The 72,089-nt window shown below is 37.1% G+C and overlaps 2 protein-coding genes and 1 pseudogene across 2 annotated transcripts in view; 1 reads left to right on the top strand and 2 right to left on the bottom strand.

Annotated features, from left to right (window-relative positions):
- Window positions 1-190: 190 nt before the first annotated feature.
- LOC131531559 (NACHT, LRR and PYD domains-containing protein 12-like) lies at window positions 191-12,109 on the bottom strand (annotated as a pseudogene).
- Window positions 12,110-22,966: 10,857 nt separating this feature from the next.
- bltp3a (bridge-like lipid transfer protein family member 3A) lies at window positions 22,967-67,650 on the bottom strand. Its single transcript, XM_058764176.1, has 21 exons — window positions 67,476-67,650; window positions 49,764-49,926; window positions 49,594-49,632; window positions 47,958-48,049; window positions 46,886-47,075; window positions 43,841-43,981; window positions 42,445-42,615; window positions 41,991-42,171; window positions 41,496-41,582; window positions 40,689-40,859; window positions 40,188-40,333; window positions 38,587-38,728; window positions 38,206-38,399; window positions 35,614-36,902; window positions 33,279-33,463; window positions 33,051-33,193; window positions 32,261-32,417; window positions 30,845-31,119; window positions 30,581-30,689; window positions 30,387-30,472; window positions 22,967-25,369 (listed from the first exon to the last, which is right to left on the bottom strand). Exons 1-21 carry the CDS (start codon window positions 67,517-67,519, stop codon window positions 25,259-25,261), a joined length of 4,116 nt encoding a protein of 1,371 aa, XP_058620159.1. The 5' UTR covers window positions 67,520-67,650; the 3' UTR covers window positions 22,967-25,258.
- A 1,128-nt stretch (window positions 67,651-68,778) lies between these two features.
- The window catches only part of ap4b1 (adaptor related protein complex 4 subunit beta 1), a 12,431-nt gene continuing 9,120 nt past the window's right edge, over window positions 68,779-72,089 (top strand). Inside the window, exons 1-3 of the mRNA XM_058764488.1 lie at window positions 68,779-68,915; window positions 69,344-69,474; window positions 70,610-70,834. Of these exons, the coding sequence (XP_058620471.1) occupies window positions 69,362-69,474; window positions 70,610-70,834 (338 nt within the window). The 5' untranslated portion in view covers window positions 68,779-68,915; window positions 69,344-69,361. The remainder of the gene's footprint in view (window positions 68,916-69,343; window positions 69,475-70,609; window positions 70,835-72,089) is intronic.

Raw genomic sequence — 72,089 nt, 5'->3', positions numbered from 1 at the left:
GCTTTAAGAAAAGAGCTAGAGCAGTGAAAATTCCCATTTCCACCATCAGAGCAATAATTAAGAATTTTCAATCAACATAAAATGTTACGAAACTGCCTGGAAGAGGACGTGTGTCTATATCGTCCTAATGCACAGTGAGAAGGAGAGTTTGAGTCAAGTCAAGTCACCTTTATTTATATAGTGCTTTTAACAATACAGATTGTGGTTCTAAAATAGATTTATTACATCCACTCTGGTAAAAACCTGTTAACAGTAAGTTCTCTTACTATGGTGATAAAATATAACAGATATAATGAAACATTTATGTAATTTTACAGTATTTTTTATATTAAACTTTACAGTAGTTTTGGGAGTAAAAAAGAATAACATTTGATAATTTACAGTATAATTTACAATATGCAGTTTTTCCCTTTATCTGTTATGTACATTAGGGCTTTATGTTAAAACTCTTGTTGTTTAATTAATTAAATTATTTTAGTGTTGTGTGTCACCATGATAGTGTTTTGTATTTGTGTGCACTTTATATATTAGCATTTACCTCAAACTGAAAAAAACGAAATTTCTCTTTACAGGCTGTGTTGTAAAGTAAAGTAATTTGATATAATAACACTCTTTACAGTTTTTTTTTTCACTGTTTGTTATCGAGTCAATTTAAAATTGCACATTTGTGTATTTTAACTATACACATTAACTAAGGTTCAACTAATAAAATAAGTTAGATCAGTAATGTACATATCAGTTAACTTAAAACATTTTCGTCACTACTGTTACCGCAGCAGCACTCTTTCTCTTTTTTCTCGTCTACCTCTATTTTGATCACTACCACAGCAGTGATCTCTCACTCAGCTCCCACAGTAGATCTTTTTCTTTTCTACCTCTATTTTCAAACCTCTTTATCTGTCCCTTACTTCAAGTACAGCAAGCCAAATTTGTTTACCAACATTATTTACCAAGGCTGGATTCTAAACAGAGGTTTAGGAGAAGCCTAATCAATCCTGTCAGTCCTCATCACGAATGTATGCAAGCAGTATTCATTAGGAGTAGTGTTTGATGAGCAGCAAAACTATTCAGCATCCATCATGCAAGTTCACACTTTACAATTGATGATTACTTTCTAAATATGACTTCACCTAAATATGAATTGGTCCAGGCCCTTGTCATTTCACGTCAGGACTACTAATATGTTTTGTTGGCTGACGTTCCAGCTGGCATGATTAAGCCTCTGCAGATGATCCAGAGCATGGCAGCGTGTTTAGTTGTTATGATGGTGGCCTTCAGGACTGACACTGGAAATGCACCTTAAGACAGTCCAACAAGTGTATGTTCCTTACACCCATTCAATGGGCAATAAATGAAGTTATTATTTGCTAATTTAAGTTATTAATTGCTAAATTAATAAACGTCAGGGAGCATTAACTCTTCCTGTTTATGACAGATAGCAGTAGTGTTTTGGTTTTGGTTTGTTATTTGTAGATTGCTTCAGGAGAGATTCAGTTCTATAAAACATTAAATAGAAAGATCAGAAATGTATATTAATTTCAGAGGCATCAATAGAATTCAAAATATTAACAAATATAGATATCATGATCATATAGTGAACTTTTAAATAATTTGACTGTTTTAAATGACAGTTATTATAATGTGAATTTAAGCAAAGTAAAAATTCAGAGTAAATGAGTAACTCACTGTAGTTTTTCGAGTTTACAGTGTGGATCCATCCGTAGATCAGAGAGCAGCTTCATTCCAGAATCACCTATTTTATTATAATTCAAATTCAGTTCTCTCAGGTGTGAGAGGTTTGATCTCAGAGCTGAAACCAGAGCAGCACAACCTTCGTCTCCAATATTGCAGAATTCCAGCCTGCAGAATATGGATAGATAATTTAATTACAATCCTTAAGTCACATTAATTTATGAGAGATTCTGATTCAGATTTCCAACATGTTTTTATTTATAATTAACACAAAGCTTCAAACTGTCTAGTATGAAAATTGCCTCAAAAGTGATAACATTAATGGAAATAATTGCACTTTTTTTTTGTGCAGTCACTGTAAATGGAAATCTATGAATCTATTGATAGATGTTCATGATGGATTTGGCATCCCTGGACTATGCCTACCAATGCAAATATAATAATTTTTCTATGTTGGAAATGATCACAATTCATACAGTTTTATTCTGTTTGAACTAAAATATGAATCATCTGCTGAAACAGATTATAAAAACTTTATTGTTGAATTGTTAAAGTTTATATAAACCAGACATACTGTAAACAATGTTTTTAGTTATGCAGTTCAAAATTAATTGCAAAAACTTTGGAAGAACAAGAATAAATGTGAAAATTGCTGTTGTAATAGCAATGTGGTTCTGCTTTGCAAGAATAACATATTACTCACTGTAGCTTCTCCAGCTTACAGTGTGGATCCTTCAGAAGATCAGAAAGCAGATTCACTGCTGAATTCCCTGGATTGTTTCTGCTCAGATTTAGTTCTCTTAAGTATGAAAGATTTGATCTCAGAGCTGCAATTAGAGCATCACATCCCTTCTCACTAATACTGCAGCAACACAGCCTACAGAGAGGAAAAACACATCTCACAGTTTCAGGTGAACACATGAATTCAACAAAAGGTGTACTACAAATATTAAACAAATTTAAATGGATAATTAACCCAATAATGAAAATTCTGTGAACACATTGTGAACATCAACTAGCTTAACATAAGGAACAGACTGAAATGATACTGAAAAACACTGATGTGTGTCAATCAGCTCTCCATATCAGCTTGAAAAAATAAATGAATAAAAGCCTCAGATTAAATTGATAGCAACAGCTTTTTGAAAAACAAAAACAACCACTGCAATTTCAGGAGTAACTCGTGAAATGATCATTAACGGGATTTCAATGCTGTCCATGTGGCCTTTGTGGTGTAAACACTCCAGTGTCCAGTGTCCAATGTTCTGCCTGAGATTCTCTGGGTTCATCACTAGATGGCGCAATTTGAGCCCCCTTCTTGTTAGAGACTAGTAGCACGCCTGTTTTGAATCACTCCTAATGGCCAACCTTATTTAAATGCCTCACTGCCTATTGTTCTTGTTCAGTCCTGATGTCTGCTTGAGTATGATGCTGCCGAGGATTTGTGGTTAGAGATTTTCCTGTCTTCTGTTGCATTTTTTTTTTTTTTTTTTGGATTTCTCTCTTGCCTGAAATTTAAGGACAGCTTTTCTGTTTGGATAACCTTTTTTGTATTTTCAACCAAGGAGTGCTTTTTTGAGTTCCTCTGTGGCAAATTCCTGTGAAATGCCTCTAAGGCCGTGTTCACACTTGGCGTCTTTTTTGACTAGAAAAAGTTGACGAGAGCGCTTTTTTAATGAAAAAAAAAGCTGGCAGCGTCTGTTACAAATAGCAGCCGAGAGTGTCTTTTGTTTCCATAGCAACAGCTGTAACAGTAGCTAGCGCTGTGTGCTGCAGAAACGTCGGCTTTTGAAGTTAATGGGGAGGGTGTCGGTTCACAACAACGTTTGTGGGAGCGCGACATTATACGGGGAAGGAAACTGTATGGTGCTTCCAACAATTTATTCCGGTTGGATGATGCACGGTTTCATACTGTTCCTTGTGCTCCGAAACTAATACGATCTGTCTACCGGCTATCTTCTCCTTTTTTCTTGTTGTTTTTGTTGTTATGGAAACGACTCGCCACTCGCATGTCATTGGTCAGCTGTCAAAAAGGCGCTTGACGTGGGGCGTTTTTTTCAGAAAAGTTCAAATTTTTTCAACTTGAAAAGACGCTCTGAGCTGCAGAAAAAGACGCCGGCGGTGGCGTTTTAAAAAGCGCTCAGGACTTTTTTGAAAACACGGTTTACTCCATAGGATTATAATGTAAAACAGACGCTGGCAGCTTAAAAAAAGACGCCAAGTGTGAACACAGCCTAAGACTGTATTCTGGTTCTTTGAATTTTTTTTTTCATAAGAACTTTAAGAATCAGACCCTGAGCCTCTTGGTTATTTCCTCTGCAATTGAGTTTGAACTGCTCCAGTGGAGCAGCAGTAAGTACCAAGGATATACACACCGCAGACCCGAGTTCGATCCCCATCTGGATCATAACACCAGTAAAATTCCTGTCATATGTCTTTATTACACTTAAGAGGCTGTTTGTCTGGGTTTGTATTAAAATAAAAACTCACTGTAGTTTTTCCAGTTTACAGTGTGGATCATTCAGTAGATTGGAGAGCAATTTCACTCCTGAATCTCCTAGTTTATTCTCATTCAGGTTCAGTTCTCTCAGGTGTGAGGGGTTTGATCTCAGAGCTGAAGCCAAAGTAGCACTACCTTCCTCTTCAAAGCTGCAAAATTCCAGTCTGTAGAATGAAAGAAGTTAAATGTTTTTTTGGAAAACAGTGTATGCTAAATGCATAAATGTCTGCAGAACTTCTAGTATTACCAGAACATCACAGAGAGGATCCCTTAAAAGCAAACTTTTTCCACAATATATAGTGTCAGTGGTGTGCTCATATTTAGTGAAACTATTTTTTCTGTGACCAATTACATCCCCCATAGCCAAAAGATGTGGTAAAATAGTTTAACTCACTGTAGATTCTCTAGTTTACAGTGTTGATCCTTCAGTAGATTAGAAAGTAGATTCACCCGAGTCCCCAAGAGTATTATTGTTCAGATTCAGTTCTCTCAGGTGTGAGGGGTTTGATCTCAGAGCTGAAACCAGAGCAGCACAACCTTCTTCTCCAATATTGCAGTGAGACAACCTACAGAGAATATACAGTTAGAATCACTGTAATATAAACATTCTCTTTATCCACTGCAGCTGATGCTGGCCATAAATTGCCCATTTAGACAGAATGAGACTGTCTGAACAACATTTAAAATGACAAAACTACACTTCAGCTTAGGGCTGCAACTAATGATTATTTTGAAAACAGATTATTCTGTTGATTATTTATTTGATTAAAAAAAGAAAGAAAGAAAGAAATACATACACACATATATATATATATATATATATATTTCTTTCTTTATTTATATATATATATACACATCCTGAACAATGTTGTGCTCTGAAGGATCTAAAGATTCTTAGCTACCCATTTGTGCGGCTTCTATTTCTATGCTCATTATATGCACAAAGCATCAATCACAAACACAATAAACAGCACATACATCTGTCACAGAAATGACATTGGCAGGCCACATTAGACAATATGCTCATCAGCTTATTTGAAACATTTAATGTAAAACATTCCCAATTTTAGGACAACTTTAGTTGTGCACTTTCCCCGCAGCATATCGGTGTCATTTGCTATCGCTCAGATGTGTGTGTTTTTCCATAGGAAGAACTGGCAGATGTTTTCATTCATTGTAATTTATTTTGATTATTGATTATAACTAATATAAAATCAGTAATAATCAGTAATTAAAATATATTAACAAGATTATTTAGAACTTATTTAAAAAATTGTACAGCAATATCAATGCAATGTTGTACAGACAACAGAAATTACTACAAAGTCAGAATTTCAATCCATGGTAATGGGTATCAATTAATCAATTATTCAAATAAACATTTAACCAACAGTTGTGCTTTGTGTGTATTTGCTACATACACTGAAATATGTGAAACAACTGTGTCATTTATTTAAAGTGCATTTTGATATTGGTTTAAAATCATGGTTTAAACCTGTTTTGTTCAGCTTGTCTATCAAGAATTCTCTGTTTTAAAGTCTTAAAGTTGGTCCAAATTGTCTTTTTGTCCCTTTCTTTTTTCTTTTTTTCAAACTAATAAATTTGGCTCTAACAAAGTAGGGTATTGCTTTAAAGTTGGTGCAAAGTATAATTCCTGATGAGCATTGCTATGTACGGAGCAGGCTGTTCAGATGAGTGGTCAGTTATACAGCACTGCCATGGTCATTATTTATAAATATTTGACTGCTAAGTGCTGCAACTGACCAATAAGAATCAAGTATTCCAAAGACTTGTTTAGCAATACGATAACAAGAACTAATAAACACTATAATATAGTTATATACTAAAAGAACACACTCTAGTTGCTCCAGTTTACAGTGTGGATCCCGCAGTAGATCAGAGAACAGCTTAATTCCTGAGTCTTCTAGTGAATTCCAGCTTAAATTCAGTTCTCTCAGGTGTGAGGGGTTTGATCTTAGAGCTGTAGCCAGAGCAGCACAACCTTCCTCTGTGATATTACATTTATACAACCTGCAAAGAATAAACAGTAACATCAATTCAGTTAAATGTCTGATCTATTTTCAAACGTAGCCGAAAGAGAACAGACAACCCTCAAAGAGATTAGCTTAAACTCCGGACTGTTAAAGAAATAGTTTAAAAATTGAACAACTTTCTTTTTTATTTTTTTACTCACACTCCTGTTGTTCAAAACCACATTGGTTTTGATCATTTCATCCTTAGAACACAAAAGTATTTTAAGCAGATCTTTAATTTTCAAACTTGACAGGTCATGGTGAGCATGTTTGTCAATGTTATTACCCAAATAACATGCATATTTGAAATCTGAACATGTTTCAGGAAAAAAAACTTTCAGATAAATTCTTATAGACTACTTTTCATCCATTTAGAACTTGACAGACATGGTCACTACAAAAAGCATAGAGAACAACATGAGGATAAAATATGAAGTAATAAATAATGACTTTTGAGATTTGTTTTTCTTTTTGGTGAACTATATTTTGATTCCTATGTTAAACAACTAAAGAAAACACTACACATCTTTTAACATCTTTTAACTAACCTTCATATCTATGTCTACTTCATTTATTTTTCAAACTATTAAATATATTATTTGTCTATCCTCAAATGTTTTTAGAATACATTCAACCTTGCATATACAAATTACTTTATTGTCTTACTTGTCTCTCCAGTTTACAATGTGGATGCTTCAGTCCATCAGAGAGCAGCTTCACTCTTGAACCCTGCATGTTGTTGTAATTCAGGTCCAGCTCTCTCAGACATGATGAGCTTGATTTGAGAGCTGAGGCCAGTGCTGAACAGTTCTTCTCGGTCAGATTAGAGTCGCTTAAACTAAAAGAGAAATTATTACATGTATTATAAATACCATTAACTACGTTTTAGTGTCTGTGAAAACGTAAGAATGAATGTTTTGTAAAACCACATTTTACGTGAAATACATAAATTCTCATGAGATCACGTCAATCAGTGCTCCGCTGGAGAAAAGGTAACAGAGGAAAATACTAATATTTAAATTTCTTAATTAAATTTACATAAACTCTAGCAAAAAAAAAAAAAAAAAGCTATATGCTTATGTCCTACACATTCTGACGACCACTGAATGTATTAAAGGGATAGTTCATCCAAAAATGAAAATTCTGTCTTTAATTATTCACCCCCATGTTGTTCCAAACCCGTAAGACCTTCCTTCATCTTCAGAACACAAATTAAGATATTTTTGATAAAATCATGGACAGCCCTCCATAGGCACTTGGAGGAGAAGAATTGTTGCATAAAGTCATTATTTTTGTTTTTTTTGTGCACAAAAAGTATTCTTGTATATTGTAAAAATTATGGTTGAACCACTGATGTCACATGGACTATTTTTATGATGTCCTTACCATGTTTCTGGGTCTGGGAACAATTCCATTACATTGTTGTCTATGCAGGGTCAGAAAGCTTTCGGATTTCATCAAAAATATCTTAAGTTTTTCTGAAGATGAACGAAGGTCCTACGGGCTTGGAACGCCATGAGGGTGAGTAATTAATGACAGAATTTTAATTTTTTGGATGAACTATCACTTTAATAATTGTTTAACTTTTTTATCACTACAAAATGTTTCTTCCAATCTAATATTTGCTGTTTTAGGGAATAAAACATTAATAAACATTAAAAATTAAGCACAATATTTTAAATAGTACAATACTCACTCAGCATTTCTGGATGCCTTGACAACTGGCATCAGCCTCAGAAGACCTTCTTCTGATTTATAATATTTACTCAGTTTAAACTCATCCTTTTCTGAGTTTAGCAACACAAACACCAGAGCCGACCATTGAGCAGGACAGAGTTTGGCTCCAGAGAGACAATGGACACCTGTTCTGCCAAAGTATTTTTTAACATTGTTTATTAGTGAATGATCATTCAGTTCATTCAGACAGTGGAATAGATTGATGGATTTCTCTGGAGGGGGATCCTCCTTGAGCTTCATCTGAATGTAATCAACTATTTCCTGTTTGCTGTCAGTTCTGCTTCCTGTCTGTGTCAGGAGATCTCGTAAGGGAGTTTGATTGGACTCCAGTGAGAGACCCAGAAGGAAGCGGATGTATAGGTCCCAGTGTCCATTCTCACTCTGTAAGGCCTTATCCAATTCACTCTTCAGAAAATCTGTGATGCTAAATTTAGTTTCTTTATCTTGAAAAATACAAAGAAGGTTGAATAAAACTCTTAAAAGCTCAGATGAACAAAGCTATACACCTTCCCTAGGTGCAGTCCAAACTCCTCTCCGAAGACCTGGGTGCACAGTCCTGAATACACGGATGCTTCTCTGATATCAATGCCACACTGCTTTAAATCCTCATCATAAAAGACCAGGTTCCCCTTTTCCAGCTGTTCAAAAGCCAGTTTCCCTAGTGACAAGATGCTCTCCTTGGCCTGCTGAATATCTACCTCATATTTCCCATCATATTTTTGGGTCTTCAGTTTGACCTGACAGATCAGGAAGTATGTGAACATCTGAGTGAGAGTCGTGGGAATCGCTCCACTCTCTACTTCACTCAACATTTTCTCTAAAACAGTGGCTGAAATCCAGCAGAAGATTGGGAAGTGACACATGATGTAGAGACTTTTTGAAGATTTTACGTGTGAGATGATTCTACTGGCCAGACTCTGATCACTTATTCTCTTCATGAAATACTCATCTTTCTGAGGATCGTTGAACCCTCGTACCTCTGTGACCCGGTCAACACACTCAGGAGGGATCTGACTGGCTGCTGCTGGTCGAGAGGTGATCCAGAGGAGAGCAGATGGAAGCAGATTCCCCTTGATGAGGTTCGTCAGGAGAACATCCACTGAGGCTGATTCTGTCATATCACACAAAAAATCATTGTTCTTGAAATCTAGAGGAAGTCGACACTCATCCAGACCATCAAAGATAAAAAGGACTTTGAGGTCATCAAAGTCTTTTTTCCTGAGATCTTTTGTACATTTGAAAAACTGACAAAGAAGCTCCATCAGATTGATATTATTCTCCTTCATCAAATTGAGTGCTCTGAAAGGAAGTGGAAATATGAAGTGAACATCCTGATTTGCCTTTCCTTCAGCCCAATCCAGAATGAACTTCTGCACTGAGACGGTTTTTCCAATTCCTGCGACTCCTTTAGTCAGCACAGTTCTGGTGGGCTTGTTTTGTCCAGGTGAGGATTTAAATATGTCATTGCATTCTATTGGTGTTTCCAGTGTCTTTGGTCTCCTGGATGCCATCTCAATCTGTCTCACCTCATGTTCATTATTGACCTCTCCACTGTTTCCCTCTGTGATGTACAGCACTGTGTATATCTCATGCAGAAGTTTCGAGTTTCCTTTATTTGACATTCCTTCATTGATTCTCTGAAACTGTCCTTTTAATCTGGATTTGTGCTTTTTCATACAAAAAGGGGCATGTTCTGGAAGATGGGGAGTAACATTTTTGCCAGTTATGCCATTTACAAATAAGTTACATTTGATCAGCATGGCATCAAAATTGTTTAATATGTAAATGTTAAGTGAGGTAAAAAAACAAACAAACAAAAAAAAAAAAAACTAATAGTCTTTTCATGCTTATGAATTATATAACCATATTTACCACTGCAATATACTGCTTCTTACCACTGTGAGGAAAAAAACAGGATATTTTTCCTTCACAACTAATAAAACATACGCTATGGATCTTCCACTTTCATAATAGGGCTTTTCACACTTGAAATAATTAATATGTGACCCTGGAACACAAAGCCAGTCATAAGCAGTGTTGGGCACGTTACTTTAAAAAAGTAATTAGTTATAGTTACTAGTTACTTCTCACAAATAGTAACTGAGTTAGTAACTGAGTTACATCATTATAAAAGTAACTAATTACCAGGGAAAGTAACTATTGCGTTACTTTTTAAAAAATGTTCAAATGTCAAATAACTTTTAACAGACCTATTGGTTAATGTTGATAAAGCGCTAATCGTTGGAGACTTTAACATTCACATTGATAATACAAATGATGTGTTAGGACTTGCGTTTACTGACCTAATAAACTCTTTTGGAGTCAAGCAAAATGTCATCGGCCCACTCATCGTTTTCATCATACGCTAGATTTAATTATATTGCATGGAACTGATCTTACTGATATAGATATTGTACCTCAAAGTGATGATGTTACTGACCACTACCTTGTATCGTGCATGCTGCGTATTACTGATATTAACTATATGGCTCCATGTTATTGCCTGGGTAGAACTATTGTTCCAACCACTAAAGATCACAACCTGCCTGATTTATCTCAGCTGCTCTGTGTACCCATAAATACACATGAACTAGACGAGATGACTAGCAACATGGGCACTATCTTCTCAAATACATTAGAAGCTGTTGGCCCCGTCAAATTGAAAAAGGTTAGAGAAAAACATACTGCACCATGTTACAACAGTAATACCCATTCTCTCAAGAAAGAAACTCGTAATCTTGAGCGCAAATGGAGAAATACTAACTTGGAAGTTTTTAGAATTGCATGGAAAAACAGTATGCCCAGCTATAGACAGGCTCTGAAAGCTGCCAGGGCAGAGCATATCCGCAAACTCATAGAAAATAACCAAAACAATCCAAGGTTTTTATTTAGCACAGTGGCTAGATTAACAAATAATCAGATGTCACCCGAACTAAATATTCCCTCACAGTTTAATAGTAATGACTGAATAAATTTCTTCACTGATAAAATTGATGGCATCAGAAATACAATAACAAATATTAGATCTACATCGTCTTGTAATACAGTTCCATTCGTCGCACCCAAAGAAAAACTGCAGTGCTTTACAACCATAGTACAAGAAGAGCTAAATACACGTATCACTGCATCTAAGCCAACAACACGTTTATTAGATCCTGTACCCACTAAATTAAAAGTCTGGAATAGCCTTCCTGATAACGTTTGCGGTTCAGACACACTCTCTGTTTAAATCTAGATTAAAACACATCTTTTTAGCCAAGCATTCACATAATGCAACTCATAACCTTGTACTTCAGCTATATCTGATCAAATGCACATTTTAATTCTTTTGCTTGGGTTGAACACATCATCTCTACTTGGTTTGAACAGCAGCTACACTAATTTCGTCTCTATTTGCTTCTCTGTTTCTACCACGGGACTTGAATCCCGAGGCAACTAGGAATTACACAAGCTTCAGTCGATCCAACCCTTATGAAGATCTGAGATGACTGAACACCTGAGAAGAGATGATGCCAACTCCCTAGAAGACCTCAGATGATGCTAACCCTGGAACAACATTTGAAACCATTGACTGGATGAACACAAATTGTCACCTGTTTACATACCGGCTTTAGCATTGTGCATCCTCATATATTGCCGACTGCTATCAAGTTTTTCCTGAATGGACTTTTCAGACTATAAAGGTATGAATTAAACACTCTTATTTACTCCTACTGACACCTTTTCCACTAACATGTGACATTTTCCACTCACACACTATTTTTCTGTGACTGTCCAAAGCATGTGATTATGAGGCATGCGATTGACTGTCAGTTGCTAAGCATCTACCTGTAACATTCTAACACAGCATTATTTCACACTGTACAAGAGCAGTGTTTCATAACCCCGGTAAAAAGCAGTGCTAACCCCACTTCTAAATTACAAGTGTGAAATGTGCCTCTATCTGTGGTAAAGCGCAGTGTGAACATCTTGGACATTTTGCCAGATAACCCCTTAATAACGACTTAATGACTTCAGAATGACTTAAAGGGAAAGCTAATGATGACAATTTTATTTTTCAGATGAATTCTTCCTGTGAAGGGATGTAATAGTCACATAACTTACTTATCTGTAGTTTGTTGGCAAATTCTGTCAAATTCACACACATATATTCTATTCAGCTAAAAGCTCAAAAAGTCTCAATATTTGTTTGTGCTGCTGTTTCACTCATCAAACATGAAACAATTTACTACATGAAGCACTAGTATTAGACATCTCACTGTAGCTAATCATTTAGAATGGTAATGTTCTCTTTTGAGTTTTATGAAGAAAAAATAAATAAATTGTTAACAGCAATTCCTTACGTATTATTAATTCCTTATATTATCCAAATCCAAATATTACAAACATACCACAGAATACCAATTATAGACATGTGACAACCCTTTATTTACCTGATTTCTTTCTTTCTTTTTCAGACAGTTTATAGATTCAGAGTTTAAGCCCAGGTTGTGATACTCACTGTATTTTTTGTTGTTCTCAAGTAATTCCCCAACTCTTCAAATGAAGTTCTTCCTGCTTTACCAGTTTTACTTTTGACTTTGAGGAGGTCCAAACAACATTTCAAGTTGCAGTAAGTATTTAATGTGATTAAATCTTGCTGTGAAAAGTGTAATGTATCTGCTGTGGCCCAAAAAATCTGTTAATTTGTGCTAGATTTACAGAAGCACTCTTTTAAATGGTCACTAATGTTTGATGCTTTTTTGTGTGTATAAATAAATACTTAACAACATAAATCACATTCAAAAGTAAATCTCAAATATAAAACTTAAATATAAATATTACATCTAAATGTAACTGTTAAATTTAAATTTCTTTGAGGTAAACAACAGAGAACATGGAAATGAATGACAAGGTCTCGGTTACGTACGTAACCCTTGTTCCCTGATGGAGGAAATTGAGTTTTGTTTTTGTTTTGTTATGTTGTGACGACATAGGGGGTTAACTTGAGAGTCCCAAGCCGCTCTGACTTTAAGAGAAAATGGCAATGAAATTTGGCTAGTGGATTTCGCATGTCTGAGCCACTCCCCATTCATACTGGTATAAATAGGCGACAGGTGCATCCTAACAATGTGTCCCTGGCCCTCGAGCGATGGTTGAAGGTTGAGGCACGGGACATAACGTCTCCATTCCCTCCATCAGGGAACAAGTCTTCCCTCCCTATCTGTCACTTCGAGTTATGTCATGACGACATAGAGGGTCCATGGAAAGCGCCACAACCTGAACCCCGTCACAACCCTGTGGCATTGCAAATATTGACAAGCAGCCGCATGTCAGACAAATGCTACGCAAAGGTTGTAACTTTCCCAATGCCCCAGCACAAATTTGCTGACCTTGGTGCCCGCAGGGACCAAAAAGGTGAGTATATCACTGCTGGAGATAGCAATATCTCTGTTCCTACCACATAAAATCTTTTCTTTAGAGAAGGGATTTCGACCTTCGTGAAAGGTGCTTTACACCTTTCCTGTTTGTTGTTTACAGCTTGGCAGTAACGATGGGGAAGCGAGCCTTCTGGAGAAGGGCACTACGGAGGCCCGTAGAGAGGTATCATGTGGAGACACTGATATGGACTGACTCAGTACTCCCTGGGGCAGTACTACATATGGAATGGACTCTGAGGCAGGTCCTACCTGAGAGTAGGGAGGAACGACCAGTAGAGACCAACAGAATGGTCTGTCAAAGGGAAGACATGGGTTCACCGAGAGGGGAACCTTACCGAGGAAGAATACACATGCAGGCTCGCCCAAAGGGACTCAAGTCATATGGACACCTAGCCCAGTACAGGGGCTGACCGGAGTCCCGGCCAAGCTAACACCAATACTGGGCCTGGTGTCAGACTGCTCCGCCCAGTTTTAACTGCCGGGGGTGTTGGAGGATACTCAATCAGGGTTCACCGTCCAGGGAACTATACTGGAAGAGGAAAAAGACATTGCATCATTGGGTGAGGGGGAATGGCGCAGCAAGCGTGACACTGCCAGCTCTTCCTGCCACTTACCTGTTACCCAACACACGGGAAGAAACTGGCTCGACGGGGAGAGTATAGAATCTCGTGAAGGTGTTTGATGTCGCCCAGCCCGCAAGCTCTACAGATGTCTGCCAGAGAGGCGCCATGCGCCAGCGAATAGGAGGAGGCGACACTCTGTGTCGAGTGAGCTCTCACGGCTCGCCTTGGGATTGGTACGCCAAGGCGATGGCATCCACTACCCTGTGGGCCAACCTCTGCTTGGAGACAGGCTTCCCTTTCTGCTGACCTCCATACTGGAAATACGCTCTTACGGGACACAGCAACGCCAAGGCTGGATCTGCCTCCTGCGAGGGCAGTGCTTGCAGGTTCACCACCTGATCGCAAAAAGGTGTGGTGGGAACCTTGGGCACATATCCAGGCCAGGATCTCAGGACAATGTGAGAGAAGGCCAGCCTGAACACAAGGCACTCTCCGTGCAGAGCGCTGTCTTAACAGCAGTGGTGGATGAAGTACACAAATCAAGTACTTCACTAAAAGTACAGATACGTATAATAAAATATTACTCCAGTAAAAGTAAAAGTACTCCTTTTTCAATTTTACTTGAGTGAAAGTACAAAAGTACTTGATTTTTTATGTACTTAAGTAAAAAGTACTGATAGATAGATTTATTTTGCAATTTGATGTACTTAATTAAATGTTATATTTGCATATATTTTTTATAATCTTACTGCTCAAAATACCTGGGATTTTCCAACCACTATATGGAGTCAAGATTTATTTTTGTTGTTGATATGGACTACGTTGACAATAGTGATGTAGTAATGTCCACTATATGAAGCTTACACTGCAATGTACCTGAAAGAAAATAGATTTGACCATCTGATTTTCACCAGTAAGAAAAAGGTGTTTTAAAGCTTGTTGTTTTGCAGAACGTCAAAGTTATATATGATATGAGAATAAGGCCTGAAGTTAGGAAGAACATTTTAAGGAAAATATAATTATATTTTCATAATGGGGTTTCATAAATCTAGGTTGAATATAAATAAATGATTTTATATCTCAAATTTACCTCAACTTAGCACCAGCAAGCTTGTTAACTAACAGTAGCATCAGTTAACAATATTGACTTATTTTCAGTATGGTTATAAATAAACATCTATCTGTCTACTCAGCTAGTTGATCCAAACAATATAAAAATGTATACTACAGCGGGGAAGATGAGTTATTATTTTATTTAATCTGTGTTATTTTAATGCTTTTTGACCTAAAACATAGTTGTGTCTGCATTCAAGCATTTCAGTGAGCTTAAACAGATCACCCTTTACAGCAGATTTAGTTCACAAACAACTGACAGTTTTGACCTAAATATGATTTTCAGTTACAATAATTAATCCTAAAATTCGACATTAGTAACTTATTTTTTGCAGCATCCGACGCGCGCGCTCACAAGATCTCCCGGTTCTTACTTGTGAATTCTGTTCGCTAGAGACTCGCTCTCAACAGATCTTTTGAATCAGTGATTTGTTGACTCGAGAACAGCTGCAATATCAGATCAGTACAAGTCATTGATGTTGTTGGCTCCCATCTTTTGATCAAGTTAAATCGCTGTTTAGAAACTGGCATTATTCCTGATTCGCTAAAACATGCAACAGTTCACCCTTTGCTTAATAAACTAAATTTAGACCCCACAGTGTTAGGTAATTTTAATCTCCAACCTGTCTTTTATTGCGAATATTTTGGAGAAAATAGCCCTCCAACAATTTTCTAGCAGATAATGAAGTTTTTGAAATTTTGCTATCTGGTTTAAGAAAACTGCTTTAGAAAACAACACTGCTGAAAACAAATCATGCTGTTCTTATTGCCCAGTTGGAACACTGTGTAGGAATTACAGGCAGTGCACTGGAGTGGTTTAAATCTTATTTTTCCAATAGAAGCTTTTCAGTTAAGATTGGAGAGTATACCTCAAGTAATGCTGTATTTATTATCGTGTGGGGTTCCTCAGGGTTCCATCTTGGCCCCAATTCTTTTTTCTCTTTACATGCTGCCATTCCATTGTTACGCTGATGACACACAAATTTATCTGCCCCTAAAGCGAAATTCAGATGGTTTGGATAACCTCTTGGCCAGTTTGACTGATGTAAAGGCATGGCTTTCTTTAAACTTTCTGAATTTCAATGAGAGTAAAACAGAAATTTTTGTATTTGGTCCCTCCGATTCATCTGCTACTCTAAACTAAATTTGGGTGTGTTGTCCTCAGCTGTGAAACCGTGGGTGAAAAACTTGGGCATTGTGTTTGATGGATCTTTGAAATTTGACAGGCAGATTAATTATGTGGTGAAATCTGGTTTGGATAACCTCTTGGCCAGTTTGACTGATGTAAAGGCATGGCTTTCTTTAAACTTTCTGAATTTCAATGAGAGTAAAACAGAAATTTTTGTATTTGGTCCCTCCGATTCCTCTGCTACTCCTAAACTAAATTTGGGTGTGTTGTCCTCAGCTGTGAAACCGTGGGTGAAAAACTTGGGCATTGTGTTTGATGGATCTTTGAAATTTGACAGGCAGATTAATTATGTGGTGAAATCTTGCTTTTCCAGCTCCAACTTTTATCGAAAGTAAAGACTTTTATTTCTTTAAAAATGTTGAAAAAGTAATCCGTGCCTTTATTTCTTCAAGGTTGGACTACTGCAATTCTCTTTACATTGGGATTAGTCATTCAGCTATGTCCAGATTACAAAAATGCGGCAGCAAGACTTTTAACTGGTGCTCATAAACGGGATCATATTACTCCGGTTTTACGTTCATTATACTGGTTGCCGGTGCGCTACAGAATGGATTTTAAAATTTTACTTTTTGTTTGCAAATCATTAAATGGCATGGCTCCATCTTACCTTTCTGTGCTACTGACTGAGCACCACTCAACCAGATCAAAACAGAGACTTTTATCGATTCCTAAGTCAAGGTTGAAATGTAGGGGTGATGTGACCGTGCTTTTTCTGTAGCCCCAGACTTTGGAATGATTTGCCCCTCTCGATTAGACTGGCATCATCTTTGTCTGTTTTTTAAATCTAAGTTAACGTGTAGAGGAGGAAGAGACTGGAAAGATCAGATCAACATTTAAAGATGCAGTTATTTAATAAGTCGCAGGAAAGTCCTGTGATAATACAGTATGTCTGATATTTGAAAACTGCTAAAATTTGATTTACATAAATAAGCACTGTATCAAATATCTCTAATGTTTAATGCATTTATTGAGTTTAAATACTGCAAAAATATAAATGACATCCAAACTTAGGGTAGAGTGGAGGGAAACGTGTCTTTTTTCTTTTCAGCGAAACAAAAGTTTAGTGTTCAGAAAAGTTATCATAGTTTTAGTGACAATGACATCATTTATAAACCAAGTATGAAAAATGTCTAGAGTTTTCATGTTATTAGATTTTTAACAAAAATTAAATTTGTGCCAAAAGGGGGCGTTTTACCCCACCTATGGGGCAAAACGCCCCCATGGGTGGGGTTAAAATGCCCCCCAGTCTGACAAAGCAATTTGCTTTAAACATTTACAGCAAAATCAGAGTGCAGGCAGTTTTAGCTTAAAATTAAAAAAGAACATAATCAATAATAGTCTATTTGACTATTATAGCTGATGTTAGCTGATGATAACTTAGCTGAAGATAACTGACTTGCTAACTAGCTACCTGATGCTAACTTGAGGTAATTTTTAAATATAAAGTCCGAATATTTTTATTAAACCAACTAGTTAGAATTCATTTGATGGAAAAACAAAGGATTTGATGTTCAGAACAGAATAACTACAGTAATTGCCCATTGCCCCCTGAGGGCGTTTTACCCCACAGACTATGTTTGAGAAAAAAATTATGCCATTCTGAAAATGTAATTATATTTTTATTAAATAACACATACTCTCTATCTACAGGCCCTACTGTTCTCATATCATGTAATGTTCTACAAAACAACAAGCTTTAAAACTTTTTTTCTTACTGCTGGAAATTCATTTACTGTGAAATCTATTTTCTCTCCAGTACATCACCAGTGTAAGCTTCATGGTGAAAACTTCCACATCACTCTTGTCAACGTAGTCCATAGTTACAATATCAATTTATCTTGACGTTATCTTGCGGTTATTTGGGGAAAAACAGTAGGGGGGAGTTTTCCCCCACTCTACCCTAAATCTTAAATATAAATATTAAAACCAAAAATTAAATATAAATGTATTTTTTAAATGTAACTGTTGAATCCAAATTTTGAGCTGAACAACAGAGAACATGTAAATTAATGATAGGAGAAACTGAGCTTTTCAAACCTTCGATTTAAATTAAAATCATTCAAAAAATTATTTGAAATGGTCAAATCACAGTATGCTGGTGGCATCAGCTGGACAAAATGGTGTAAATGCAACCCAGCAAATGCAAAACTGATTAGTTTTCATGAATCGAATCTACAAATCATTAAATACAATAAGTGCTTTTATTAATTTAGTGCTTTTTTGTGTTTTAGATAGGGCTTGGCCAATTAGAGACATCTAAATATCACTCTCCATTTTATATTTCATATCAGAAGACTGTGCATGCTCATGACAACTGAAAACTCATAGGCCTACATATTCTTAAATCTGATCAAAATATCAAACATGATTGATCTCATTTAATTGATGGAAAGAAGAGTCTGAAGCTAAAAAAAAAATCAGAGTCTGTGACCTTCATGCACTGTGATTTTCTGTGAAATCTGTCAACTCTAACCAAAATCTGCAGAGCATCTTGACTTGGGCAACTAGCATCGACTCCAACAAACTCTAAATCTGGGCGAAAGTTGTTTTTCAAACACTGCCTCATTCTAGATTTTTTACGGTTGTGGTTTGGTTCTTTTGGTCCGGACCAAAAAAAGAAAATGATATATTTAGTCATTGTTAACACTGAACCAAAAGACACAAAATAAAAGTCATAAGGATGTGGTCACAACCTGACTGGACAACTTTTATGAAGTTCATTTTGCTACGGAACTTACAGAACATCCAAAACAATGCTGTGTGTTGTAATAAATACACTCGCTGTTAGTGTGTACATATGGTGGCATTTTTACTTGCTGATAACTCACAAAAAGCTTATAAAATCTGTAAAGGAGTCAAAACAGCACCAGGAGTTCCTGTGTTTCACACACAAATGAAAATCTGCTGTAAGGAGGTAGAGAAACCAGGTTCAGAAACCTGTACCAAACTGTGATGGATTTTGGTTTGTTTTGAAGTTTTTGGTCTGCGTTATGTTCATATTTCAGTTGAAATGCAACATAGTTTGCTTGGAAGCATGCCGTGTCCAAGACCCCTTGTTTGCTGTGGCCCAAGGTTCAGATGGCAGCGTTCAAACATATTCAGATAAACCACACTAACAAAGCAATCACACCAGAGTTTGTTTCATTCAAACCAAACCGGTCAAGTGTGAACACACCTTTAAACTCAGTGGGTAGCACGATAGTCTCAATCAGAAGCTTTTCGGCGCGAGTCCTAGCTGAACTGTCCTATGTGGAGTTTGCATGTTTTCTTTGTGTTGATGTGGTGTCCAATATAAGTTGTTTTCCTTTTTGCTCCAAGCGAAGTCACAACAGAACAAGGATCTACATAGATACCGCTTTTCCACCAGGGCTGGTGCCTGAGCCCAATTGGGAGCTGGGCTGGTGCCTAGATCTTGGTCCCGAAACCTTGCCGGTCTCACAATTCACAATATTTTTTTTCACCAGTAGCTAATAAAGCATTACTATGTTGGTCATTTCTCAGTTGAATTAGTGCATTGACGTTAGAGAAAGTAACCGACAGAAGAAACACAAAGTTCAACTTTAAGAAACATTTTATTGATCATCATTGGTCTTGACATATTTTCACACAGTTATGGTTCACAGAACCAACAGAATATCAGTTTTGTTTAAATGTTTTGTTCCAGGACTTTAATGGTGACAGAAATGTGAAATTACATTAGAATATCGTAATGAAGAGATTGGAGGTCAAACTAAAACCTTGAATTTCATCCATAGCAGGTCAGAGAGGCATGAACAGTACTGAACATTTGTCATCCAATTAACCAAAAGACGATCTGCAGACATCAAATATAACCAAGACTCAACAATTCAACAATTTAAAACCTGACAATTGTACAATCTTACACTGTAACATTCTGCTCCAAGACAAATCCGAACTTACTCTCGATAAAACACATGCAAATGCAACTGTATCAGGTGTCCATCTGAATCCATATTTGTGCAAAGAAATGCTTATACAAATGAATTTTCTCTAAAAATCACTTTGATTAAATAGAGATAATTGTTGACAGCAATATCAGTATTGACGGCAGCTAAGATCAATTGGTGAATTTGGTGAGAAATGTTCAAATTATTTTATTAGATTTTTTTCATGATTTTTGAATACAAACTAATCCGAGCACAGGTTGAGACATTGAGCACTTTTCTGAAACTCTAAAGGAGAATACTGAAATTAGCATGTATGTAAAGGGCATTTCCATTTCGTACAAATATATTGCAAAACATTAACGAGATGAACTTTCACTCAGAGATGTTCTTTAGAAAAGATCAACCACACTGTCTGACACCTTCATGTGTAACAAACAAAACATTCATCGTACTGGACAAATAACTTGATTAAACTGCACACACAGAAATAGAAGGAAATTCAGTACCAACTACACAGCTAAAAACAATCAATTCAATTAGTAAAATCAGGTCAATATGCTCATTCTGATTACGGGCAATACTCATCAACAGTACTGTAACAATGACCCTTAAATAAAATTAAATAAAACAAATATAAAATAAACAGTCTGTGACCTTGATGATGTTGCACTTGTGATAGATTTCAAGTAAAGTCATGCATAAAACACCAACAAATGTTTTTTTTTTTCATGCAGTGAATGAAGTTATTTTTGATCCTAAGAATAATATTTTCATTTCTACCATCTACAGAAAAGTCTTTACAGTTTAGACTATTGTAACCATTAGTTTTCCAAAGGTTTTTGGAAGACAAATATCTTGATACACTAACAGAGATTGTTTAGTGTATATGAACGTTACACACTGCACTGAAAGCTGAAGCACAAAGACACGATAAACTCTACAGAAACAGAAAAATGTGCCACATTTGAAATAACCAGACATTTGCTGATAAATCAATCCAAACGTCTAAAGACAGAGGGATGTTAATATCACATAGACCTAGAGGAGCCACATTTATTCGGCTGTTTCCTACAAACCCACAAACCATCATAGAAGCAGGATTTATCTTCCTCATAATACTGATTTACCACAAACACGAGCCTTGTGATAGTCCTAAACCTTACAGTACACACCTGAAATGTGTCAAAATGCTGTAGCACCTGTAGTTCAATTAGGTTTTGTGTCACACAGAAACACTTTCACATCATCCTTTCTTTACAACTCCTAGTTAAACATTTTAAAAGGGGGTAGAAAGGACAATTTGTAAATAATAATAAAAACTGAAATGCATTGTCCTAAATTACTTCCATTATTTTCATATAAAACAAAAAGTTGCACATTTCATTGATGTACATCCAATCAAACGAAACCGTCTCACACATAAAGTTCAAATAAATATGCATAAACGTTAATATTTTTAGTCTGAACTCTACAGGAGTAGTGGAATATCTCAAAGTGACTTTAGTGTAACCAACTATAACCAAAAAAACAACGTTTTTCATTAAATAACCCAGTTTACAATGTAATAGTAACATTGACACTAGTAAGCATTGTAATACTGAATAAAAGTGACTTCCCATCTGAAGTCCTTGTGCACCAAATCATTTGACCTCCAGCATTGGCACTAATGTTTCTCCATGATCACTTCATCTGTACGGCACGAGAACCATGATCCTACACTAGAGGAAACGGACGGCATCGAAGGAAGTACAATGACCGACTCAGTGACTCTGAGGATGTGTTGGTTAACAGAAGTACCATCTTTTGTACACTGAACCTCAGATAAAAACTGTGATATATACAGTGCATTTAAGTCAAAGTGCTTTTGTTTCAGCTCCTTTCATGAATGACACACACACACATCAGCTGTACTTTACACACTGAATAGCAGCCGATAAGAAACTTACAACACAGTACTCTAGTCAAATCCACAGCTCTGTTCCTAAACCTAGCAAACTGTCTTGCTGTCTACACTTACTAGTTACCTTCAAAGGCAGCATCCTAACATACAAGGAACCTCACAGGAGACTGATTTGAAATGTTAAGTGAACAACTTGAATCCTCTAACAAGCACATCATTTAAATCAGTCCATTTGAAATAGAAGTATCTTTGAGGGCAACATGATTTGCTGAGTACCTGTTGTGTCAAGAACATGTCTTAACATGCTATCTGTTAGGGCTGGTAATTGACAGATTTCACAAATCGTTTAGATTCCGATTCACAAGCTCTAGATTCGATTTGAGTTGATGCAATTCTATACTCATTCATTTGGACATGCATATATTTTTGGACTGGTGTCAATTTTTCTTGAGGAGAACAATCTCAACCAATGCTGTGAACTTACAGTTGATAAATTACTATACAATTTTAACTATTAAAAGTTAAAATTAACAACAGTCCAAATTTCAATTTTTTCAGTATAACAATCAACACTGAAATACATAAAGTTGTACACATAAATGTAAATTAAACATAAGGAATATTTTTAGCAACTTTTAAAAATTATATAATCATGTTAATACTCCAATTTAACATACAATGAATGAGACATCACTAAAAGGTTAAGTAAAAATATAATGAACATGTAAAGGGTTTTTGCAGTATATATATATATATATATATATATACATACAGTCATGGCCAAAAATATCGGCACCCTTGGTAAATATGATCAAAGAAGGCTGTGAAAATTAATCTGCATTGTTAATCCTTTTGATCTTTTATTTAAAAAAAAAAAATCACAAAAATCTAACCTTTCATTGGATAATAATAATTTAAAATGGGGGGAAATATTATGAAATAAATGTTTTTCTCTAATACACATTGGTCACAATTAACGGCATCCTTTTATTCAATACTTTTTGAAACCTCCATTTGCCAGTTTAACAGCTCTAAATGTTCTCCTATAACGCCTGATGAGGTTAGAGAACACCTGACAAGAGATCAGAGACCATTCCTTCATCCAGAATCACTCCAGACCCTTTAGATTCCCAGCTCCATGTTGGTGCTTCTTCTCTTCAGTTCACTCATGTTCTACAGGGTTCAGGTCAGAGGACTGGAATGGCCAGCAGAAGCTTGGTTTTGTGCTCAGTGACCCATTTTTGTGTTGTTTTTGAGGTTTGTGTTTGGATTATTGTATGGTTGGAAGATCCAAATCATTCACTTATTGATTTTTTATCTGTTGGTATTTGATAGAATCCATGATGCCATGTGTCTAAACAAGATGTCCAGGACCTCCAGCAGAAATAGACCCACAACATCAAAAACACAGCAGTAAATTTCATTGTACACATGGGGTACTTTTTATCCCTGTGTTCACCAAACCCATCTTGAGTGTTTGCTGCTAAAAAGCTCATTTTTTAGTTTCATCTGACTATAGAAGCCAGTCCCATTTGAAGTTCCAGTCGTGTCTGATAACTGAATATGCTGGAGCTTGTTTTTGGATGAGCGAGGAGAATATTTCTTGAAACCCTCCCAAACAACATGTGGTGATGTAGGTGCTGTTTGACAATTTATTTCAAGGTTTTGACCTCGAGACTCAACTATTTTCTGCAATTCTCCAGCTGTGGTCCTTGGAGAGTCTTTAGCCACTCAAACTCTCCTTCTCACCGTGCATTAGGACAATATAGACACACGTCCTCTTCCAGGCAGTTTCGTAACATTTTCTGTTTATGGGAAATTCTTAATTATTGCCCTGATGGTGGAAATGGGAATTTTCACTGCTCTAGCTCTTTTCTTAAAGCCACTTCACTAATTTGTGAAGCTCAGTTATCTTTTGCTGCACATCAGAAATATATTCTTTGGTTTTTCTCATTGTGATGGATGATTAAGGGAATTTGGGCTTTGTTTTCCCTCCTATTTATATTTCGGTGAAACAGGAAGCCATGGCTGGATAATTTCATGTTCATAATCACCCTGGAGTGCTCAAAATTGTGAATATAAATGGGAATATACTATAGAGATAATTTACTCATAAGAATTTCTAGGGGTGCCAATAATTGTGTCCAACGTGTATTTGAGAAAAAAACATTTATTTCATAATGATATTTCCCCCCATTTTAAATTCTTATTATCCAATGAAAGGTTAAATTTTTGTGAATTTTTTTAATAAGAGATCAAAAGGATTAACAATGCAGATTAATTTTCACAGCCTTCTTTGATCATATTTACCAAGGGTGCCGATATTTTTGACCATGACTGTATATATAAGTAGTACTGTTTCTTTCAGCCTTCTGATGTTCATTCATGTCCATTTCATGCTGTAACTATTAGTAAAGAGGAAGAGATGATTGGTTTACGTGCTGCTTGAACTGAGACATCAATAAAATTAAAGCGTGTCAAACACAATTTGTAGTTTAAATTGTGTGAAAATGTATAGAATTTGAGACTTTTATACTAAAAGTAACAGCACAAATCTTATTGCGATTATTGGAGGCACACGACAAGTAATATTTAGTGAAGTTTTGTTAATGCATTAACGGAAAAATCGCTGCCTTAGAGATCAATTCTTGGTTAATTAAAATCGATTGACTGATAATATCAACCCAGCCCTACTGTCTAGGGAGCTCTCTAGGTTCTGGAAAAAAGCTTGTATCTACCAGCGCTACATAGCCGTGGTACCAAATAACACTCAGAAACGTCTATAAAACCTAAAAGCTGTACACGGTCCTTTCGTGAAACTAAAAATGACTAATGTGCAAGAAGCATGCTGACCAGAAGTAAAGAGATGATCCAGTGTGCAGTGAAGAGGGTCTGTGGCAGTGAAAGAGAACATGTGTCATCCGTTTCACTGACTAGATTCAGTCCTGGGAACTTGGTGAACCGGTGTAGTGCAGTCACATAGAGAAACATCACTACAGGAAGACTCATGGAGGATGCTCACAGAGACTGAAGAGAACTGGATGGCATGTGATTTCACACTCAGATGTTAGAGATTAAAGGTACAGAAAGGGATGAGAACTTTGAGTCAGCAGAGGCAAACCTCTTGTTCTTCTGGTTTATCTACAAGACATTTTCTCTTGTGCCTCATTTGGACTCAAGTCTGGTTTCTTTCCCTTTGTACATCATAAGGTGAAGGAGGGGTTGTGTTTCTTGACTTCCTGTAGCAGGCGCTCTCGGTCAGTCAGAGCTTTCTCTAGAGCTGACTGGACATCAGTGAGTCTGGACTCCAGAGACTGAACCAACAGGGAAACAGAAACAGATGAGATTCTGAACTAGACAGCTGAAACACAAAAACACTCCTTTGAAACACACTATAAAGCCCTATTCAGACGGGACTAGTTTTACAGGGGTTCGTTAGACAATTTTGTGTTTGACAGACGAATTTTGTGATTTTAATCCCGTCCGAATCTGCTACGTCTGTGTTTCCTTGTATGTTCTGGCCAACTCGAACTACTGTAGACGCTCTTACCGCGCGCATTTTTGATATGTTTGCCTCCAAGGAAAGAAATAAAAAATAACAATAATAAAATCAAGAACCAAATCACCTAAACTGTTGAGACTGGCTACTGTAATATCAGCGTCAGGTAAGATTACTCACATTCATTTCTGCGCTCACTTACATAATGTTTTAATTGCATATATACCTTTATGAAAATTAAACATGGTTTTACTACAAATTAAAAAAAATATATACAGTGCACAGCATAAATGAGTACACCCCCTCTGAATAAATATAAAGATGTATTTTCTTAATGATCACTAATATAATTCATGGAAAGATGGCAAAATTGAAATGTATTAAACATATACTTAATAAAAACAACAAAATATAAAGTAAATTAGCCAATTTTGTTTAAATGAAGGATCACAGAAATGAGTACACCCTAGATTTAATTCAGAAAATGTATAATATTGTAGTACTTAGTATGTCCTCCAGAACTTTAAGTATACTGATCTGACCCTCTTGGCACTGAGTGTACAAGTTCATGACAAATTTTCACATCTGTCCTGTTTAACTCCTGGAGGACAACCTCCTTAAATGCTCTGGTCTTTAATGGTGAGTTTTGCTCAGCTCGTCTCTACAGAATCCCCCACAGCTGCACAAGAGCGCTAAGATTGAGTGAAATACATGTCCACTGAAGGATTTTCACCTTGGGAGAATGAATATCTTCATTGTCATGCTGAAAAAAATGCCCAACAATGCAGGGAATGAGGGGAGGGTAGCATCTTCTGTTTCAGGTTTTTGTATTCCATCACACAGTGGTGTGTGAGTTCATGAAAGCATTGATTAAGCACAACTCCCTCACACCTTCAGCACTCACTCATCCCTATATAAGAGCTTTATTACCACTGAACGTCACTGTGGGTACCAAGCACTTCTCACTGTACTCCTCCTCTAACAACACCAGAACATTTTGGATGCTTTTGACTCCGAAATGATTGACTTGGCCTCTTGAGACCAGAGTACGGATTCCCAAAAGTCTCTATTCTGTAAATATGTGCCTTGGAAGAGGTTAAATGAGTTTATTTTGCTTTGGCTAATTCTAGCGGTGACAACAACCATGCATGTCACTTCTGCAGGCTGCGTCATACTCTGTGAGATAAAGTGTCACTCTTTTAATAGCTTATGCCGGCTCTGAGACACTTATTTCTCCTGCTCTTTTTCTAGCAAAAATTCACTCGTCACTAAATGAAAACTTAAAGTGAAGACCTGATTATTTCAGGAGTCTTGTCACAAGTCCATTGTTTTTGAATGTCGGTGCTACTTCTGCTATATTTTCACACTTAAAACAATAATTTGGTATTCCTCTTGTACCATTGTCCTCTTTTATGCTTAGAAATAAGTCACCTGGCAGTTCTCACCCAAGTGGTTCCACTGCTGCCAGCATTAAGTCTGAGTATGATTCAGTGGGCTATATAACACTTTGAATTGTCAGGAAATTACTTGTCTTTAAAAGTTTTGGTTCAATATACTCACCTATTGATCAAAATTAGCCTTAAACCTATACACTTTTTTTAATTTAATTTTTTTTTTTTTTTATAAAGTTGTATTTAGTAACTTTCAGGAGGGTGTACTCATTTTTGCAACACAACATTTTATCACTTTGATAATAAAATCTTATTTTGCTGAATCATTTTTACATTCTTCTTTGGTAATTGATTAAGCAGGCTTGTTGAAACATTATATCTCCAAAGAACCCTAACATGTCATCTAAGTAAAGAGTAATTGCTGAATTTGTTAAGTTTTAGAGGGGGTGTACTCATTTATGCTGTGCACTGTATTTAAACTAAAGTAACCACACATTAACCATGGTTTTGCTATACTAGCCATATAGCTTCATCGTGGTATTCGTAGTAAAACTGTCGTTATATAAATGGTAATGAATCCGAAAGACTATACGCAGTGCACGCATTCAGAGCGGATGATCTCTGAAACACAGAGATGTACAAAACAGACCCTCCCACCTCTGTAATAAACACAGAGATGCTAGTCCCATCCGAATTGGTACATGAAAATCACAGACGTCAGGTGATAAGAATCGAAACTCAAACGTAGTTTAGAAAACTAGTCCCGTCCGAATAGGGCTTAAGAGAAAATTTCAGTTGTAGTAATACACTTCACCCATAAATAATAAAAGACACTTAGGCTTCAGACATGTAATTAAGATATCAAATGCCACTGTTGACATTTGAGAGTCTTTTCTTATCCTCGAAAGGAATTGTAGCCAAGCACTGGAAAATTACAATTACTCTATATCCTGTAGGCTTGAAACTGTATCAACTAAAACATTTTTTTATTTCTCTGAAAAGGACACACACACACACAAAACATCTAAAATCTGATGGAAGCCCATTTTGGCCACATAAAGTCAGGCTTTAAAAACAAACAAAAAAAACATAATTATGGCATAAAAAGCACAATTATGAATATTTTAAATCATATATTTTAAATATGAGATACTAAATCAATTATGAGATTAAAAAAAAAAAATCCATAATGAGATATTTAAAATGAAAAAAGTAAAAAGAGAAATGCAAGTCAAAATTATGAGATAAGTCATACTTATGACATGTCACTGACAAAAAACAATTCTGACACAAGTTGAAATTAATGACAAACATAATTGTCAAAAAAGTAGAAATTGACATACGTCAATTATGATAAAGTTGAGATAAAAAGTCAATTATTACAAAAACTCAATGACAATTTTTTTATTTTATTTTGTCATAAATATCTTTTGTCTTTTTTTTTTTTTATCTCAATCCACTTCTTTATTTATTTTTATTTCAATTTAAAGTTTTATCTCTGAATTTTGACTTGTATCATAATTATGATATACCAAAGCATAATTTTTCTTATGTGGCAAAAATGGGCTACCATACAACCTTCATGTCGGCATTCAAAACGGGTCATGTACCATGAAATGTCTTACAATCGTTTAATGCATAGGTGTAAAGAGTTATTTTATTTCACTAACGTTACTGAAATTAAATATTGTTTTGGGGGGTTCGTACTTAACTCAAGTGTAATTTAAACTGAATACTTCACTAAAATACATTTCTAATGTTTCTCATTTTTATTTCTTACAATTTTAAAAAGTACTGCCTACATTTTTGTACATTTTCATTTCATATAGTTAGGCTAGGTGTGACTGAACAGTAAGTGGGAGCAGTTAACAAAAAACACATTGGAGCCAGCTGAGACAATGACCCACCAGGCTGGAGGAGATGGTCAGCTACACACGACACCACTCAGTGTCACTAACTGAATGTAACTTACTTGTGTGTGCGCAGAGGAAAACTGACTGCTGTGGCGCAAACTCAGGATGTCTGATAGTTTTTCAGTGATCTTAAGTAAAGCATTATACAGGTATGCCAAACTTGGGAACCTTTATTACATGGGTTCTCAACTCTGGCCCTTGAGGTCCACTTTACTGCAGAGTTGAGATCCGACCCTAATAAAACACACCTGAACAGGCTAACCAAGATTACTAGAAAGTTACAGGCAGGCGAGTTTGATTGAGGTTGGAGCTAAATTCTATAGGAAGTGGACTCTGAGGGCTTGAGTATCCCTGCCATAAAGGTTTTTATTGCCTTATGCTGCTTTTCATGTCAGACATAAGGAAAACTCTCGCTTCATTTGAAATACTTATGTTAACCTCATGCACCTGCCTGCACAAACACTGTTTTAAACAACTGTGCAAAATTATGCCTCACTAGTTTGTGGAGTCCTTTGGACACAGTATAGCAATGATTGACTGTTTTGAGATTTCCACAGAGAAACCATTCAGTGTGAAAGTGTGTCAAAATGTCTTCCATCTACAAGCACTATTTAGTATTTGACAGATCATCTAGCACTTCTAAGAATCCATGCAGAAAGGGTCATCAGAAATGTCTGGCAGAAGCATCAAATCATCATCTTCTTCTTATTATTATTAATTTATTCAGCTTTCTTTGTAGTACTTGCACTGTGTCCAGTTAACAAAACAGTGTGTTGATGATTCATCATGCTTGTCACATCTTCTGTTATGCATTTTGAAACTGATTTTTAACACAGTGTTGCATTAATAATAAAGTATGTATAATGCCATTTTCATAAATGTGTTTTTGATCGTCTCCTTGTTATTAGTACTTATCAGTACTTGTTATCAGCCAAATGAAGTACGGAAAATTGTGAACAAACAGGGTAAGGCTTAATGGTAGAGACTCACATGATGTAATTACTTACAATTGTGCAAATCAATGGTAGACAAAAACAGAACATATAAGTGGAGAAGTAAATAATATAAGTTTTTATACTGTAAACAAGATAATCATATATCCAACGAGGTTGGAGGCAGCGCGGCACTCAACTTTTTGCGCCAGGTAGTATGGATCAGTGTTAACTGTTAATCATCAATGATAAATTATATAAATTACGGTTCCTAAAATAATTTGCTGAGATTATCTTGGTACCGTATCTACTTGGTTTGCATCTGTTTCTCCAGTATTTAATCGGTCTTTACTGCACGGCTCTGTACACTTTCAGTTCACTGCTCAATGCAACGATACCTTCAAAATGGTGCGTCGGTGGCGTCACACATAATAAATGCACGTGACTAACAAAGACCGATTGTGAGTGAAAATGAGATTTAAAAACTACGATAAGGGCAGATGTTCTGTTTAACATCTCAAACCAAACTCAAACAGGCCAAACACATAAATAATGCAACATTACATTGTGTATAATAATTTTCTAATATATGATACCTTGTTTTTCTCCTCAGCTCTAAAGCAGGATCGGCCAGCTCTATCTATGTCCCCGTCTGTCTCAATCCCTGATTGGCTCTGTGCAGCTGCATGCGTAAAAGTGAAACAGAGGAAGCAAGCGTTAGTTTAACAGGTGACAGCACAGATATCCTGTAATCTGAGCAGCTGCTGTAACCCAAACCCAAAGGACTCACGTCTCAAGCTGAGGATTCCATCATCCAAACGCTCCAGCACAATACCGTCCAGAGAGAAAAGCACAGGAACTGGTTGAGGAGCGGTCGGATAGACACGAGGACCATCATCCTGTCAGAAAGAGAGAAAACAGAACAGAAATCACTTGTCTTACTATGTAAAATGTTGAAGCTTGTCCATTAACTGATCAACTGATAATCTATCAAAGGGAATGGCTAGTCTTCCATTAGCTCGGATTATGGGCGTCATTTGATCCTCTCTCTCACCTTTAGTATAATAGCAGTGTCCCGTAACCACAATCTCATTGGCTGGGGGTCTGCGCTGAGCTCATCCTCCAGGAAGGGTCCCAGCATGTTTAAGGTAGAAGCCAGGAGCTCTGCTTTGCACCCTGTCAGGCACATTTCCATGAAGCCCACGCTCTCAGACAGAGGAGAGTGTCTGCCTGCACGCGGCCCAATCTCCATCCTGAGGGCCACTGCTGGGGGACAGGAGAGAGACCGAGGCCCTGGAGACAGAGGGGCACTTGGAAAGGAAGAACCAGCTGTTGTGAGAAAGAAAATGTTTTAAGAAAACGTTTTGGTAAATAAGTGCCATACTGCATGTATCTGCACACACGTTAACATCAGTTTGAGAATCAGTTACCACAGAAATGAAGAGTGTGATACAGATAATTATACAGGGTGGCTGCAAAAACAGATTAACATATGGTTGGAGGAGCAGATTGCATGCTTGGAGTCGTGAATAATTAGTGGTTGGAGATGCACAAGTTCTTGACTTCATATCCAGGGAGTGAAAAGAGACATACCATGAGTACTATGGGTGTGTCACCTGATCTGCACCTAAACATGAATATCCAATTTCCCCAGTGTTTAGTACCATGCGCAACGTGTTTGTGCACAGGGATTGTTTTTCTTAAAGGAATAGTTCACTCAAAAATGAACAATTTGTTGAAAATGTACTCATTCCCAGGCTATTCAAGATATAGAGGAGTTTGTTTTTTTATGGGTTTTTTGTTTCTACACTGGAGAAAGCAAGATTATGAATAGAGTCGTCGTATTTTAGCCCGGAAGCAATGCTTTGAATTTAAAAAATGTCTTAATGATGGATTTGTTTCTTTTTATTTTTTTGTTTTGGAGAATTAGTGGCTTTATTCAGTAACATATTTGTGATTTTCATACAATCTGCTTACGCCCAACTGATGGTTAAGTTTAAGGGTGGACGATTATGCTTTCTTTATTTCTAATCATAGGTTTCTGTATGAAACACATCATACAAATTTATACAAAATCACCACCTTGTAAAATAGTTGTTTTCTCATGTGATCAGGTTGGGTGCACCTGTAAACCACAGCAACTCTACTCTCTTGTTTGTGTCATATTCGCATGTACGTTTGTCAACTTCTGAAAAGCTAAATTAGCACAAGGCCATTCAAAAACCGAGGGTCAGTTGTGGTGCTCCATGAGTGTGATCACCAATGGTCTCTTGTGAATGTTTGGCCATGAGATTCATGTAAACAGTGTTGTGTGTCTTAAGTTAATGTAAACAGACGGGACAAAAAAAGTGGTCAAATATGCCCAAATAATAATAAAAAATAATAATTAGGCCTTGAAGTGTAAAGAGTCTAAATGGCATATTGGCAATATTTTAGTATTCACATTTATGTTCACATTTAGCATCCTAACCCTGTGTCAGTGCCAGTCCTGTCAGCAGGTCTGTGATTTTATGGTTGCCATGTTGTTTAGGCACAAGCTCTTGGGCTTCCAGCGCCACCACGATATCTTCACCACGCATCTCCGTCAGACACCCCATTCGACTCAGACACAGAACTAACACAGACACCTGAGGGAAAAAAAAAAGCGTTCATTAAAAATCACACAACCAGCTATGATCAAAGTAAATGCTGTTGATCAATCATGACAGTACTGATTGATTACTAAACTTTCCCTCACTGATTAGTAAAGTACCTGTCTACTTTTTTTTCACTGGCATCAAACCTGACACAATTTTACTCTTTGAATATGTGCAAATGTGACAAACACAGACTGACAGGCTCCTGGTTACAATGTTTTCAATGTAATTGAAATTTTTAATGTACAATGCAATTGAAATGCTAAATCAATATGTAAACTGTTTTCATTAATCCAGTTCTTGAAACGTCTGAAATAATTATTTGTGTTAGTTAATTTAAGAAACTGAGGAGTTACGGCAAAGGACATAAATTAGAGAACAGGCAAAACAATAAATATACAGCAGAAAAACATATATAGCAATAATAGTCAAAGTAAAATATATAATTTATAAAAAAAAAAATAATAATAATAATAAATAAAATATTTTGTTATTTTTCAGAGATTTACACAATTAGCACTGCTTTTACAACACAGTGTCAAGATGCATTTTCTGATGATCTTCCATGCAGAGGACAAGTGGCAGGTGTTTAGCCATCTAGATGTGCTACAGATAAAAACTCACCATATCTTGAGCAATGTCTTCAGTGCTCTGAGACAGAGAGCTGCTGAGGTCTGCTGATGACCCGCCTTCTGTTCCTGGAGCTGGACTAACACAGCTGCCGGAGACACCTGTACCATTAGGACGCAAAGACTCCACACCAGACTCTGAATCACAACAACACAAATACACATGACTTAGACACTGACAGTTTTAGTTATAGCTTTTAAAATGAAAGTGCAAGTGCTGTACCAGAGTCCATGAGGATGACAAAGCTTTCACTGATGTCACTATCAATGGACAAGCCATCGTCTGCCAGACTACTTTCTAAAATGGCACTGTCACAGGAATTTTGGGAAGGCGACTGTTTCATGGACTGAAGCCGCAGGTTCCCCATTATGGAGGGACTGGACTCTTCTGGCCGTGCACTTTGCTCCCTACGGAAGTCATATCAACACATGACACTTGAGTTGAATTACAAGTCATTAACCACACTGGCAGGAAGAGTAGAGGAGAGGAAGAGTAACTGATTAAACAGTAAAGGGATAGTTAATTAATTAATCATTAATTACTATTCTTCATGTCATTCTAAACCCATAAAATTATTAATTTTGGAAGCACAAAAAGGATATTTGTAATGAAACTTGAGAGACTTCTCTCCCTCCATTAAAAGTCAATTGCACCAGAATTTTGATGTTTCAAAAAGTTCATAAAGACCTACAAGTCCTAAAGTAATCCATATGAATTGAGCAATTTAATTTGCAAATAATTAAAAGGAGACCTATTATGCCCCTTTTTACAATATGTAATATACGTCTCAGGTGTCCCCAGAATGTGTCTGTGAAGTCAAAATACCTTATAGATCATTTATTATATAATTTTGAAAATGCCTATTTTGAGTGGAAGCAGAAACACGCTGTTTTTGTGCATGTCTCTTTAAATGCAAATGAGCTGCTAGCCTGCTGCTCCCCGCCCCTTTACAGCTTGTTCCTCAGATACTCTGCTAAAAAAACATGTTTGGTTTTGATTATCATGTCTTTCGCGCTAAAATCGTGCGTTTTAAACCATGTTCGTTAGTCATTTCTGATATACAGTTTTCTGAGCGCACACATCCGAAGCAAGTGCACAGAAAGCGGCTGTCACACAGCATGTGAGTACTAAAATAAGTTCTCTTTCATGTCTTATTGCGCTTAAACTGTCAAATACACACAAGTTTATGTTAAAATCACACAGTCAAGTTACAAAAACAGTTGGTTATGTATGTGAAGGTAAACAGCAGGGAAAGAAATCACGGTTATATTATATCTGTGCCTAGGCAGCAGAGTAATATACAATAAATAAATTAATAAATCCACTGCTCTCTTGTCCCCTCTGAGGCTGGGACTCTAAATAGTGTTCTGTGCTCGTCAGTGCAGCCAAAGACAGAACAGTTAGCATGCTTTGCTCGAACTTTTGCTGTGGCGTTAAAACTGTTGTCGCTTGCGAAAACACAATGGTGGCACCGTGGGTGGAAACTTGCAGATTAAGGGGCGGTATTATTATAATAAGATCCCCTTTCTACATCACAGGGGGAGCAAAATCTGAGCGGCTTGTTTTTTCACAAGCTTGCAGAGAAAGGCTTACCAAAAAAAAAAATTCCTGGGTTGTTCTTTTTCACATTTTCTGGGTTGGTAGAAGCACCGGGGACCCGATTATAGCACTTAAACACAGAAAAAGATTTTCATGGTATGTCACCTTTAATTTAGGCTTTTCTTTACGGATAAAATTGCACATTGGTTCATGTGCGTCTAGCAAGCACGTTTACTATATTTTAAATGTTCTATGTATTGCTGATCAATGTGTTTTTGTTAATAAAAAAAGGAGAATTACATCCATCTATCACAAAGTGATCGAGTCTTTTCAGAAGACTGATTTAACCGCTCAATTTATATGGATTACTTTTACGATGTCTTTCCAAACTTTTTGATGCATCAAAATTGTAGTGTAATGCACTATCAATAGAGGGACAGAAATATATCAGGTTTCATTAAAAATATCCTCATTTTTGTTTTGAAGACAAATGAAAGTTTTATAGATTCATAACAACATAGGAGCAAGTAAACAATAATAGCATTTTCATTTTAAGTGCACTATCTTTTTCTCTTTAAGGGTTAATAACATACCAAAAATGAACAAATTTACTGTAACTAACAGTTTCAAATACAGTGTGTCTTCCTAAATATAGACATTCACTAGAATAGCCACAAGCAGTATCAGCTCTTTTCAATTATGTACTGTGTGCACTGCATGTGAGCTCATCTAAAAGATGACCAGATATTCAGAAACAATAAATACATTGTTTCGAGCTTAACCACAAATTAAATGGCTCTGATCAGGCGATAATTTCTAGGATGGAGTCAACAATGGCCAAGTGATAGAACAGTTTTTTTTAAAATTAGAAACTGAAAGAGTTCATCAGCAGTCCAAGGAGATAAAATGTGAACAGCAAAATTATCAGTTTCAGCCACTGTAAGATATATCAGATTTTCCATATCAACGCAATCCTAAAATCAAGACCAAAGCAATACGGATGGCTCAAAGCTCTTACTTGTTTTGAGAAGCGAAGAGTTTAGTCATGCCAGATCCTCGGCTCAGGATGCTGAAGGCATCTTTCGTGATGGACAGCGCACCCTTGGTGAGATCCAGGGAAGCGCTGAGTGCATCTTTGGTGACACCCTTAGTGGCATTCAGGGCACTGGACAGCTCCCCTTCCAAGCTGAAAGTGGAGCTATGACGGGACAGTAATACAGCATTCCCTGGAGAAAGCGGAGGAGACGAGGAAGTAGCGGCGGCCTGAGCTTCATCATCCTGCCTCGTTGGTCCATCCATTCCTTCTTCAATGGCTTCACAAGCCTCCTCTACCGAACCCTCCTGCTCAGCATCATCCTCCTGACCCTCATTCCCTCCTGTCCCACTGTCCTCCAGCAGGCCAGGCTCACCAGCATGGTGGGATGGCGACAGATCAGAGTCGGTCAAGCTAGGACTGTCCGTTTCCTCAGGAGAATGGGCTTCTTCTACTGGCTCAGATGTTGCAGGAGGAAGCAGTAGAGCAAGTTCTATCGCCTCCATTAGGATTGAGACACAAACCGAAGGGGGATCTGACGGTTTATGTTCAGGTTGTCCCAAACCCTGGATGTCCTTGGTTAAATCTCCAGCTAGTCGGGCAAGGTAGTCCTTCATCCGCAAAAGAGCTACCAACTGGTAGTGGTTGAGCCACATTTTAACAGGAGTGACGGATTGGGCTAAGATATGAATGGAGGCCATGGGAGAGTTGACTAGATTGTCGGTTTGGTCAATTTTACTAGATATGACGTCATTTACACCCTGCAGTGAGTCTAGGAGGAGTTGATTGGTAGAACCGGTTGGGGATTTTGAATTGGCATCTATATTCGAACAATGAGAGTCTTTTTTGAAAGCAGAAGGGCGGCACATCCACAAGGACATGGCAAAGGGCTCCACGAACGGAAGAGCTTTCCCTTTGAGCCCTCGACGAGCCCCCTCAAATCCAAGAGTCACTCGGGACAGACTGACAGACCAGACGTCCTGAGAGCGAGAGGGACGTTTGTGCGCTAATGACAGGGACTCATTTTCCAGACAGTGTTGAAGGAATGCAGACGGCAGGGGATGGAGGACGCTCTGATCGCGAGGGAAAGGTTGGCTTGCCATGGGATGGAAGAAAGGGCGGGCGGAGAAGCTGCTGTAGGTGCTGTTGAGGTCCGGATGGGAACCGTGAGGAGTGTGGCGTGTGTTGCTGAGGACGATCTGAGGAAGGCTGAAGCTCAGTGACTGTGGGCGGTCTGGGTGATCCAAAATAGAGGATTCCAGAGGAATGATGAGCTGAAAAGAAAGAAGTTTCAGCTAAAACATGCAAAATATTATCGAATAAGAAAAGATATGGAGTATGGAGGGTTTTTTCGAGGCTTTAAGTATAAATCATGTTACTGAACCAACTTTTTAAAGGGGTCAATTAAAAATGGGAATGTCTATAGCTATGTTTCCATCACCCTGTTTTTATGCACATTTTGAAGTATCACATAAGAAACGAGTGATGGAAATGCCAAATTAAAAAAAAAAAAAATCCCTTAATTCGCCAAACAGTTTTTATGCTCGCTTGAGGTGGTTATTGACTTGTGCAAAAAAGGTAAGATGAAAACACATTTGTGACCCTGGACCACAAAACTAGTCTTAAGTGTCAATTTTTCGAAATTGAGATTTATACATCATCTGAAATCTGAATAAATAAGCTTTCCATTGATGTATGGTTTGTTAGGATCGGACAATATTTGGCTGAGATATAACTATGAATATCTGGAATCTGAGGGTGCAAAAAAATCTAAATATTGAGAAAGTCGCCTTTAAAAATGTCCAAATGAAGTTCTTAGCAATGCATAATAAATGAAGTTTTGATATATTTACGGAAAGAAATTTACAAAATATCTTCATGGAACATGATCTTTACTTAATATCCTAATGATTTTTAGCATAAAATAAAAATGGACAATTTTGACCCATACAATGTATTTTTGGCTATTGCTACAAATATACCGTAGCGACTTAAGCAACCCCAGGTTTTGTGGTCCAGGGTCACATTTACCGAATAAATTCCTTCATGCGCACCAAAAGAAATCATGTGACTGCACTATGGGACATCACGTTGCACAGCATCTGAAATGTTATGGTCATTCTTAAATCTGTCAAAGTATTTCTGTATGATTGCCTTCAAGAACTGTCTTACATGACTGCGTTCCCAAACAGCAGGCATCCACCTCCGAAAGTAATGACCGCGTTTATTGTGTTTCGTCTGCTTGCTCTGAGGCGCTAGTAATTTATTATATATGAAAGCTAATATATTCAGTAGCTTATCCTACTTTTCTTAGTGAAATTTAGTCACAGTTTATCAGGAAGTGACGATTTTGTTCTCTTTGACTCGTTGGATGGAAACGGTGCTTATTCGCAAATGTTTTATGCAATATTCCAGTTTTCCATACAAGTTAAATTCGCAACTTTGGATGGAAACCTGGCTTACGATAAAGAAAAGGAAAATTCTTTTTAAAAAGTAGCACCAAAAGCTTCTTAGGAACATCTGTATTTCCCTTTTACGAAACATTTCTTTCAAAGCACATAAGATCTGTTGGTTTACCTTCAGCTGTGTTGCATCCAGGCGGATATCGATGTGTTCATCCGTCTTGCTGCTGTCCTGGAGGTGATAAAAGGCTTTGACCTGATCTAGTGTCCTGTGTAGACCCCGTGAGAACAGAGTCATCCACAAGACACTTGGGGCATCCAGACACAGCTGTAGACCATTCAGTTGGGCATAAAGATTAGAGCAGGGAACTAGAGAGAGAGGAGGGGCCAATGGGAGGAAAATAAAAATGAGATTAGATTTAGATAAATTAAACTCTTTCCCACAAAGACGGATCAACCTTCACACTGCAGTCCAACAAGAATGTGAGGTTGTTAACATGAATGATATGCATTAACTATAGTGATCAACGAATGTGAAAAATCATAGCTAACGCACCAGGAAGTCCAGGGTTATCAGGGAAGTAGTATTCAGTGAACTGAAGGTGAATTGCAGGAGTGTTGTCTGGGAGATGTAAGGATTTGCGGTTGCAGGAGAGGAGAGACTGTGTTCTCTTGCTGTGACGGCCTCCAGTGGACACCTACAGCAACAGATGGGGTTATAATGACAGATGTTTTATTTATTTATTTATTGACTTTAGCTTCTCAAAAAAGGTGACCAGCTTTTGTCGCACAGTGTGTGTAGTTACATTTAAATTATTTTAAAAAGCAGAACTCATAGCCAGATACACGATCATTAAAAAAAAAAAAAATAGTTTTGTCTCTTATGCTCACCATGGCTCCATTTATTTGATTAAAAAGATACAGTAAAAACAGTAAAATTTTGATTTTATTTTTACGATTTAAAATAAATGTTTTCTATTGAAATATATTGTAAAATGTAATTTATTCCTGTGATCAAAGCTGAATTTTCAGCATCATTACTCCAGTCTTCAGTGTCACATGATCCTTCAGAAATCATTCTAATATGCTGATTTGCTGCTCATGAAACATTTATCATCATCAATGTACACAGTTTAACACGGTTGTGCTACTTCATATTTTTGTGGAAATGTTGATACATTTTACACCAAACATTTGAACTAGGGACAGAACGTTCAATAATTTCTTATACTTGAGGGTAACATTTATCTATTTATTTATCTTTTTCCCCACATTTTCTGTTTATTCACCCTTGATAACTTTGAGAACTGTAGCTTTAAGCATAAACACTTGTCTCTTTTGAGCAACCGAGACAACTGTAAACACGAGAAAACATGCATTATATCATAAGTGACAGCACTGATGAAATGTTCAAGCCATAAGGATGCATGACATTAAAAATTAAACTGTCACATTGTCTTGTCGAGGCTCATTTTTGGTATTCTCATTGAAAAAAATACTAAATCCATGAATGTATCAGAGATTCTTTACACACATTTTCTGAATTGGTGTGACGTGTCCAATTTATCTCAATGAAACTCATCAAAATTGTCATCTTGCCCTTGAACATCCCATTTCTACTCTTAATTTGATAACCACAGCATAACCAAAGCATAACATCAGCAACACATCACATGCTGCTTTATTCTGGTGATGCAAAAAGGGATGACAAGCAGATTTCATTTGCCCGGCGAGTCTAATTTTGGACGGAACTGACTTGTGTCACATAAAAAGCACAAGTATACAAGCTTGTGGTAAAAGAGTAAAAACAAATACAAATACAGTCTCAGTGTATGTCTATGCACAACAGAACAAATTAATCACAGACTTTTACGATAAAACGGTTTGTTGTGATATGCTTAGACATCTAAAGTGTTGTTCAAATTACACATTATCTACACGAGGGAATCAAAAACTAATTTAAACCTGGAAATAAACAGAAAGGTAAATATACTTTGAAAAATATAGTTTAAAATGAATTTTAAAAATACATTAAGTTACAACAAAGGAAAAACAGATGGACTTTTAATCTGCACTGTATAGAAGAATATAAAGGCTGTCATTCTCAAGTGTGATTTCTCAATGATTTCTTTATGTTTGCGTAGAGATGTCTCAGACCTGATGGATGTCCAGGTCGTCCACACGGATCACCATACAGCTGGAGCGAAGTCTCTTCAGTGAAGATCCTGAGGACGGGGCGGCTGCTGAAGTACGGCGTGAGGACTGAGACCGCTCAGGACTGAAATTGGACAGCGATTCTCCATCTGCGTAGCACAAAACAAGACCAATTCATTACTAAGAAACTAACACAATAAAGCAAACTCTCAAAAGCAAACATAACCAGAGATGTTCATGTCAAATACATCCATTTTTTGAGGAACCGATGCATCACTTTATATATATATATTTTTTTAGTGTTTAGACTGTGAGAACTGTTTTTAAAAGAGAAAACTCAAAGGTGACATTAGCATAAAGGAACAAGTTGCTACACTTTGAAGAAAGATTAAAATGAAAATTATTATTATTATTTTTTTTTAATAATGTGCACTGATGAATCATTCACAATAACACCAACATCTATTGTTTGTTTCGGAATGTGGACATTCAGAGAACGCTTACCCTTGATTTTTTTGGCTGGCGAGTCCTTCGTGGACACATTTGGTTCTGAATGAGGTCCAGGGATGCCCAGATCCTCCACCCTCCTCTGAAACTCCTGCAGCAGTTTGGCCGCCCACTGAGCACGAGACTCCATCGCCCCGCAATGACGCTCCCAGTGCCGACAGCCATCACCTGTACAGCACAGCATATGCCACTTATCAACACGCGTCTCTCAACCACACATCTGGCTCTTACCCTACAGTCAACCATTCACACAATACACCGACTTCAAACACAGTTATAACCTAAACATGAAAGCTCTACTTAAAAGCTTGGGAAAAATTCTATACTTTTATTCAACAAGGATGCATCATATTAATCAAAAGTGACAGTAAATACATTTATAATGTTACAAAAGATTTCCATTTCAAACAAATGCTGTTCTTTTGAACTTTCTATTCCTCAAAATCCTCAAAACAAGATTCGCGGTTTTTCTACAAAAATATGAAGCAGCACAACTGTCTTTAACATTTATAATAATACTAATCAAATCAGCATATTAGAATGATTTCTGAAGGATCATGTGACACTTAAGACTGGAGTAATGATTTTGAATATTTCACAATTTTACTGTAATATGATCAAATAAATGCAGCCTTGGTCAACATAAGAGACTTCTTTCAAAAACTTATGAACGGTAGTGTGAATTTTGAACGGTAATGAATTTGTATGGCATAGTCTGAGATAGAAAAGTATAATGAAAACCTCTGAAGCACAACTCAGTAGAGTATGTATAATTTGAGCTCATATGAACAGCAGTAGAGTCACCTGGTCTGTGGAATGGGTAATAGTCACAGCCCAGCTTCCGGAAGGTCAGCTGCATCGCACCCTGCGTGCCTGGAGGTGGAGCTTCATCTGTGTGTACAGCATAAATCACATTCGTTAGCCCTTGTCATGATGAAATATCGAACTGGTAACAACATAAGTTAGTTTAGCTCTTTCAAATATTCATGTGGTTCCAAACCTGCATGAGTTTCTGTCTTCCAAGGAACACTAAAGACGATATTTATTTGAATGTCCAAACTGCTCTTTTTCATAAAAATGCATCATTTAAGAAAGTGGTTTAAATTCATCCCGTTTCTGGCATTAACAGATTTTCATTGTTTGGAAAAGAGCAGCTTTAACATTTTGTTAAACGTCTCCCTCTTGTTTTCCACAGAAGAAGAAAAACGTATGGGTTTGCAATGGCATAAGGGTGAGTGAATGACAATTTAAATGTTTGAATTTGAATTCTCGGTGTTAACGGTGATCAAAATTCATTACCGGAATCTGAGGAGCTGTCGTTGCAGATATGCAAGTCGAGTCGGGAAATGAAAGTGTGGTAGGATGATTCTTTAACATCGTGGAGGTCAAAATACTGGGCTGGTGTGCCGGGGGTCCCGACCGCTTCGGGTGGAGGAGGTTCAGTCCACAGAGAGTGGATCCCAGGAGAGGGAGGCGCAGTCTGATGAGCAAATATAGTAAGACATAAATAAACACTCAAGCACTGTCTGAGTCATTCACAGGGAGCGGCTGATGCAGAATGGGCTGCTCCTGCTGAGCTGTTTTGTAATAACAATTGTGTTCAAAACCTGATTCATGAAGCCTGAGCCAGCTGCAGCATAAGCCAAGGGTTTCATTTTTGATCTTAAAACATCAAGTGCCAATAAGAAGAGTATCTGATTAATCATTAAGCTGTTTTCATAACAAAGACTGATTAAAGGGCACAGTGTGGCACCTGTAATGTTTCAGCAGCCATGTTCTTCCTCTGCTGGGTGGACTTCTCCATGGCTTCACTCAGAGACTTGGCGTAGTGGATGATGGCCTTGAGCTGAGAGTCTGTCAGCACCCACAGCAGATCGTCCAGTATAAACAGCAGCTTAGAGGCCAAGACATTACAGTCCTTCACCTGAGATGAGGAGAGATAAGTAACGTCATCACAGAATGTATATGATTTCATTCTGATCAAGGCTGCTCGATATATTAAAATGAAATTAAAATCACAATATTGTTTAGTGCAATTATCATGAATGCTATTATTTCATTAAATATATGCACTGCATGTTTCAAAGCGAAGCAGTACTGTGGTCATTTACATACATATAGCTCATTATTTTCCTTTTTTTTTTTTTTTTTTCTAAAGCCAAACGTTTGAAAGTGAAGGGGAAAATAAACAATGTAAATATTAGTATTTACTTGTTACTCTTTGCTAGTTATTAATATTTATTAGTATAAAATAAAATAATTATTACTATTTTTTAAATAAATACTATATTTTGTATTTTACAGTATAATTATTACAATATATTTTAATTTATTTAATATTTTTATTAAATACTACAACAAAATAAAAATTGTAGTTACTAATATTATTTTATAGCAATAATGAATGGGTCATAAAACAATAGGAATGTGGTCTATGATAACTCAAGTAAAGACAGATTTGTTTTTTCTCTGGTCACTATGAGTTGGTATGCCAAGGACACCAAAGTGTAAACTCCACATATTTTCAAGTTTTTACCTAAATTGTTAAGCCCTAAAATGATGGTTCGCACTAAAAAACTGGTCTTTAGAGTCATATTTTAAGATTTTTTTTAATTTATTTTAAATTTTCCATGGAGATGCACTCCCCTAAATCACCCCAGTCACTCTAGAATTATTAATTCTTCCCAAATAGAGCTATTCAAGTCATCTGGTTAAAAAAAAAAAAATGTCACAGTATATATTGCAGAAAAATCAAATATCACAATCTTTCCAATATCGTACAGCCCTCCTTCTGATGATTATGAAAACAGTGATTTGATCTTAGTTCCAGTATACCAGAGCAACACACAATAAAATCAGCAGCAACAGATGATGCCCTATCAAACAATCTCACATGTCAAAAATGTATCATTAATGTGAAATGCAATAGAAATTTCTGTAAATTAGGGCAAAAATCTACTTTTTTGACAAAAATGGCCAGAATCTTCCAAGTAAGATGCAAAAACTATGCAAACTTTGCAAATAGTTTGTGGTTAGTACGCATTGTTAGTAAATCACCCGGAGAAATTTCCCCTCCCATCGGCGCTCTTTTAGAATTGTGCTCTCGCGCTAATTTGCCCTGTTTATTAAAACTGGCCCCAAAACCGTACCCTGCGTTTGAGAGCGATGCGTATACGTCCTTGATTGGTAATGAGGCGCAGTGGCGTGCTGCCCAGATCCTGCTCATCACTCTCAATGGCATCCGCCTCTATGCGCAGACTCTGCCAGTTGATCTCCTTGAACGTTAGGACCTGCAGGACACCAGAGACCGTATGAGGATGAGACATAACATGCAATGAAAAACATGAACACAGGCTCAGCTATGAAATTGAGACCTGGCTTTTGATTTTTTTTTTTTTTTAAACAATTACCAATTTTCTATAAAGGCATCATCTGGTCAAGCACATTAACTGAACCAACCTGATCTTTTTCAATTTTGATTTCAGCAAAACAAAGTTTACGATAACATTATTATCAGATCTTATTGGTAAGTTAACATACGTCATGTAAATGCAAGTGTTTTAGTGTTTCCATCTTTATTTTCTATCATTGTCATGCACATAAATGTTACTGTCATTAAATTACTGTGTAAACGATTTGCAAGATTTAAGATATGCTGTATTAGATACTATAGTATGCAAGATATATTATGTAAACATTTTTTATTTTTATTTTGGATGTGATAAATCGCGATTAATCGTTTGACAGCACTAATATGATTAACTTTTCCAGATTCATTTACTGAAAATCCCTTATATATATATATATATATATATACACACACACACATATATATAGCATATTATATGCTATATTGTTATAGCATATAATATAAATATATAAAAAATTAAAAAATATATATATGGGTTTTCATGGACAGTTAAAAAAAAAATCATGGGTTTTCATCTCTCATTCAAAAAGCCAGTAAAACTATAATTTTGATTTATGTGATTATAAAAAAATACTATTGTAATGATACTATTGAAATACTATTGTACAGCCAAATAAATAAATTGAATATTTAATAAAATAATAATAATTTTATAATATAAATGTAAAATTAAAATACTAATATTTACATTAGGCAAAAACAATTAATCAATTGATGATTGTCTGCTGTAAATAAAATGAATTTTATTTACAAATTTATTCTCATTATTGTGTAAAATGTATAAAAAAACCCTAAAAATTATTATTTAAATCTCCTTTAAAGATAGGAAAATAGACGCCCTATCCACCTTTTTCTTGCCGTAAAAATGGGCGCGGACATTTGATTCTATGGGTCTAGCTTCCGGTCTCATCCGCGTCCAGCTATTTTTAGCTGAACAAAACAGTTCGTTTTGCTGCTTGATATTTAAAATTGGTGTGTCTTACGATATTATTTTAATGTATTATATTAATTATGATCACACTGGTTTGTAGTGCAAACAGTTTTACCGTTTACTGCACGTTGTTATTCTTCTCGTTATTTACCTATAGCGGCTAATGAACCGGAAGTCTCACCTATAGGCTTACTTCCGTATTGCATTGTATTGCATACCTGCTGCTGCCTAATAAAGACCGATTTCGAATGTTTACGTGCTTTTCTTCTCTTTCTGCTCTCACTCGCTGTGGTGGAGCAGTCATGAAGTATTGTTCTTTTAAATACTTTCCAGCATTTCAGAAATAAATATGTATGCATTACACCGAAGTACAAGTTACCGTACGGTGTTCGGGAGTGCTCAAAAAAGCTTTAAACACTGAATTTTGAATCGATTTCTTCTCGTAAACTCAGAGATGTGGATTCGGACGGCAATTCAATTAACACACGACCTTGGTGTTTGTCAAAAAAACAGTAGGTAAGTTGGCTGGGGATTTTTACGGGGGTGGTGAGAGAAAAACACCGACATTCTGGATTCGGACGGCACTAAAATCACCAACTACCCCCTGTAAATGGTGAAAATCACTTACGTCCCCCTGAGAAACAATTACCGTCCGAATAGGGCTTGTGTGTGTATATTCATTATGTATATATAAAGGAAAATATGTTAGATTTAAATATAAAATATTTATATTTATATATAATATAAATGATAAAGTATTTACATACAATACATACAAATATTGTTTTAAATATATACATATATGTGTGTGTATTTTATATATATACATAAATATACACACAGTACTTTTATTTTGAATCAATTAATCATTTTGCAGCACTAATTTACATCTTAAACTTTTATTATGGGGTGACTGCTTAAAGTTTCTCCTTTGTTGGTAAAAGGTTTATAAATGCTTCTCATTTCAAATCTGTTCGCAGTATCACATTTGCCAAATCACAAATTTTATTTTTAATTATTTTTAATTATTATACTTTTATATCATGCAGCCTTGCTGAACAGCTAAACAACTGTGTCAGTTAGATAGCATGTTGACTGCAGAAACACTGAGCATTCTGCTTTGAACTCCACTGACTTCATCTCGCCTACCGACGTCGTGCTTCAGCGGGCGGCGTAACCCTGATGGCTCCGGGCGAGCAGAAGCACAGCTCTATATTGAGAGAGCATGAGAGGTCAACATCCATCTTACATCTAACTGCATTATCGCTTAGGATAGGCTGGTTTAGAAGATCTGGCAACCCGAATATACTCTTCATATATCAAAATGATTGGCCTGATTTCATTATCTAATGGCCGTCTGGAAAAGTAATTAAGCGGGGATTTTTCATGAGCATGTGTTTCTGTGAGCGAAGAAAAGCAAGTGAAAGAGGAACAAGAGGGGAGAAGTGAAGTGTAGAAACACTTTGATCTGACAGCTGTTGATCTCTAAACTATGACGGTGCTGCTCTTTGTCCCCTTTTGGATTATGTAACCAATGCTATTTTTCTCCATAATGATTCATTTGCTCTTTAAAATGAAGAAATGGACAGTTAAATGTGCTTCACCCTGGGTTTCACCTCTGGGTGATCCCTTGTAATGCCACAAAGGCACATTTCTGCACTTCTTCAAGGTAAATGTGGCAAGTGTCGATAACCTCAGGTGCTTCTGCCAGCAGGTGTCAGACGCGTCAAATTGAGTACTCAGTGTGCCAGGACGGTCCACACCATGTACACTGAAGCGTAAACCTGATACTCTGGCGCAAAACAGGTACTCTGGTGTATGTCTGTACCGTACCTCTCCTCTCTTCGGATGTGTAATGCGTGTGGAGCGCAGGTCGCTCTTCTGCCATTCGGGATTGAGGCTGCAGCCCTGGAGCTGCCAGAGCTCAAAAGAGGCGTGAAACGCTCGGGCCTGAACTTTAATCGTGATGGAGTTGATGATCACAGACATTCCCTCCACGACCTTCTCAGCAAAGCCATACTCGCTACAGAGACAGCAAACAGAGCACAAACATCCATTACACAGACTGGATCTGACGTTCAATCCAGTGTTGCTATTTTAAAATTAAAATGAGAAAAGTTAGCAACATTTTGCGAGTGAATAAAAAATGTAGCCGTTTGTTATCTGCCATTTTTATGGATAAAGTCTCTTTTTGTCTGTCGATTTTAACTAAACTACCGCTGATAGATGACGTGCTGTGTTTTGTTTCTGCTCGGGAGGCTGCTTTAGAGCACTGTCTTGCATTGTTGCCATGTCTTCATGTTTCCAAGCGCTTTTAGATGTTGTTTGGTCTTACCACATAAAGCTAGGCACTTTATAAAGTTAAGTGGTCTGTTGCGGATATGAGAGATATGATTTTTCTGGTGTTATAAAACAAAGCATTTGGGTGTTTTAATGTTTGTTGTTGTTTTTTTTCTATGAAGATCTGGCAACACTAACACTTTACTGCAGGGCTCCTGAGCGCAACTAGCCCAGTGTCAAAATCTGCTAAGGTTAAAACTTCTTTCACTGTTATTTTTTTGCATCTCACATACAAACTAAGACGTTAAGCATGTCATTAACAACTAGTTTCGACTGGTTTCGTTCACACTGCATAGAATTTCTGTAAATGCGGTTGTCACTACCTGTATTTTTCGGGAGTTAATGCGGTATTGGTGCGGTATGTTTTACTCTGCTAGTATTTGGCATTAAGTGTTTGAACAAATAACAGTATTGATGTTTGACTTAGTAAGTACCTCTAATGAATCTAAATGTCAACGTGCATAATGGAGAGGAGATCATAAGGAGGTTTCGCCACTGTCTGTATGCATTTGTAAAAACATTGTGGATCTGGTTTACTTAAAGGATAACAGCAGATCATTCTGACCTTTGACCTGCAGTAATGGCAATAGGAGAGGGGCCGTTTGGGGGCCGGGGTTCCTCACAGGTCCTCATTTCAACTTCTACTTTATCCAGGAACTGCAGCAGGAGAGGAAACAAAGTTCAGGCAGAATTTAGTAGGTCAGAACTTCTGATGCTCTCTGTCACTAATTTTATGATGAACTACACTGCACAAGCTATTAATTATCTATGGAATATGGAAATATGAATCTCCCAGCAATCTTGATAACATTCGCTAACTTTAACTGGATAACAATCTAATGTTGGTTAATATGGAATGTTGTAGTGGTACAGAATTAATCATCATACAAATTTTTATACACAAGCATATAAAACAGTTATTACTTAATATTTTTCTAAACTAAAAACATATTGTGTCTGATGAATCATTTCTTATCAAGTCTTGAATGTTATCATGTTATTACTACATTTACCTACCTTTTATTAGAAATTAGTGGTAACACTTTATTTTAAGGTGTCCTTGTTACAGGTTACATGAACTTACTATTATAATAACAATTAATTATGCATAATTACATGCAAGTAACCCAAAATCATACCCTAATCCTAACCCTAACCATATAGTAAGTACATGTAATTAATTAATATTACTTAGTAATTAAATGTATAATTACACTGTAACAAGGACACCTTAAAATAAAGTGTAACCAAATTATTTTAAATTAAGAAATGCTTTGAAATTTTACATGATCTACAGAAAAACCAGTGAGATGCAAAAACTATTTTTTTAAGTGATCAAGAGAATGTATATTTGAAAACATCATCATAAAACAATTATAATAACATATACTCTGAGAATAACCAGTATGAACTCCAATCAATGGATTTAATTAAAATTTATCTGATCTTATAACTCATGACTGCTTAAAAACAATACAAATATATGAAACCTACATATTCATTTTATAACAAAACAACATCAAACATCAATATTACTCTTGAATGTTCAAACAAAATATATTCAGTTTACTTGCAGAAACTCACTTTAACATGGACAAATTTATCAATTTTCCATGCTGCAATAGTTCATCAGTAGGCATGCATATTCATGTTTATCCACAAAATGTAGTCCCAAAAGTGCATGTGTAAGATATGGAAAATAAAGGCTAAATACATTTTTCAAAAATCTACTGTAACGCATGTAAGTAACATCTGCAAAAGATCACATTTAAGCCACACTTAGTACCAGAGTCAAAATTGACCCGAACACAAAAAGTGAAACTTTATTTTTAATAGTTATTTCTTAAAAAAAATATGTATCCAAAATAGACCTGAATGCATTATGAGGGTTAAAAAGACTATATATATTTTTGTTTCATAACAACTGTTATGATTTTGCTTGTTACTTTTAAATTCTAAAACTCCTGAAATGTCTATAGAGAAATGAGCTGTAGACCAGGCCAGTGGAAAAAGCCTGCAGTCACTGTTGGACTCTATTGGACCCACCTTATCAGATGTGAAGTGAGTGAAAAGCACACTACTAATATAAGAGTACATCTGCAGAAGTGAAAACGGACAGGAGATCATGTGGTAAAGAGGGGGATGACAGAAAGAAGAAACATGAAGCAAGAGGGGAAACACACTGATGGGGAGATTCTTACCAAACATATGGGACTGGTCTTCAGCTTTGTCCATTGTATCTGACAGAGAAAAAAACCCACACATTTAAATGCCAATGAATTTGTTTGAATATCTTTGTGATAATTTACTATGAACTATTCATGCTCTTTAGCATATTAATAATAATTGCTCCAGGCTCTCTCCATCCTACCCGTATAGCAGCCTTGTTGCAGTAGACGCGGGTGACGGCCAGCCAGGTGGGCAGATCCAGCATGTTCTGCAGGACCTCCTCATCCAGCTCCAGGTTGGACAGCTGCCCCTCTCCTTTCAGCGTGCTCAGGTTGATCTTATCTGGGGAGAGGTTCTTAGTGAACCTACACAAGTCAAAACAAGCACTGATTGGTTAAATGGTTTAGGAGCTATAAGTCAAAAAGTATCCACAACAAAAAAAAGGGGGGACTAAAGAACTAGTGAAAAAAAATATATATATACCAAGTTCTTAGAAACATACTATTTGTATTTATGTCAGTTTCATATGGTTTTTATTTTTTTACACTGGTTGTAATATAATGATCCAAAAATGTCATGTGGTGTAACCATTAAACCTAAAATAAAACAAAAGAAAATAAAATATCTAAAAGATTATGCTAAACTAGACGTGTAAATGGTACACATATTCGTACTGAAAATTTACGGTACAGGTCTTTCGGTTCGGTATGCATGTGTACCCAACAAATCGTTCAATTTTTTCAGGAAATTCAGACAATAAATGCCATTTTGGCGCTCTTTGATATGGCGTGACGGATCACTGTAGTGTTCTGATGGCAGCACAGAGCGCGAGTGAGAGTGATCACCCCTTCCTCTTTATTACTAGTTTTAACGTGAAATATACATGAATGAACATCTCACACCTCACGTAATCGCTCAAATAGTGTTTCAACCGAGGAAAGACATCATTAAAACAGCTTGTAGACAAAATGTCACGTAGCATTTCATTTACCTCAGGCAAGTCATCAGTGTCTACAATGAAGTCTAGCGAAGAGCATTTCGCAAAATATTAGACTATACTTCATTATATTTACTTTACTTGTTAGTGATGTCTTAATTAATGTACATGTTTACATAAATATTTTATGAAACAAGTCATGACTGTAAATTATTAATTCAACAACAAACAGAAATTGTATAATTTAGAAGTTAAATTAAAAACAATTGACATGTTTGAGTAAAAAAAAATTTCATTTGAGTGTTGATCATTATAGTTAAAAAAAATAAATAGTAGCCTAACTGCATTTAAGTTTGGGCTCTGTTGTTAATTGTAACCTTACAGTGATGTAAAAGGGCTCCCTATAGTTTAGAACAGAAGCTGTGGTAGATTTTTATCCCTAAGAAAATTGTAATAATAATTGAATTTAAAGAGAGTTATTTGTTCAGTAAACCATTGTTAAATTTAAAGAAAAAAGCTATTAATGTTTAGTTTTTTTCCTCAAACCATACTGAACCATGACATCAAAACCAAGATACTGAACCGTCATGTTTGTGTACCGTTACACCTCTATGCTAAACTACTTAATGTTTTCTATATATATATATATATATATATATATCAAGTCAAGTCAAGTCAAGTCGAGCTTTATTGTCATTCCGCTACATGCGGGGGCATACAGTGGAACGAAATGTCGTGCCTCACAGGACCACGGTGCTACATAAATACAGGCATACAACAAAGGAGTAAGACAATATAAACCTATGCACAACTATCCTACTGATAGATTTTGACTATAAATATACTATCTATAAAAAGTACCTATACAAACTAAAAAATACAAACTATACAAACTATACGAATGCTTCAGATAAATACTGTACATGTGCAAGGAGAAGCATTGAGTTCAAGCAGCTGGCTGGGGAACAGTGCAGGAGGATTGTAGTGCATGAGCATGTAAACATACATATATTACTGAGTTCTTTTTGTGGGATTTGTGTACACACAGCAGTGTGTGTGAAAAGTGACTAGTGCGCATAGAGGAGGAGAGTATATATATATATATATATATATATATATATATATATATATATATATAGAGAGAGAGAGAGATATATATAATTTATTTTTGTATTTTTTTAATGAGGATTTCTTCATTTTTTTATATTAGAGTAGATGTATGACCTTGACATGTCTATTACCCCCTCAAAAATAGAAAAAATCAGATTTTTAATTTAATTAAAAACAAGTCAAGGTTCATATTAATTTCATATTTAATGTGATTACTGATAAATAAACAGATCTGAGAGAGAAAAAAAAAAAGTGTGTCATGTCATTGACCCACTTATGACCTATAATGTGGGTGCTTTTTTTCTGTAATCGAGGACAAAACTGAACGACCAATAAGCTACAAGGTTTTAGGTCATGGGAACACATAAGACTCATATTCCTCAAACTCTCTTGCTCGTCATTCTCAGTCCGATCTGAAACCCCCATCACAAAGACAGTCATTGATTAACAGCGGGTAATAAGATTACACCATTCCTGCAGTAAGACTGCTTTAAGCCCACGGGAGTGTTTCTAACCCCTGCCCTCAAAACCTGCAGGGATCACAGACACAAGCACACAGAGCACATCTAATATTCACTGCACTCTGCCAGCCTTTACACATCATAAGATAAAACCAGCACGTTTACAATAAATGCAGAGCTCAGAGTGGCCGCTTCAAACGACTGAAGTGTTTCATGCATTTGAATGGGAAATCTCCATCTGTTCAAAGACTTCAAAGATTAACCCAGCCTTCAGAAGACCAATGAGAGAGAAGACACTGTCATACAGTATTACCACAACACTTCAGTCACGTTTCAACATGCTGAAATTAACTTTATATGCTGCACTACATGACTGTAATACTCTGTTATGCTTTAATGTTGTATTGTTGATAACAGTCAGATTATTCAACACAGAGAGAGAAACTAGTAGTCACTGTAGAGTAAAGAGCAGCGTCAACATTCTTCAAGGCTTCTTCTTTTGTGTTCCACTGAAGAAAGAAAAATCACATTTCACAATTCTGAGAAAGACAGAATATGAAACAGGCTATTATAATGAACTAATGCCAAATTTACACGGCAAAGGTAGCACAGAAGCACTTCTATGACATTTAGATGTCTTTAGACAGACTGTTTAATGCTGCTCAGAGGTGGCATGAATGCATTTACACATACAGATACTAGTGGCTGAGGTGGGTCAGAGAAGGCTTAATTTAATTTAAGTCTGGCTTTTAAGCAGCATTAAATTTACATAGAATTTTGAGTACCACAGAATAGCCTTAACACGGCTGTGTAAAGATGCCTTAAAGCTAAAACCCTTAAAAAAATAATTTTAATCAAATTTATTTTGTGCAAAATTTACTTTATTTTTTTATTATACAAGCAGGCTACTTTTTAAAGAAATTACTTATTTAAAATAAATGTTCTTTAAGTATCCGAAAGTTTACAGACAATAGTTACGGGTCTTTCTTTTTTCCTCAGCATTATAGCCATTTGATTATTACTGATGAGATCATAGACAGTGGCAGCTTTAACAGGCTGCATTCAGACTAATGCAAAGATCTATTTCCATATGTCAGATGTTTTGTCCTGCTCTGAAAATATAACTGACTGTGTGTAGCCTACATCAATTTTGTATAAAAGTATTTGAAAATGCAAGTGCATTTAACCGCAGCCACAATCGAGCTTCAGGACAAACAAACACAAAGCGCATGTGAAAGTCTGTTAGTGCGCGAGTTTCGTGCATCTAATAGTACTGCATTCCAAACGGCAGAAATTAAAGCATATCTAAAGAAAACACGGGTGGAAGCACACACTGTCAAGCAATGTACACGTGTCTCACAGCGCAAATTCTGTGCAATGAAGCCTGCAGCGTCTCTAGCGTGCACACGTGCCATATGCGGAAAAAGCCAAGCTCAGAATCGATTCAGAATCGTTGAAGACAGAATCGCGATGCATCGGAGAATAAATTTTTTCTCCCACCCCGTCCCTCTCTTCCGTGGGGTGATGAGCAGTACTGTTTACTTTAGCCATGAACTGGCTAACTAGCACCTTATTAGGAAAGGAACTAATAAAATGACAAAACACATCGAAATGACTAAAATTTTACATTAATATGAAAACAGAAACTATAAATATATATATATATATATATATATATATATATATATATATACAGTGCCCTCCAAAAGTATTGGAACAGTAAAGACAAAATTGTTCTGTTGGCTGTGGAGTCAAGACATTTGCAAATATGATTAAAAGATGAATATGAAACAAAACTACAGAATGTCACATTTTATTATTAGCTGTTTCAACACAGGGTTGTAGGGTTCATCCCACTTATTTATGTGAGCATAAGTATTGGTACAGCTGAACTTAACGCAGATATAAAAGTTTAAAAGCTATTGTTTTGTTGCAGATCCCTTGTGCACAATCACAGCAGTGAGTCTGTGACCCATAAACATCTCCAGACTCTTGGTCTCATCCTTTGAAATACTTTCCCAGCCTTTAATGCAGCCAATTCCAATTGTTGCTTGTTTTGGGGAGTTTCTGCCTTTAGTCTCCTCTCCAGCTGGTGAAATTCATGTTCAATCAGGATTTAAATCTGGAGATTGACTTGGGCAATCTAACACTTTACATTTCTTTGCTCTTATAAATTCCTTGACTGAACTGGCAGGGTGTTTTGGGTCATTGTCCTGATGCAATATGAAGCACTTCCCAATGAATCTGGTGGCATTTTCTTGAATATTGGTAGGCAAGATGGTTTTGTACTCTTCCAAATTCATTCTGCTACTGTCATCATACATTAAGTCATCAGTAAAGTTGAGAGGGTCTGTTCCAGAGACAGCCATGCATGCTCATGCCATGACAACACCTCCACCATGCTTTACAGATGAGGCTGTATGCTTGGGATCATTGCAGTTCCCTTTTTTTCTCCACATTTGTGCTTTCCCATCACTTAGATAAAGGTTCATCTTTGTCTCATCGGTCCATAAACACAGTTCCAAAACTCTTCTGGCTCACCTTTGTGCTTTTTTTGCAAACTCTAATCTTGCCTTTCTATTTTTGGTGCTGGTCAGAGGTTTGTATCTTGCTGTGTAGCATCTGTAATTCTGTGTCAGTCTCCTGAGGACAGTAGATTGTCAGAGCATCACCACAGCTTTCTGGAAGTTGTTGGTGATACAGACACGTCTTTTAGGATTCATCTTCACAGCTTTTATGATTTGTCTGTCATCAACTACTGTTGTTTTCTCAGCCGATCAGGTCGTTGTTGGTTGCTGGTGGTTTCCAAACTCTTGATTTCTCCATGCTCTTTGTTTTTGCTAGAGCTCTAATTGACTTCCTCTTTTCTTTTAGCGTCCAAATTGCTTGCTTTTCTCTCAAAGTCAGCTCCCTCGTCTTCATCCTGGTTTGTGTGTGTCATCATCGAATGCAAAAGCAATGGATATAACCGATACGACACATTCCCTGCTTTTAATATCTGAAGAATTAATGCAACAGGACACAGCTGGTCACTCAGAAAGACCTGTGAGGCAACTGTTCCAATACTTATGCTTGCATCAGATCGAGGGATGAAACTCTAAAAGTGCTGAACTTTTTAGCTGGTAAAACATCTATGTGTTGAATCACCCAATAATAAAATGTGACATTCTGTAGTTTTGTCTCATATTCATCTTTTAATCATTTGTAAATGTCTTGACTCCACAGCCAACAGAGCAATTTTGTCTTTACTGTTCCAATACTTTTGGAGGGCACTGTACATATACATATACATATACATACACACACACACACACACACACACACACACACACACATATACATATACATATATATATATATATATATATAAACTAATTCAAGTAAAAATCTCAATGATACTAAAATAACATGATATTAAATGAAATAGTGGAAGAGGTTGTAGAAGATGATGAAAGGCTTTTCTTCTCCGAGTGACTCAATGACAGAGCTGTGAGGACAAAGAGGACTATGGGACAAACAACAGACTGGCGTCTGGAAACTCAGCATCTCTTTCTGTCTCCTGAGAGTGAAGCAGCCAGGTGTGCTGGGGAGTGTGTGTTTTTCTCACTCTATTCTTCTGAGAGAGTTAGACACTTCAAACTAGGGCTGGGTGATGCAGCAAAATAAAATGATTTTTTCATCATATACATACAGTGCTGCTTGAAAGTTTGTGAACCCTTTAGAATTTTCTATATTTCTGCATAAATATGACCCAAAACATCATCAGATTTTCGCACAAGTCCTGCAAGTAGACAAAGAGAACCCAATCAAACAAGTGTGAGAAAAATATTTCTCTTTTGCTGAATAAATACAAATATTTATTCAGCAAAATGATCCAATGGACCTCTCCTCCAGTCGCCTCCACCAATCCTCCTCCCAATCCGCCGGGCTGCCCACCTGACCACCAATACGTCCCACGCACTCCAACGAATCCTCTCATTCACACTACTCACACCTCCCTAGGTACTGGTCACCCAGGGGCCAACGCCACCCTCTCGCTGCTACAAGACCGCTTCTGGTGGCCCAACATGGCCAGGGACGTGAGAAGGTTCGTACGGGCTGCCCGGATTGCGCCATCTCAAAAGCACCCGTCATCTTCCAACCGGCAAACTCCTCCCACTCCCTATACCACACCGTCCTTGGTCACACCTAGAGTAGACTTCATTACAGATCTCCCCATCTCCGACGGTAACACCTGCATCTTCGTCATTGTCGACCGATTCTCAAAGTTCTGTCACCTCATACCTCTCCCAGGCCTTCCCACTGCGCTACAGACAGCAGAGATGTTATTTAATCAGATCTTCCGGTATTACGGCATTCCAGAAGATATAGTATCCGACAGAGGACCACAGTTCATCTCCAGTATGGAAGGCATTCTTCTCTCTCCTAGGTGTGACCGTCAGCCTCTCATCTGGGTACCATCCGCAATCCAACGGGCAAACCGAGCGTAAGATACAGGAAATAGGGCGTTTTCTGAACCTTCTGCCATGGCCGCCAGAACTCTTGGAACCAGTTCCTGGGCTGGGCCGAGTACGCCCAAAATTCCTTGCGTCAAGGCTCCACTGGACTCACGCCCTTCCAGTGCGTACTCGGTTTCCAGCCTCCCTGTTTCCCTGGTCAGGAGAACCATCTGAGGTACCCACCATCGACTACTGGTTCCGAGAGGCGAGAGGGTCTGGGACGCAGCACACCACCAACTCCAGCAGGCAGTGCGCAGACAACGAATGGCTGCGGACGTCCAAGAACCGCCAATCCCTCTTACCAACCGGGACAAAGGTCTGGCTCTCCACCAGGGACATCAGACTGCGCCTGCCTGGCCGGAAACTCAGTCCCAGATTCGTTGGCCCCTTCACCATCCTGGAGCAAATCAACCCAGTCACTTACAAATTACAACTGCCACCACAATACAAAATTCACCCAACCTTCCACGTATCACTCCTAAAACCCTTCTCTCCTCCTCTCTCCCCAGGGCCTGGCCAAGCGGAGGAACCCCCTCTCCCTCTCATCGTGGAAGACGGAACCATCTACAGGGTGAAGGAAATCCTGAATTCTCGGCGCCGTGGTGGTAAGCTAGAATATCTCGTGGACTGGGAGGGCTACGGTCCGGAAGAACGCTCATGGGTGCCAAGAGAGGACATTCTCGATCCCACACTCCTGGAGGAATTCCACCTAGCACACCCGGATCAGCCAGCACCCCGGGGCCGGGGCAGACCACCACGACGCCGAGGGCGGCCCTCAGGAGCGGGCCGTGGAGAGGGGGGTACTGTCACGGATCGGCCAGGCCCGACCTTCCACCAATCACAACGCTCCACCTCACCTGAATTCTGATCACGTCCACCTGCACCTCATCAACTCATCACCAGCACTCAAGATAAAAACACCATCCCCACACACACTCACCGTCCGATCTCGTCGACACGACCTGGACTCCTCTTCAACTACCTGTTGAGACAAAGAACAATATCCTTTATATTATACCTACCTCGAAAGTCTTACCTTCTGTGTCTGCTCCTTGTGTTCCTCTCATCCTCCTAGATCGTTCTCCCCTGGATCCGTCTGTCTGTCAAGCCCCAGTCTCCGCCCCTGGAACAAGATATAGTGTGTGTGGATTCAAGACCATCTCTACCTCCTTGCCTTTCCCTCTGAAACTCATTGTGTCTAATAAATCTATTTTATATACTCATCCCGTGTCCGACCCATACTGTGACACTTTTTTCCTCAGCATTATAGCCATTTGATTATTACTGATGAGATCATAGACAGTGGCAGCTTTAACAGGCTGCATTCAGACTAATGCAAAGATCTATTTCCATATGTCAGATGTTTTGTCCTGCTCTGAAAACATAACTGACTGTGTGTAGCCTACATCAATTTTGTATAAAAGTATTTGAAAATGCAAGTGCATTTAACCGCAGCCACAATCGAGCTTCAGGACAAACAAACACAAAGCGCATGTGAAAGTCTGTTAGTGCGCGAGTTTCGTGCATCTAATAGTACTGCATTCCAAACGGCAGAAATGAAAGCATATCTAAAGAAAACACGGGTGGAAGCACACACTGTCAAGCAATGTACACGTGTCTCACAGCGCAAATTCTGTGCAATGAAGCCTGCGGCGTCTCTAGCGTGCACACATGCCATATGCGGGAAAAAGCCAAGCTCAGAATCGATTCAGAATCGTTGAAGACAGAATCGCGATGCATCGGAGAATCAATTTTTTCTCCCACCCCGTCCCTCTCTTCCGTGGGGTGATGAGCAGTACTGTTTACTTTAGCCGCGAAACTGGCTAACTAGCACCTTATTAGGAAAGGAACTAATAAAAATGACAAAACACATCGAAATGACTAAAATTTTACATTAATATGAAAACAGAAACTATAAATATATATATATATATATACAGTGCCCTCCAAAAGTATTGGAACAGTAAAGACAAAATTGTTCTGTTGGCTGTGGAGTCAAGACATTTGCAAATATGATTAAAAGATGAATATGAAACAAAACTACAGAATGTCACATTTTATTATTAGCTGTTTCAACACAGGGTTGTAGGGTTCATCCCACTTATTTATGTGAGCATAAGTATTGGGACAGCTGAACTTAACGCAGATATAAAAGTTTAAAAGCTATTGTTTTGTTGCAGATCCCTTGTGCACAATCACAGCAGTGAGTCTGTGACCCATAAACATCACCAGACTCTTGGTCTCATCCTTTGAAATACTTTCCCCAGCCTTTAATGCAGCCAATTCCAATTGTTGCTTGTTTTGGGGAGTTTCTGCCTTTACTCTCCTCTCCAGCTGGTGAAATTCATGTTCAATCGGATTTAAATCTGGAGATTGACTTGGGCAATCTAACACTTTACATTTCTTTGCTCTTATAAATTCCTTGACTGAACTGGCAGGGTGTTTTGGGTCATTGTCCTGATGCAATATGAAGCACTTCCCAATGAATCTGGTGGCATTTTCTTGAATATTGGTAGGCAAGATGGTTTTGTACTCTTCCAAATTCATTCTGCTACTGTCATCATACATTAAGTCATCAGTAAAGTTGAGAGGGTCTGTTCCAGAGACAGCCATGCATGCCCATGCCATGACACCACCTCCACCATGCTTTACATCTGAGGCTGTATGCTTGGGATCATTGCAGTTCCCTTTTTTTCTCCACATTTGTGCTTTCCCATCACTTAGATAAAGGTTCATCTTTGTCTCATCGGTCCATAAACACAGTTCCAAAACTCTTCTGGCTCACCTTTGTGCTTTTTTTGCAAACTCTAATCTTGCCTTTCTATTTTTGGTGCTGGTCAGAGGTTTGTATCTTGCTGTGTAGCCTCTGTAATTCTGTGTCAAAGTCTCCTGAGGACAGTAGATTGTCAGAGCATCACCCCAGCTTTCTGGAAGTTGTTGGTGATACAGACACGTCTTTTAGGATTCATCTTCACAGCTTTTATGATTTGTCTGTCATCAACTACTGTTGTTTTCTCAGCCGATCAGGTCGTTGTTGGTTGCTGGTGGTTTCCAAACTCTTGATTTCTCCATGCTCTTTGTTTTGCTAGAGCTCTAATTGACTTCCTCTTTTCTTTTAGCATCCAAATTGCTTGCTTTTCTCTCAAAGTCAGCTCCCTCGTCTTCATCCTGGTTTGTGTGTGTCATCATCGAATGCAAAAGCAATGGATATAACCGATACAACACATTCCCTGCTTTTAATATCTGAAGAATTAATGCAACAGGACACAGCTGGTCACTCAGAAAGACCTGTGAGGCAACTGTTCCAATACTTATGCTTGCATCAGATCGAGGATGAAACTCTAAAAGTGCTGAACTTTTAGCTGGTAAAACATCTATGTGTTGAATCACCCAATAATAAAATGTGACATTCTGTAGTTTTGTCTCATATTCATCTTTTAATCATTTGTAAATGTCTTGACTCCACAGCCAACAGAGCAATTTTGTCTTTACTGTTCCAATACTTTTGGAGGGCACTGTACATATACACACACACACACACACATACATATATATATATATATATATATATATATATATATATATATATATATATATATATATATATATATATATATATATAAACTAATTCAAGTAAAAATCTCAATGATACTAAAATAACATGATATTAAATGAAATAGTGGAAGAGGTTGTAGAAGATGATGAAAGGCTTTTCTTCTCCGAGTGACTCAATGACAGAGCTGTGAGGACAAAGAGGACTATGGGACAAACAACAGACTGGCGTCTGGAAACTCAGCATCTCTTTCTGTCTCCTGAGAGTGAAGCAGCCAGGTGTGCTGGGGAGTGTGTGTTTTTCTCACTCTATTCTTCTGAGAGAGTTAGACACTTCAAACTAGGGCTGGGTGATGCAGCAAAATAAAATGATTTTTTCATCATATACATACAGTGCTGCTTGAAAGTTTGTGAACCCTTTAGAATTTTCTATATTTCTGCATAAATATGACCCAAAACATCATCAGATTTTCGCACAAGTCCTGCAAGTAGACAAAGAGAACCCAATCAAACAAGTGTGAGAAAAATATTTCTCTTTTGCTGAATAAATACAAATATTTATTCAGCAAAATGATCCAATATTGCATATCTGTGAGTGGCAAAAGTATGTGAATCTCTTGGATTAGCAGTTAATTTAAAGGTGAAATTAGAGTCCATCTGTGCAGAGGTGTTGTCAGTCAGTGCAGTGACTATAAATATCAGTACATGACCTGTTTTATTCAAAGAACAGGGATCTATCAAAGTCTGATCATGTTTGTGGAAGTGAATCATGTCACGAACAAAGGAGATTACTGAGTACCTTGGAAAAAGAGTTGACGTTGCTCATCAGGCTAGAAAAGGTTACAAAACCATCTCTAAAGAGTTTGGACTCCACAAATCCACAGTCAGACAGATTGTGTACAAATGGAGGAAATTCAAGACCACTGTTACCTTCCCGAGAAGTGGTCGACCAACAAAGATCACTCCAAAGCAGAACGTGTAATAGTCTGCGAGGTTGCAAATGTTCCCAGGGTAACTTCTAAGCAACTAAAGGCTTCTCACATTGGCTAATGTTAATGTTCATGAGCCCACCGTCAGGAGAACACTGAGCAACCATGTGTGCATGGCAGAGTTACAAGAAGAAAGCCACTGTTCTCCAAAAAGAAAATTGCTTGCTAAAGATCATGTGGACAAGCCAGAGGACTATTGGAGAAAGGTTTAATGGATGGATGAAACCAAAACAGAACTTATTGGTTTAAATGAGAAGCTATTATGTTCGGATAAAAGAACACACTGCATTCAGCTCAAGAATCTCATCCCATCTGTGAAACATGGTGGTGGTAGACAAGGCTTGGGCCTGTTTTGCTGCATCTTGGCCAGGACAGCCAGCCATCATTGATGGAACAATGAATTCTGAATTATAGCAGCAAATTCTGAAGGAAACCGTCAGGACATCTGTTTAAGAACAGAGTCTCAAGAGAACGTGGGTCATGCAGCAAGACAACAACCCCAAGCACACGAGTCATTCTACCAAAGAATGGTTAAAGAAGAACCAAGTTAATGTTTTGGAACGGCTGAGTCAAAGTCCAGACCTTAATCCAATTAAAATGTTGTGGAAAAACCTAAGCAAGCAGCTCATAGGAGGAATGGGCTAAAACTCCTACATGTTATTGTGCAGGACTGATCAGCATTTACAAGAAACTTTACCTTCAGTTACCGCAGCAAAAGGGAGTCACACCAGATACTGAAACCAAAGATTGACATAATTTTGCAACGCACAGATATGTAACACTGGATCATTTTTCTCAATAAATAAATGACAAAGAAAATACTTTTCTCTCACTTGATTGATTCGGTTGTCTTTCTCTACTTTCAGGACTTATATGAAAATCTGATGATGTTTTGGGTCATATTTAATGCAGAAATAAAGAAAATTCTAAAGGGTTCACAAACTTTCAAGCAGCACTATATATATGTATGTAAACATACGCTCATCATTTTTATGTATAAGCTCTGAAATAAAAGCAATAGTTGTCCCAAAAATAAAACTTTTGTGTTTTTTTTTGTGTGTCACAGAAGAAAGTAAGTCAGGTTTAGAACGACATGAGGGTGAGTAAATGATTAAATTCCATTTTTTCCCCATGAAATCTCTCTATAAATAAAGATATTTTTCAGGAAACATTTCTAAATGTTTGCAACTAAAATACAACTTAAATCTAGATAAAATTAATAACAAAAGGCATGTTCTACATACTGACTTTTAAATGAACCCAATGAATAATACAATTTCCTTATCTTCACTCATATGCGCTAAAAACCATACCTATAAACATATTCACACTACATTTTTAAAAGACATCTCTTACACTCATCAAGGTTGAATTTACTCAATCAAAAATACAGTAAAAACAGTAATATTGTGAAGTGTTATAAAAAATTAAAGGTAACCTATTATGTCCCTTTTTACAAGATGTAATATTGGTCTTGGGTGTCCCCAGAATGTGTCTGTGAAGTTTCAGCCCAAAATACCCCACATATCATTTATTATAACAGTTGGAAAATGACATTTTGGGGTGTGTCTAAAAAAGAGCTGATTTGGAGTATATCGCTTTAAATGCAAATGAGCTGTATATTCCTGACCCATCTCCACAAGAGGGCGTCGCGCATACGTCTCTCTGCTACGGTGGCCGGGAAGTGCAAAACAACATTACAAAGTGTGAAACACTTTTATGAAGCTTGAGACAAATTTACATTTTGGAAAACATTTTTACATATCATAAAACACAATTACATGGAAAAACACTTTTGCATTGCATATCTAGCTTACAGCAATAAACAGCTGGTAGAAGCAACATAACAGAGCGAGAGAACCGGTGTTTAGCCGTACTTATGGGAAGTCAAATGCACTGAAAGTGGGACGAAACAGAGCGATGTTTTTAACAAAAAGAGCTCTGTAAACATTTTTATTGATGACAAACAATAATCAATGTATTTGAGTTTTGAAAAGATTCAATGAAACAAACAGTTTGAAATGGTTCAAAGAATTCACCATTAAATCAGAGATGCTATTAAAACATCCGTTTCTTAACTTTTTGTTTTACATTACTCATAAATTAAGAATAACAAAACTAATCTAATCTCTACTACTCTAACGACACACTCAGTTTCTCAACCTTGTTCCTGACTAAAAACATCCAAAATCTGTACTGCTCGTGTGCCTCCAGGAAAAGAGTTGGGAAACACAGTCTAAACTGCTTGAAAAACATCATGTTATTCATAATGTTTAATTGTATACTGCCAGCAAAATCATCTTGAATATTTCATATACCACCCCGTCCTACTTCAGAGTATAATCATACACACACTAACATCACACATGAATGGATAAGAGGCCTGGATCACGTCCCTCTGGTCATATCTTCTCACACCATCATAAATTCCTCTTGTCTTACGCTCCTGTAGTTCCTCTGTCCCACAGACCTTAACAAACAGTGTGAAAACTAAACTAAACCGTAGACAAGTCTCTCTCGGTAATGTGAGTTCATCGTTCTGTGAAGAGACCACAGCTAGACACGCAAGCCCAGCTTAGAGATATTCCTTCACTAAAAGCTTCCTTCCCAGAAAATGCGAACTTGACAAAACACCCAATTCTTATAAAAGGACAGTTTCTGCAATACTGCAACATGAAAGCCTTGGGGTGGAACAGTTAAAAACCTCAGGAAATCACCTCAATTTTCCTTCTTTCATTTCCTACTAGGCCAGACACATAAAAAGGCCTTGTCTTTTTAAATAGCCAGTAGCCTTTAGTTTATGACACAATCACGAACCACCATTTTCCAGTCAGTTGCAGCAAGATGAGTCATTAATATTTTTATTCAGTTTTTTTGGGAGGAGTAAGCATGCTTGAATGTGTGCATTTCAAGGCCTCAACGCTGACCGACATGGATTAAAGGCCACAAAACTTCACTTTTGAGCGTATGGTGTCTCTACAGCCTGAGAAGCAGAAGGTTGCTAGTTCGATCCCCAGATGGAGCGAGCCATGAGCTATCATATGACTAAAGCACTTAACCCCAAGTTACTCCAGCAGGATTGTCCTGGATATCCGTATCACTTAGCAGATGAAGAAGCAGCTTAATGTACTTCAGCAGTCTTGGCTCTTCAGTGCCACTCACACACTGACTATAAGTGAAAAAAATAAAGTGGTGCTTGCCTGGTCAAAACTCACCAACACAATGCTAAAGCTATTCTGATATGATATTCTGGTCCTCATATTAGTTTCAAAATCTGCGTGTCATCATTACGGTCAGGGCCAAATTGACCCTAATTAGAACTAAATTAAGAAACAAGCAAACAAATACAAAATAAAAGAAGAAGCATAAACAAAATCAGGTGAAACAGTAAAGCTGTGAACATTATAAACGGTACTGGAAGTTAACTGTATTTTTTTTTTACATTTTGAAATGTGAAAATGCACTTCATCTGTGAGTTTTTCTAAAGCTCAAATATTAGCACACGGAGTTATCAACACCAAGATCATGGGTTTAATTCCCAGCGTACTGAACATGCAAGAACTGATAGAAAATGTACAAAAACAAATCTCATTGTACAAAAAACAAAAAAAAAAACGTCTTTGCAGCTGCCTTGCCTTTAACCATGAAATATGCAGGTTAAATTCTCTCATTATAAATTTTGTATGCATATTCCACAAGATTTCAGTGTTCACAAGCATGTTCATGAACCTAAATGAGAAAGTCACAAAAATTTACAAAAAAACAAAACAAAAAACACCATAGATTAAACAGTATTTCTAACTATTCAAAAATCTAATGGGTCAAACTGACCTGCAACCTAATACAATATGACTCCTTCAATGGAAATCTAATGGATTGTTACGCCTGTTTTTGTACTTTATTGTCTCCCAGACAAAAATTATAAGTCTATCACTCATGATTGAAAAAGAAACAGCGTGTCTCTCCCTCATTAAAAGTGGCATTTATGTCTGTAGCACAAAAATGATAAATTGCACATCAAAGATTGATATTTAGAGATGAGGTCTGCTAAAATCAGTATTTCAGTATGACGACTAGTAATAGTGAGGTTTGCTTTAGTAAACGCTACTAAGGAGAAGGTCCGAGTGTGTGTGTGTGTGTGTGTGTGTGTGTACAGGTTTATATATCCAGGTGGGGACTTAAACCTGAATACACACAGACTCATGGGGACTCGTGTCAAGGTGGGGACCTAAACTGAGGTTGAACAAAAGCTTATAAATCACACAGAATGAGTTTTCTTGAGAAAGTAAAAATGCATAAAGTTTCCTGTAAGGGGTAGGTTTAGGGTTTGTACAGTATAAAAACCATTACGCCTATGGAGATTCCCTACAAGGATAGCTGACCAGACTCGGTCTGTGTGTGTGTGTGTGTGTGTGTGTTAACAAGCATGACAATATGACGGCTATCTGACACAGTGAACGGAGGAGAGGCTGATCTGAATGAGGGAGAGCTGGCAGAGCCTCAGCCTTGACTCAGAACAGCAGGAACTAGCATGTGTTTTTACACCCACAGAGAGCCTGCTGGGTAATCAGAGCCAAAACACTGGAGTACAAGGGCTTCAGCCTTCTGAAGAATCAGAAATGTTGTAGGACTGACTTTCTCTACTTAGTTATTTTATATCTCTGTTCCAGTATTACAGCAGATTTTTATTCAAAGCGACTAAAGTTAATTTATTACAGGGACAAAACCACTCGAGTAACCTGAGGTTAAGCAACTTAAGGGATACATTTGTGGATTTTTAACCAGATTTGCATTATTACAATGTCTATATGTAAATGGACAAAGTCTTTTGACAGCTCCAGGGTTTTTGTGAAAACTAACTGCGGAATACGGATTGGTGCATCATGGGTGTTGAAATGTTCCTACTTTCTTGGCAAAAGCAAATGACACAGCCCATAGACAACCAAGGTTTAAAATGACAAGGATAAAAGGAGACGATGGCCTGACACATGATCTTCACTTTTTTTATGGCCAATATGAGGACTTACCGTAATATGTAGTCACCGACTCAATCAGCCAGGACCAAATCTGTTTCAGGACAACTTTTCCTCTAAAACTGAATCAGGGCAAAGGGCTTTCAGTCCAGCCAAACCACGTGTCTTTACTGTATAGCATCTTACAACACACATATTACAGGTAAAGGTCACCCAAATGATGGTTATTATTGTTAAAACTAAAACCATGAAACTAAAACTAAACCTAAAAAAAAAAAAAAAAAAGTTACCAGAAATAAAATGAAATTTAACTTAATCTAAAATAAATAAATAAACGTATAACAAAAATGTAAAAACTTGACAAATAAAATGTAATATAACTTAAAAAATAACTTACAGTAGATATATAACTTAAAGAAAACTTAACATTTTCATATACAGTATAACTTACAGTACTAAAGTAACCAAAACTGAACTAAAAATATTGACATATTTAATATATATATATAAAGAAAACCACAATAAATTTCTATACAAATAATAAAATACTGATAATATAAAAAAAAAAAAAAAAAAAACTAGAAACATTAACTAAAATTAGAAGGGATATACACACACACACACACACACACACATACATATATATATATATATATATATATATATATATAACCTATTTAAAATATGAATAAAAATTATAAATGTTTACCAACGATACTAAAATAACACTGACCCAAATATGACATATTTCTGGACCTACATCTTTAGTTCTGTCAAACAAATATACCATCAACTACCCCTAAAACCATAGAAATGACCAGAGTTGGACTGGTAGGACTGCTTGATGAATACAATTCCAGGACGTCCAACATCTGGACAAAAGAGGTGATTTCATCGACCAGCCTTGTGGGATTCAAACCTACAACCTTTCAGTTACCAGCCCATAATTATCCAGTGAGTAAATAAGCACAAACCAAAGACAAAAACAGCTAATATCTCTGTTGAATACTCCTTTTTATTTCTGGTTAAAGTACTTGTATATTAACTATCATGCCAATTATGAGTTTCCCAAGTTCAGCTAAAGAGAAAAGGCAAGTTTAACCCGACACTGCTCTGTCACAGGCCCAGTGTTTGTGTTTTTGTGTGCAAGTGACTTGTGTTATTCCAGCAGTGATGCTGCAGACCATTAGCCTGTCAGCTAACTGACCCTAAATATGCATTTATGTTAATGCCAGACATATCAAGCACAGGTTGTGCTACACTGAGCGGGTGTGTGTGTTGTGTATTAGCGGTGTGAGAGTGTGTGAGTCCCGTGATAACAGTCAGTCATCTGAGGCGATGAACACTAACAGACACCGATGAATCAAAACACGACACTCCACGCGCATCTTACCTGGACAGGTGCTTCAGGATCTGCTTTTTGATGATTCCGGCCATCCCGTCAGACTAGCTACCTCTCCAGCATCTTCAGAAATCTTTCGCTGACACACACACACACACACTCTCTCTCTCTCTCTCTCTCTCACGCACACACAAACACACACACACACGCCGCTCACGACTCGCTGCTGCTGTCCAGCGCCGCCTAGCGACTGCCAATCAGAATGACCGCACCGACCGCATGCCAAAATAAAAGACCTCAGTATCCAAGTGTGATTGCGCACACAAGGACTTTTACTTGTTAATGAAGCTTCCACTGAACAAATAAAAAATTTATTAAATAAATTAAAAAATACAAATATAAAAACATATGAAGACCTGTTAAGAAATGCATAACGATAACACATATTTACAGTGCTATGGATGGATAATAATAATATGAATAAATATGAGTGAATTTACAGAATATAGACTCAACCACTAGGGGGCCTCAGCAAACTTCTAATTTCCAACTTCTAAACAAGCATTGAAATAAGCTATAACAACTAAAAAACAATTTATTTCTCATTTTAATTTAGCATCTTTTTTTTTATTATTTGAAGAATTCTAAAAGTGTGATTTATGGAAAATTTACCAAAATTACCAAAATCTTATAACTCCTTGGGTAAATTTCATTAATATATATATATATATATATATATATATATATATATATATATATATATATAGTTATGCTAAACCTTTTCAGGTAGAAATTGTGAGTTTTATACATGCATTTAATTAATTGCTAATATAAATACTTTGCCATTTACTCCTATTGCATCAAAAAAGTCGATGAATGGAGCTTAACATAATTTTCTAATAAAGCATGTCATATTGTATTTACTTAAAAAGAACCTCCAGGCAGTGTTAATTTTTTCTAAACACCAATTTATCAGTGAATCAACATAATTGGAAGTACACTACAGGTATAATACAACAAAATGTAGCTAATTTAACAACAAACCTATAAGATAACAAAAGAAAACCCGATAAATTCAGCTCTTTTACATTCTCCCTCAAGGTTAACTATTCATCAAGAAAAAAGATCAGTGTAGAAAAGGGCTGTTGAGAACAACGTTAAGTACATTATTTAAACATCATTTTAAAAAGGAAAAAAGAGAGTTCATAGCTTATACGTTTATTTGCTCTATACTTACTGAAATATGTATGGTAAATATATTAAAGTTAAAAATTGATTTTATTATTCAGATTAGTTCGTTTGTTTGTTATATTATTTTCTTAAAAAGTCAAAAGGCTTTTATTTTGAAATGTCAGAACATGTTTGAGAGGAAGTAAACAACTGACTTTGATTTCGAGCTTCACGCTTCCTGGTTGACATAAATATGCTCCGGTGGATTCAGTTTTCACTGTTATTTTTAGATGATTTACCGTTTTTAAAGTGATACAGGAGGTATGTTACATACATACGTCTTACTCGGCCTTCGTGTGTTCAAAAGCGTATTTGTACTTTTAGAAATGGAGATGATAAATCATTGCTTAATAGATGCGAGCTCCATAAAGAGCTAAACAACCAGTGCAAAGCTGTCATCATATTCCGGTCTTTATAGTTATGTTGGTCTGTTACTGGACTGTCATGCTGACTTTAATTAGGATTGATTATGACTATTGTTTTGGTGGAGATTATTTAATTTGTGTGTTGTTGTGCTGTCAGATTGACAATTGTTATGATTTATGCTATTTGTTATGATTAGGCACAAACCAGAAGACATCACTGGAGAATAATTACATTACATCACAATACAAGCATGTTCACAAGGAATGAGAAAATAGAGTTTGAGTTGAGTTCATTCAGACTGTGTTCCTCTGCTTTTGTGGCAGGCACCTGAAGAACCCACAATGCCTTATTTTGGCTCGGAGGAGATGGTAAAAGAGCTCAAGCGAGCTCTGTCCAATCCAAATGTTCAAGCAGACCGTCTCCGGTACAAAAACTACATCACCAAAGTCATCAGGTCCGTGAAGTCATCACCTTGTTTTTAATCAAAGAGACCGTTTTCAAAAGGACAAACAAATAGCTTACCCAAATATGAGAAAGATACCATCCCTGATATTATCATGTGAAACAGAAACATAGATCAAATTGCTACATTCCATACAATGAAAGTGAATGGAGGACTGGAGTTGTCAAGCACCAAACAATCATGTAAAACCTGTAAATATCATATCCACTATTAAAATAGTATTTCCATTCCTGAAATCATTATTGAAATTAATAAAATGTTAAAAAGTGTAAATACTATGGGAGTTAGCTATTGCTTGTGTAGTGTGTAGAATATATATTGTTTGCAAGACATAGTAATGTGAGCAAATTGTTCTTTAAATCAGTTTGAAAACTTATTTATTCAGTTAACTCTTTTGAAGAGATTGTGGTAACACTTTAGAATAGGGAACACATATTCACTATTAACTACGACTTTTCCCTCTAATTTGCTAATTTGCTGCTTATTAATAGTTAGTAAGGTAGTTGTTAAGTTTAGGTATTGGGTAGGATTAGGAATGTAGAATAAGGCATTAATATGTGCTTAATTAGTACTAATAAATGGCTAATATTTTTAACAGAGTTAAGCCAAATACAGTTTTGGAGTTTTTAACAAAAATAAATTGTAAAAACATGATATAATTCAGCCATAATATTTCTCGCCATGAAAATAGCCACAGAAGCTGGAATGGTGTTAAACACAAACAAACAAATCAGTTTGAACGATTTATTAGCAAAAAAAAAAAAAAAAAAAATATATATATATATATATATATATATATATATATTATTCAGTTATTATTACTCAGTAATCACATGTGATTGGTTGCTTCATAGAAAAGCTGTGGAAATTCATTGGTTAAAAATGTGTGGGAATTCCTGAATGAAAAATTATCATAAAGTAGTCTTTAATGCAAATTTGTCAAGCCTTATGAAGCAGCAAGTAGTAGAAGTAGTAGATAGTAGATTCTATGAGAAACAGTAAGTCATTATTTGTTATACTGTACATCTTGATTTCCACCATAATAATCTAATCTAATAATAATCATAATTAGATAATTCCACCGTAGCTAATTAGACAGAACTTGTGAAATGTTGTTTCTTCGAAGGTACATGACACAGGGCCTGGATGTCTCTGCTTTATTTATGGACATGGTGAAAGCCAGTGCTACAGTCGATATTGTTCAGAAGAAGCTGGTTTATCTGTACATGTGCACCTATGCCAGTGACAAGCCTGACCTGGCGCTGCTGGCCATCAACACGCTCCGTAAAGACTGCGCTGATCCCAATCCCATGGTGCGAGGGTTGGCCCTGAGGAACATGTGCAACTTCAGGTTTGTATGTTCTTTTTGTCTGTCTAGACCCAGAATATCATAGATGTGCTCTTTTCACGGCATCAAAGTTATTACTTAGCAACACCCTAACAACCAACATCCTAGCAACCACACAAGACACCCTAACAAGCATTCAGGACACAACAGCAGCCTAGCAACACCCTAACAAGCAATGATCTAGCAACCATACAAGACACACTAGGAGTCATTAACAACGCTCTAAAAACCACCCAGAACACAGCAACAACATTCAAACAGTGCCTCAGCAACAAACAAGCAACGCCCTAGCAACTACCCAGGATACCTTGGTGATCACTTAGCAGTAACTTATCAACCTCCCAGAATACTGCAGCAACATCTTAGCAACACCCTTGCAACCATTCAAAATTCTACAACAACAGCATAGCAACAACTTAACAAGCAGCGCCCTAGCAACCATCCAAGGCACCCTAACAACCACCCAGAACATAGCAACAATATTCAAACAGTGCATCAGCAACGAAACACTGCAACAGTCTGCCTTGCAACACCCTAGCAACCACACAAGACACCCTAGCAATCACTCAGCAACCTTTGCATTCAGAACATAACAACAGCCTAGCAACCATCCAAGACAACCAAGCAGTCATGTAACAACCCCCTAACAACCATCCAGAACACAACAGTCAGCCTTGCAACATGCTAACAAGCAACACCCCAGAAACATCCTAGGACACTTTTGCAATCACTTAGCAACACCCTTGCAACCATTCAGAATTCTACAACAAAAGCTTAGCAACACCTTAACAAGCAATGCCCTAGCAACCATCCAATACTCCCTAGCATCTCTTTAACAACCACACAGAACACAGTGACATCATTCAAATAATACTTCAGCGACAAACACTGCCCTAGCAACTACCTAGGACACCTTAGAACACTGTAACAACATCTTAGCAACACCCTAACAATTAATGTCCTAGCAACCACACAGGAACAACCAGCAATCACCCTGGGCACTTCATTTAGCAACACTCTAGCCAGCATTCAGAACACAACAGCAGCCCAGCAACACCCTAAAAAGCAATGCTCTAGCAACCATCCAAGACACACTAGGAGTCATTAACAATGCCCTAACAATCACCCTTGCAACACCCTAGAAACCCCCCAGGTCACTTTAGCAGTCACTTAACAACCACCCAGAACACAGCAACAACATTCAAACAGTGCCCCAGCAACAAACACTGCAACAGTTGACCTTGCTACTCTCTAACAA

Source organism: Onychostoma macrolepis, chromosome 23 (assembly GCF_012432095.1).
Source record: "Onychostoma macrolepis isolate SWU-2019 chromosome 23, ASM1243209v1, whole genome shotgun sequence".
NCBI lineage: Eukaryota > Metazoa > Chordata > Actinopteri > Cypriniformes > Cyprinidae > Onychostoma > Onychostoma macrolepis.
The sequence above is the reverse complement of the archived record's forward strand: the minus strand, read 5'-3'. Positions and strand labels throughout refer to the sequence as shown.

Bases quoted from the DNA above. Each gene is read 5' to 3' on its own strand.
- bltp3a (XM_058764176.1), bottom strand. From the start codon at position 67,519: ATGGCCGGAATCATCAAAAAGCAGATCCTGAAGCACCTGTCCAG. The intron at 40,860-41,495 runs GTGACTCTACTG...TGTGCTGTACAG, and splicing joins TTACCCATTCCACAGACCAG to GTGATGGCTGTCGGCACTGG. The intron at 25,370-30,386 runs GTATCATATATT...CTGTTGGTTCAG, and splicing joins GAGCTGAGGAGAAAAACAAG to TCTCTGGAGTCCAGACTCAC.